The following is a 72089-nucleotide window of genomic DNA, read 5'->3' as shown; positions in this document are numbered from 1 at the left end:
GGGAAGGGCCCTACAAGGTGGTTCGGGCGAGCTCAAGCGGGTACTACAAACTTGTAAGGGTTGAAGACGGCTTCCGAACTGGCCCGCTCAATGCAAAGTTTATCAAGCATTACTACCCATAGTTGGACTCATCTATGTTGAAATTCATTTTCACTTTCTTACTTTGTCTAAAAGTTGTATTTCCCTTACGTTATGAAGAAGCTGGTTTTCTCTATGGTGCATGTTTTATCCCATCACTTACAGTGAATCTATTATACTTTCGTCAAGAAAGTTGAAGAACTAATGAGAATATTTCAGCTTTTATATGTGCATATGATTGTTCTTTCCATTGTATCATTCGAAATAAATATTTTATCAAGTAGAATGAGAAAACAATGCGAAAATATCCAAACAACAAAAATTTTGTCATTTCATTGCATTGTCCTAGATAAAACATTTTTATCGAAAGGGGCAAGAAAGTAATGATAAAAAAAAAAAAACTCAATCTTTCCTAAAGACACCCTCGAAGAAGCTGCCCGTCATATCTACATCTGGAGGACAAACAGTAGAGTGTGCCTCTAGAGTCTCCAAGGCCCGAGCATAACCCGACTCAAGTTCACGAAGAGTCATCTTTATCTCATCTATAGAGGTGCGATAAGAGGCAAGCACAGACATAAGTTCCAGCTGATGACTGGCGTTCGAAGCTATATCCAGGCGCTTCCGAAGCCATGATAAGTCCACTTGGTGACGCTCCATGTCAGAGATCCCCTGATACGCCGTCTCGACTACTTTCCCATTAAGGTCACACAACCGTTGCCTGTCCAAGCTATATAAGATAGTGGCAAAAGACTCGAGAAGAGCAGTCTGAATGAGTGGACACTGGCAAGCAAATGAAGCAAAGGTCTCCGGGTAACTTGAATGCACAAGCTGTAGAACTGAAGCAAACTCAGGAGCTACCCAATAATGGAGAAATGATACTTTGCCAGAAGCTGAAGGAGGAATTGGGGCCGGAAAGTTGCTAGTCTCAGGAATCTCCCCAATGTCTATCGGGTTAGATGAACCACCCGGAGGGGTAACTCCCGGCAGAGGTCCCGAGCCTGAGAATGCCGAACGATAAGGGGAAAGACCAAAAGCATCACTATCAATGTGGAAATCACTAAGATTCAGATCCAAAATATTCGAAGGCACTGGCGATGAAGAACCTCTGGCAGTCGTCTCAAAGGCAGGTGTCCCCCATTGAGAAGGAGAACCGTGAGGAGTTACAAAGAGAGTCGGAGTAGAGCCCGAGGCAGGTGAAGGCAGGACCCCGGTAGCAGCTAACACTGGAGCAGAGTCCGAGGCAGGTGAAGGCAGGACCCCGGTAGCAGCTAACACTGGAGCAGAGTCTGAGGTAGGTGAAGGCAAGACCCCGTTAGCAGCTAACACTGAAGAAAAGATAAGAAGGCCTTATTAGAGGTAGGGAACAGGAAAGTCATTTAAGTAAAGATTTCTCACAGATATAAGTAAATGACAAACTTCAGAAAGAAAGATTACCAGAGGGAGAATCAATATGCAAAGCAGGGGCAACTGAAGGACTCCTAGCATCAACAAAGTCACTTGGTCGTGTAGAGACCACCTGATCGATCTCAATGTCTGATGAAGCCTGAACAGTAGCAGTCATCCCTGAAGAAGGAAGGAGGGCCGGAGGATGAGAATCACCATAAGTGCCAGAGCGAGTCTCAGAGATCTCTAGCACATCCACCTCCACACCATTCCCAGAGGCGCACCTCATCTCTACATCGCCTCTAGAAGCATGGCCCGCGACATCAATTTCTGTGGCATCAGTCCCTCCAGCAATCTCAACATCAGAACGGTGAGCCCCAATAAACTCGTCACCAAGGTAGTGCTCCTCCTCAGCTACGGTAGGGCGATGACGTGTGCGTGGAATAAGGTCACAAAAATGATCGGAGGACTCAGCCTCATCATCATCGTCATCTATAACTGCTATACGAGGGGTGCACATCTTCACAAGTCTTGCAGACAAAGGGAGGGTGTCGTCCAAGTCTGAGTCCGGCCTGGGGGAGGCAGCATGGCCAGGAGCCACGGTACCGAGAACGTCAACAACCGCAGGATCCTACACAACATGGGCAAATAAAAGTTTTCATTTTAGAAGGTATAGTCGCAAGAAGGAAAGTAGCTTCAAATCAAGAATTTCGGGTACCTCATGAAGCCTTTTGGAAAGGCGAGGAGCGGAAGGACTGGCATCAGAAGTCCTCTTGTGAGCCATCTTCTTAAGGCGGGTCGTCCGAGGACCAGAGGCCTTATTCAAAGGGACTGGCTCTGGAGAAGTAATTGCCAAGCTAGAAGCAGATGCCCGAGCAGAAGGGTCAGTTGGAGTAGATGAAGTGAAGAAACCCTCGTACATGTGGTCAGATTTTCGGCTCTCGGGTAGCCGAAGAGAAGAATCCTTCTTATAAATCGGCGGAGGCAAACATACGGTCGGTCTGCTCTGGACAAATGCAATAAACGCATCGATATTCTTCTGCCAATACCGCCTGAAAGAGGGGGTGAAACCCCCTACTCGGCTCAAGCCTGGCATCGTCAAAGAGCCGGATATGGGAAGCATGGTGTGTACAAGCCGGCGACTGAAGCGCCCGTAGCTCTCTGAAAATGATAATAAATGAGGTGCTGGCCCCGGGGCACATTGATCAAACCCGAATTGACATACTACACGGTCAGGCCTATAAACGGCACTATCAACGCCTTCCTCATGCCACACCGGTAATGAACTCGGACGGATCATAATCAGCATATCAACAAAGGGTGCAGGGATGTTCTTCGGCAAAGGAAAGGACACCGAGCGGGAGGAACCATGATAGATAAGCGGTGTGGCCACACCTACAGGTGGGCATACATATGGCCGTGCCACAAAGCGTCGGGGATCATCCACCAGAGTATTCAAGGATAAGGTGGAAATAGTACGTGACCAACGTGTAATCAACGGCTGGCAAGACTTCGCTTTCTCAAATGTCCGAGACCCATCAGTATCGAGCACGGGGATGCCATCTTTATCCACTATCTCCCGAAGAACTTCCGCCTCAAATACAGTCGGAGCAGGGGCAAATTTTGGAAACCTCTCGAAGAAGAAACATAGCAGGAACTGGCTGTGAATAAAGGAGACAGGCTCATATCGACCCACGGAGCGAACCATATCTCGATGTAGCAAATCCAGTCGATAATAGAGATTCCCAAGAAATAGGGGAGCCAAAGGGATCCGATCTCCTCTGAAGAGCCTGACTGCCAAGGGGAAGACGAAAGGATTGAGGGAATCCGGAGGTGTGCTCGGAAGAATGAAGAATGAAAGGAAGCAAGCCAGAAATCCCAAGAAATAGAGCCTGGAGCCATACATCGGACCGGCTTCATACTCCCGAGAGTCAGGATCAGCATCTCTGGCCAAGGGCTGAAGATCCTTGAAGAAGTGACGGATCCATGCAGTATAGGAGGCACGGTCCGTCCTTACTCGACTAGTCCTCCTCGCTGAACCATCAAAAACAGAACTCCACCGACCACAAGTTTGAAGATTTAGCTTCAGAGATTGGATCAAAGAATCATCTTCGGGGGGTGTCTGCTCAGGGTCGAAGGCATCAGGGCCGGTCACTTCCAGACGCAGCAACATGAACACATCCTCAAGGGTGGGCCCCATCTCGTGCTGGCCAAGTATAAAGGTGTGTGTCTCGGTGCTCCATCGAAGAGCCATGGCTTCCAGGCTAGCATTGTTGCGACGGATGGATAGAGATCTAGATATTTTCACCGGGATCAATAGCCGGGCCTCCTGAAGTCGTTGACAGAGGCTCCTGTCCGAGAGGACATCATCGACCCACTCTTGCCAACCGAAAGGAGGGTTTGAGAAGGCCTTGAACTGAGGATAACAGTATGGAAAGTCCCCCTGCTCAATTCGAAAGCGTAGCACCGAGGAAGGAGAAATGAGGGCCTCATGTCCAGAGTCAGTGTCCTCAGTGAGACATAATGGAGCCGCCTTCGGAGATAGAAGAGAAGTGGTGGAGGTAGCCGCCCGCCAGAAGGGGTCCTTCCGACCAAAATAAGGAGATTTCCTCCACTCAGATGCCGGAGGTACATCCCTCTCTTTCATGAGAGCCGGTTCCGATGACCCCGGGACAACGGGTTTCTTTCGAGAAGACATATGGCTGAAATAACAGGTATAAATAGTAAGGAGTTGACCGTATTAAAATTCAGAATATTGGAATTAAAGCAACACATTCGAATGAAATTTCGGCATCAACTATTCGTTTCTCTGAGAGTCCATGAATTCAACAAATTCTACGAGGAATTTTTTTTACACCAAGAGTCCAGGTTCAACCCCGGAAGTCATCAACAATTCTTTTTCTCGGGTGTTCCTCAAGCTCAACAAATTTTAATACCAATGGGTGCATCATCAACATATAGATTTTCGTCTTCTATCATCAATAAGAGGTGCAATGTCATAGGTCGCTTCATGATGAAGTTCAATCGGGTCAATTTCTTAAAGTCACTATGTTCTATATTAAAGGTCCAATTTATACGGGGCTCAAAATTTGGACAGAGTGAAGTTCAATAGTAAATTTCAGGCCCGAGATCCGAAGTATATTACATTGCTTATCAGTAGCAAGATTCAATGGATCATTATGCAAATTACAAGAATGTCCTTTCCAAAGTCCATATTCATAAGTCCAGGGTTTTCTCTCTCCATGTCAAAAATGGAGCTCAAATACTAGTCAACAAGTTATATTCGGCCTTTCCTCGGTGATAAAGTTCAACAAATTATGTTCAAGCCAAGCACCTCAATAAGGTTTCAAGCGTTAATGCATGTTTCCATATGGCCAAAATCACGGTGTTTAAGCTAAAAAAAAAATATATCATTGGGATTGCCAAAAAAAAAAAAAAAAATTGAGTCCATATTCAGATTCAGTTTTTTTTTTTTATTATTTTTATTTTTTATTTTTATCAGATTGCTTGAGCCCTCTACATTGCCACAAAAAAAATATATTTATATATATTTAAATATATTTAAATATATTTACATTCGGAAGAGGGGGCCGAATTTCATACTTACAAATTTGGGCAGTTAGAGAGGTGAAGTCCGAAGCCGATACTGGAAATTTAAGCTGAAATCAGAGAGGCTTTACAGACTGTAATCAACAAGGCTGGGCTAGGCTTGGCAAGACCACACACGTTGCGTTGAGAGGGCGAACGTGCGTGGTCAACGTCGGATAAGCTGAAGCCGGAAGCAGCGATGTGGAGCTAGGTTGGGCAAGACCACACACGTTGCGTTGAGAGGGCGAACGTGCGTGGTCGACGTCAGATAAGCTGAAGCCGGAAGCAGCGATGTGGAGCTAGGTTGGGCAAGACCACACACGTTGCGTTGAGAGGGCGAACGTGCGTGGTCGACGTCGGATAAGCTGAAGCCGAAAGCAGCGATTGATTGTGCACAAGCCAAGGATAATGTGGGTAATCCGAGCTCTAAACAAAAAATATATATATATGATAATCAGTATATATATATATATATATATTTGCCGAAAGTTTGTCAAGCAGTAAAAAAAAAAATAAAAATAAAAATGGAGCACCAGCAGATTCAATCTAAAACAAGCACCAGCAGATTCGAAGCTAAAAAATATATATATATATATATATAATAAGATAAAATATATAATATATATATACATCATAAGCCATATATATTTATATATATATATTCGAAATGCCTACTGAAAGCAGTCCAGAATGAAGCCTTCTTGGAGAGGAAGAAAGGAGTTGGGTCTGTGCCTGTGGCGGCTGCGCAAAAAAAAAAAAAAAATGAGCAACAATCAAAAATTCCAAACTCACAAAAGAAGATTAGCATTTGAAGATCCATTGCAAGAAGTTCATAAATGTGTTTTGTGAAGTACAGAAATGAGTCTTCATAAAAGCTTACCCACAGATTCGAAAATATAGGAAGGAGAAGACGTTTTCAGCAGAAATTAGTTTACAGACCCGAAGTAGTGTAGAAGAAATAAAAGAAATGGGTAGAGTAAGCACTGTGGAAGCAAGGCAGGGCCACGACGCGAACGATGTGCAGCCAAACCAACAGCGACGCTGTTTTGGCGAGGTCAGAAAATGATGACGTCGGAGTGATGGTGGTCAGTGGCAGCGGCTTAGACCGGAGCAAGGCGGACAAAGATGGTGATGGTGCTTGGGGATGCGACGATGGCCAGTGTGCAAGCTGGTCACGGTGGCCTTTGGTTTGGTAGCTGCGGAGCGCCGATTGAAGAAGAGCTGGGTTGGTCTCTCGATCTAGAGAGAGAGGCGCCTCTGTGCAACAAATAAAAAGAAATGAGCTATAGAAAAGGTGAGTGGCTATTGATTAGGGTTGCTATCCTTATCTTTGAATAGAATAAAAAAAGGGGTGTGATGGAATGTCCTCTCAAATACGAGTTTTAAATTTAAAGAAAGAACGGTGGGTTTCACTTTTTTAGAGGGAGAAGCAAAAGTGGGTTTGGATGATTGGACTCCACAAAATAAATTTCATTTATTTATTTTATTTATTTATTTATTTATTTATTTATTCTTTTTGCTGAGCACATTTCAAAAAAGTGAGCTCACATTTGCAAAAAAAAGGATAAGAATGGTGGATTTTGTCTTTAGCTTCCATATATATGTATATATAAATAAAGAACCTGATTGATTTTAGTGGTTTCAAATATTTGAGAAAGAAAAAAAAAATGTTTGTAGCCGTTATCTAAAAAAAAAAAAAAAAAAAAAAAAAATTTTGCTTGTCAATTTTTTCTGTAAATTGAAGTGCGTCATCAACTTTATCCATAGACTCTGTCGTGACAACATGTTTTTTTTTTTTTTTTTTTTTTTTTTGGAAAACGTGACGCGAAGCAGGGTCGAAGAAATGACAGTATGCATGTCCGAGAAAATTACAATTTCTCGCACACGCAAGGGGCAAATGTAAGAGGAGCTAATTTAAGCCCACTAAATTATTTAGGCCCAATAGCCCAAGATTAGTGGGCCCGAATTTATCGCAAGTCCAAGATTGATGGGCTTGGATTTATCGCCGTCAAACGGGCTGAATGGCTCTAAGCCTCGAAAGGGTTCGGATCCATGAACCTAGAGACTTACTCGGGCCCAGACTCGAAAGGGTATTAAGCAAGCCTAGAGATCCGAGGCACTCGGACTCGAAAGGGTTCGGATCCACGAACCTAGAGGTCCTAAACACTTGGCTTCGAACGGATTCAGACGCAATCTAGAAGTCGCTCCGTTAATGAGTCCCAGAACACTTGTGGGCTCGGAGCTTTCCGGGATCTACGCACCAGAACCATGGGCGTAATGGAGTTCGAACAAAGGACCCGATCCCGAGGACGGTGAGTGGAGATAAATTCACTCTTCGGTTAAACTAGCCTATACCCGGGTCGAGGTGGCACGACCCCGGGGGTCCATGAGACTCGGCAATATTTTTGCGGCAGGACGTCCTCTGGGACTACCCCTGACCCTTTGGGATGATTGGGGATCATTGGTTAGGTGTGGCTAAGAAGAAGGGTTCGCCGATGGATTGATCTCCTCTTCGGGGTTTTCTCATCCTCGGAGAAGTCACCTCCTCGGAGAGGTCACCTCCTCGGACAAGGTGGTTAGAGAAAATATCTCCCATGTGCCTTGCACATGGGCTCCATCCTACATCATGAGGTGCCTATAAATAGCACCCACCCATAGCTTTACAGGGGATGGATTTTGGAGATTTTTAACTCTTGGGAAAGAACTAATTTCCCTTCTCCATTATCAACCTTGAGAGTGAAAGTGGGAGATCCATGGGAGAGCCTTGCCATTATTCTATTCTCTAGCCATTTTGCCTTCTTCTTCACCCAATCTCTTATCTCCATCATCTCCTTTGTTGTTGTGTTCCTAAGTTGAGATTATTGAAGAATCTAAGCCTCTCAATCATATTCTAGAGAATTCGAAGTTGTTCTTCAAGGATCTTCGAAAATCTTCGAATTTTCTAACTCTTTTCTTGAACCCTCTCCTACAGTGCTCATCACTGTTTAATGGTGTCTCATGGTAGGGGGCAACTGTTCTTGCACATAATAATACCTGTTAGTGTTTTTAGTTATTTTTAAAGTTTTTTAAAGGTTTCTTAAATGTAATTCATGGATAGCTTATTGAATACACATGGGTATCATGATTTTAGTTATTTTTAAAGTTCTTTAAAGGTTTCTTAAATGTAATTCATGAATAGTTTATTGAATACACATGGGTACCATGATTTTGTGGAGAATGTGGATTAGGTTCATGATTACTTCAAATATAACAAATATTTATGAACATGACAAAATCATTTATTCATTCATTCTTATGAAACCATGGTCAGATTGTCAATTCTCAAATCACTGTTTCTTTTTAATTTAGAACCTTATCTACTTTAGACAAATACCAATATCTCTATTTATTTGGAGACAAAGTTAGGTTTCATTTACTGATAAAAATGCAAGATGTGACATATTTGTCCCTTAATAAAATTATTTTACATTTTAGTTAAAATTTTATAATCCGAGTTAACTTGTTCCTGGTCCTTTTTATTTTATTGTTAGGAAGTGGGATAATTATTTATTCATTGTGATTTATTTCTTTAAATATGTAAGTTGTGATTGTATTCAACCTTGGTAATACAGTTTCTACCCAGTCTATCTAACCCAATGCAAATCTGACAAATCAAGTGATTTTTATTTTTTATTTTTTTTTAAATGAGATATTTTAGCTTGAGCATGTAAATTGGTTTAACCAATGATAAACTAATGGTTACTTGTTTTCGTTCTCACAATGCTACTCTCGATTGCTACTTTAAAACATGTATGCTAATGTCAAATATTTTAAAAGATATAAGTAATTTTTTTTTTTTTACTTGACTCTTGTTTATAAATCCCTTAGCGACTCACATGAACCAATTCTCTCGTTGTTTCTGGATCTTAATAAATATTATGGTTTATTTTGAAAATTCAGGATATGCGATTAGAGAGAACTTTTGCTCCATATAACTAAAAAAGACAATTGTTCTTTGTAATTTTTTTCTCTTTTAATAGTGAAATCCCTTGCAGTTCTTTGCTCATGGACATATGCTTATAGCCGAAACACATATATCTTCATATACCTTTAGCCCTTACTAAAATAAAATTTTATATAATTATATCAAAATTATGAGATTTTTTCTTACTTTTTTCAAATCTCTGTAAAGGTCAAAGTATGTTATTAACCCCCAAAAAAGAAAAGAAAAAAAAAATAGAACAAAGCAGAAGATACTGTTGAAAAGCAAAAATAAAAAACAAATACAATATAGAAGATGGAAGTGCCAGAAAAACAACCACATGCATTCCCTTTATTTATCATTTCTTTTGAGCATGATCAACCACCACACAATAATCATTGCACGGTATGAGATCAAAAATATTTGAGTGGGACCCAAATAACAGTCAATTAGTGGATGCCAACACCTTCAAATTAACCACTAAGATTTATCCATGTCACCACTTCTTTTTTTATTTTTCTATTGGTTTTGTAGTTTATTGTTGTCAGGTCTAAATTTGTTTACCCAAAATCAAAATATTGCGACATTGTTTTCTTTTGTTTTGTTATTTGTTTGTGTTTTCGGCTAAAAGCAATAAACTTTCACTATTATGCCACATTATAATTCTTACAAATAAAAATCATTTATTGACTTGTTGCTTCAATCTTATAGTTCACTCGGTAAAACTTCAACATTTTACTTGTTTTGATTGAAATTTTTTTTTTTTTTAATTTTTGATTGTGATTATGGAATTAATATATTAATAATTGTATTAGTTGAGATAGAGGTAGTGAAAGAAGTGGCGATAAAGAGTAAATTCTTCATCGTAAAAAACAATATCATATTTTTACAAAAGAGCACAACGGCGAGAGTTACCCAATCGAAAGGTTTCGGCCGGAGGAAACTTGGATAGTCAAGTTAGTGGAATGTGTTGTTATGTAACAATTTAATATTGGTGCTTGTGATTGTTCATACCTCTTTCATTTTCGCTTTTCTCTCTTTATATAGGTAGGTATGTGATTTTTTTAACAAATGTTTTTCTCAAAAATAGCTCAGTCATTATTTTGGCTTTGACAAACCTTTGCACGGTGTCGTTTGCTACCCAAAAGTCAATCAAATTTGATTAGCAATATGATTTGTTTTATCGCCAATTTCACCTTCATTCTGCTTGATCCTTGATGTCTTTTAATTAGGAGTTTTGTTCTTCTTATCTCGACAAATTTAACTGACATATCTTTGTCGATTATTGATCCTATTTAGTTGACCTCTTCATAGTCATTTGAATTTCTTTTCCTTTTTTGATCTAGTCTATCTTTAAGAGTAATTCTCTAATCGTAAATTTTTTATCCTTACCACACTCTCATATATATGTAAGCTTTATTGAGGTAAATTTTATTGGTAAGTGTCCTTTCTCTCATAGGCATTATCTATAACGATCATGTTCTGAGTCTATAAAATATCACCAACTTATTACTAAGTAATCTAAGTTTAAGTGATATTACTTTCTTTTAAGAGTTTTTAACCACATCCCCACTAGGAATTCTATGAGAAAAAGATATATCAAGTCGGGCCAAACCGGGCCAACCCGAAAGGCAAAAGCATTGCATAAATGGATCCTAATGCTTTTAGTGTTGGTTCAGTTCAGGTACTGATATTTAAGCCAATCCGCGTGCTCTCTTTGTGATTCCCTTTAAAGACCTTTAACTACTACCACCACCACCATCCCCCTCCACCCAGCGTTACAGAGCCCAAATACCACCACCTCTTCGCCTCTCTCTCAATATCGATTCAAGGTTTTGAATCTCTTCAATCGATCGGTTGCAACTGTTCCGATCATTCCTTTTTCTCCGTCAGGTAACGATCTTATGTGTGTTGCGATCATTTCAATTCTTCTATTACTTGATTTTGATCCGAAAATTAGCTTTAAAAAAAAAAAAAAAATCAAAACTTTTATGATTTTTTTCGTAAGTTTTCTTATATCTGATTTCAAATTGTTCATCGTTCTAATTAAATTCAACAGAAATTACGTATTTCTGTCTTGAATCTCTCTCTCTCTCTCTCTCTCTCTCTCTCTTGTTGTGATTGGAATCATCTATTCACGTGACTGAATCTACAGTTGTTCGTCAATCTATATATATATATATATATACGTGATTCGATCAGATCCGAATCGGTACTCAAAAATCGTTCCGAATCGAGTAAGGTTGATGATGGCGTCAACTCTGATCTCGAATCCTGTAACAAACTCAGACAGAGCACGGGAATCGTCGAAGAGGAGAAAGAAGAAGAAAGTCCAAGCCACCAGAGATCAAGCTCAGAATCCAAACACCTCAACGCCGTGGAAATCCGAAGCTCAACAACAAGTATACTCTTCCAAGCTCCTTCACGCTCTTCGTCAAGTACGCCTGAGGTCTTCTTCTCCGGCAGCTCCACGACGTGGCCGAGCCGTGCGTGAAGCCGCCGACAGAGTTTTAGCAGTGACTGCCAAGGGAAAGACCAGGTGGAGCCGCGCCATACTCACGAACCGGCTGAAGCTCAAGTTCATGAAGAACAAGAGGCAGAGAGTGAAAGTCACCGGAAGTAACCGGTCGAAGAAGCCGAGAGTGAGTATTTTGCGGTTGAAATCGAAGAACTTACCGGCTATGCAGAGGAAGGTTCGCGTTCTCGGCCGGTTAGTTCCCGGTTGTCGGAAAGAACCGTTGCCGGTGATTCTAGAAGAAGCAACCGATTACATCGCTGCTCTTGAGATGCAGATTAAAGCCATGAGTGCCCTCGCCGAGCTTCTGTCTGGCGCCGGCTCTAGCGCCGGGCCTCAAAGTCAGCTCAGCTCAACTCGGCCTCCGCCGAGTTGATTACATTGTTCTTATTTTCGATTTTTCTTTTTATTTGTTTTCTGCTTAATTATTAACCCCTCTCTCTCTCTCTCTCTCCCTCAAGTAATTTCTCTGTTAAATACAATCCTTTTCATCTTTCTTTTCTTTTTTTACCAAATGGTTATTTCATCACCATTCAAAATAATGTAGATAAGATGCAATGAATCATGTCCCAATCTTCTCCATTGTTTCCTTTTCTTTTTTCTTTTTTTGAGTCGGGTTTGTTGCTCTTCGATTTTTATTATGGTGTAATCCGTAGTCCCCACTCCCTTTCCTTCCGATGTACTAAAAAAAAAAAAAAAATTTTGGTGTAATCCCTACTTTTATTTTGAATGGCGATAAATATATATATATATATATATATAAAATGGATAATTTTGTTATGTATATAGTATCTTTAGTTATGTATTTTTTTTTATAGTTATGATTAATTTTTTTTTCTTTAATTATAACATTATTTTGAAATTTTAATTATGATTTTTTTGTGTTTTGTTCTTTTAAATTTTATTTTTTATTTTTTTAATTATAATTTAGAAAGTATAAAATTATGTCATTTTCTTCTATAAATAACTCTAAGGTGTATATGGTATACACCTTTTGAAGGGTATATACATAGTCTTTCCCAAATTATCATCTTTTAACTATTATTGAATTTTATTTTACTATTTCTATTTTAAAATTATACATTTAGGCCTGTAAATTATCAAAAATTGTATAAATATTGCTTTTTGATAGGAATAAAAGTGAAATAATTTTTATGCTTGACAAATGTAAATGTACACTTTTAACATTGAAGGGGGTAAAAATGATATTTAGTAATAGTTAAGGGGTAAAGTGTAATTCAAGTCCTTTTAGAATTGTTGAATTCTAAAATTTGCACAATTTTATTAGGAAATAACGATTTTAAACCCTTGTATTTTTTTTTTTCTTTGGTTTGAATTATTGAGGCTTTATATGAGATTCCCATAGTTTTGGTTCGTAGGCTTTGTTTGGCATGTGTTAAAACAGCACATTATCTCATTTGAGTCATATTATCTTTCTATCATATCATTTTGATTTCAACTCATATTTTATGTTTTTTTTTTTCTTTTGTAAAAAGTCAAAAAATATATTAATTTAGCACTTCTCAAACAAATTCTAATCAATTGAAGTGACCCTTTAACCTATCAAATTTCCCATCAAAAAAAAAAAAAAAAAACTATTGAATTTGTCAATGCAACATTAGGCAAGAGGATATCGTGTTTGTTGACACTAATTCAGTTTATAGTTGGTATTGACGAGGAATTTAGCATTGCACTAAACTCTTTAATCAAATTTGTCAATGCACCATACGCACGAGGATATCGTCTCTGCCAACACTAATTTAGCAAAGTTGGTATTGAGGAGAAATTTAGCATTGAACCAAATTATTTGATCCGGTTCAATTTTTCAATTTATAGAAGGGATTTACATGAGTTTTTAAGAAGTTTTATAAAATTTGTAAAATTTCACATATGAAATAAATGAAGCAAAAGGATAGAAATTGCTCATATAAATGTGTCTCTTTTAACTTGTATAACAAACTATGTATATCGGTCATTAATTGTTTAATACTTAAAAAATTAAAGTGTAAAGGACTTAAATATAATACTCCAGCTAGTTCGGTCTTTATCGCTATAAAATATTTCAAAATCAAAATAGATCATGTTTTATGACTAAAAATCAAAACATCTATTAATTTCAAGCAGACGATTGAATTTTTTCAATTTTTCTTATCGAGGTAGTTGCATAGAGTGGATGAAGATGTGAACAATGAAAGAGACACTTTGCTCTTAAGTTACAAGAGAGGTGAAGAAGATGGCTTCAAAACACAGAGTGAGGAGAGGGTAGATTTGATTTGGATTTTGTTACCAAAATGGTAGGAATCTTAGTGACTACAGTAAAAGCATCCAAAAAGTATTAATGAGAAACTGCCTAATATATCAAGTAAGCATGGTAGCATAGGTGTGTCCCCACGTCATATATAGCCAGCCAGCACCCCCTTCATCTCCATCTCCATCTCTTCTTCAATGACAACCCCAAATGGTGGGCAGCATGTGAGATATCTGCACCTATTAGAAGTAGTTAGTAAAGTCCAACACCCTTAAATTGGGGAATTGCTTATTGGGTCTCATAACTGAATTTGGTAGGTACTCAACTAAAGTATCTGATTTTTGAGTATATGGTACATATTTATTTTATATGATAATGATATGTCATGACATATTTAAGTTTTATTTGGTTATGATTTTTTAAAAATTTAATTATTTAGTTATGATTTATTTAGTTGATTATTAATGAGAGCCCTAGCGCTTAGATGCTTGTAAGGGAGAGGATGACAATACATCTCTCTCTCTCTCTTCAATCCCTTCAAAAATTAATCTGGTAACTAATAATTAATTTTCACCTATTAAAAAAAGTAAAAGAAAAGGAGAGAGAATCAAGGAGAGCTCTAACCCAAGTAATTACAATTTACAATAGTAAAAATAAAAATTTAAAAAAAAAATCAACTTTTTAAAGAAGATTCATCTTTATTTGGCAATTGCTAAAAAGTATTTTTTTTTTCTTTTTTTTTTTTGTTAGTAATTTTTTTTAAATTTACATCAAGTTATTTTAATTTTAATTTTTTTAAGTTCTTCTAACCTAGAAGAATCTAAAATGTACACCGAAAAATAAAAATATAAAAAAAATACTACAGAAAAAAGTAGAAAAAATACATCAACTTACTTAAAATTTTTTGATAACAAAAAAAGTTATTTTTTTAATATTTGTCAAATATAAAAATAAAAATAAAAATTAACAGTAATTTTATTTAAAAAGAAAACTACAAAAAACATCAAATTGGCAAAACGAACTTCAATGGCAAATTACAATGAGTAATTTTCCTAGATATTATTGGTGTAAAAAACACAACCCTATGTCATTTCGCATATCACTCTCTCGCCCATCTTAGGGAGTGCGTGGTGCGGGTCAAGCAGTTTGAGAGTAAAATTACAAATTGATTGACAAATTGACAAATTGAAAAATCACAATTTGGGCAGTTTTGAATGGATTGGCGAATTGAAGAATATTCTAACCAATTATCAAACATTTACATAATATATAACACTAATTTACATAATATTTTTTTTATGTATATAACACAAACTAATTTTACATAATATGTTTCATATATATAACTACTAATTTGTAATAAATTTCATATCTTAAATATGTCTCACGCTCATTTTTATTTTGATATTTCATTAAAGTTTGAAAAATATAATATATTAACTATAGCGAAGCGGAGCAATTTAAAATGCAGATTATAAATATTAAAATTTAATTTGTAATTAGCAAATAGAGCGATACGAATTGATACGAGTCAATGCAATTTTAATAAATTTCACGATATTTTACTTAAGCCTCGACACGTGTGAATTGTCCATATGATTCACCATGAACCACTTGCCAAACTCGCGTCGTATATCCATGTGATGGTGATGAAATGGGGACCAGGGTTTGTTTGCTAAATGCTGGAAAGCTTTGCTTGATGATTGAAATCAATGGACCACCCACCCCAAAACAAAAACCAAAATAAAACAAAAAACGCTTTGCTTGTTTTTCTTTGCAGACTGGGATACAAAAGATTTAACCAAAACCGGAAAAAAATAAAAACAAAAGTTACAAGTACTATTTTGTTTTTATTTTGGCAATTAGAAGGAAAAAAAAAAAAAAAAAAAAGTAGTCAGCTTATTAATTTATTAGCTTATTTGAATTACATTATTTCTTTATTTTTTTACATATTTTTTCAAAAAAAAATTTAAAAAATCAATAAATTAATTTTTTACCTACTTCCCAAAACAAGCTCAGTATAATCCTAATCTCACCTATACCAAATATTACAAAAAGATCAACAATAATGCTAGATTATTATATTTCACAGTACATTATCTATCAATATATTTGTCAGTACAATATTAATGTAATGAATCTCACCACTCTTGGTGACTTTTTTTCACCATAGTGTTAACACATGTAATAATAAACATAATATTGTATCAAAATATATAGGGAAAATTATCGACAAAAAAGAGAGAGCTAGGGTTTGACTCCAATGACAGATCAAAGTCTAATTTTTTATTTGTTTCAATTTAAACTCTTGTTTTTTAAAATGATGTTAACTCCAACCATTTGCTAACGAAACATGGGTAATATAGACAATTTAATCACTCTTGTTGGTTTTAGACTATAGTAATAATCTATCTATCTATACTATATATTAAGCAAAAGGGAATTTTTAACCCTAAGGTCTGTGGGAGTTTCAATATCCCAATATGAATTTTTTAAATTTTTTATTAAAAAAAAAACTCAGCATTTATTGATTTAGTCAAAATTCCCTGATCAGTAATTATTAACTTTTATTAATCCACATGTCTTTTCACATGCCTGCATTTATTGATTTGGTCAAAATCTCCTGATCAGCATTTAAAATTCCCTCATACAAATAATTATAGATACAATTTGTATATAGTTACTACAATATCCTTTTCAACTTCTCTCATACACTATGGTTAGTGATAAGATTGTTAAATTATTTTTATAAAAAATCTTAAAAAACATAATTTATATATTAAAAAAAATCTTAAATAAATATAATTATCTATAATTATTCCGTGCATAGCACAGGTGATAGGCTAGTACTATATATTAAGTAAAAGGAGGTTTTTAATCTCAAGCTTTGTGGGAGCTCCAATCTCCCAATCTAAATTTCCTAATTTTTTGATTTAAAAAAAAAAAAAAAAAACTTAGCATTTATTAACTTCTCTCAACCTCCTAGTCTTACCCTCATAATAATACTTTAATACATTAAGTACAAGCATAAAAAAAGTTCTTTAAAATCCAACACATATGAATTCTTTGAAAAGTCCCAACACATATAATTATTATCCCTCATAACAACACTATAATGGATTAAGAACAAATATAAAAAAAAAAAAAATTCTTGAAAAGTCCAACACATATGATTATTATCAAAATATTAAACTTTAATATAATATAATTAAAAAAAAGACATTTAATTCCTTGAAAAGTCTAACACATGATTATTATCAAAATATTAAAATTTAACATAATATAAAAAAGGAAAAAAAGAAAACATTTTTTAAAAAAAAAAGACATTTAAAAATCACAATTCACAAATATAGATAATTGTAAATATGTTAAGGAAAATAGGATTTCTAAACCCCAAGCCTTGTGGGAGCTTTAATATCTCAATCTTAATTTTTTAAATTTTTTATTTAAAAAAAATCAGCGTTTATTGATTTGGTCAAAATCCTCTGATCAGCATTTATTAATTTTTTTCAATCCACATGCCTGCATTTATTGATTTGGTCAAAATACCTGATTAGCATTTAAAATTCCCTCATATAAATAATTATAGATACAGCCCGTGCATAATTACTGCAGTAGTCTTTTTAATTTTTTCTGTACACTATGATTAGTGATAAGATTGTTAAATTATTTTTATAAAAAATCTTAAAAAATATAATTTATATATTAAAAAAAATTAAGACAAATATAAATATCTCTAATTATTCCGTATATAGCACGGATGTTAGGCTAGTTAGATAATGAAGGAAATGGGTGGCAGTGAGTTGAGAAGAGGATAAGTAGTGGCGGGACATGGAAAAAGGATGAAAGGATTCTAATAAATTGGGAAAGAGGTGGTGATAGATAATATTAAAATTAAAAGGTTGCTTGTCAACAACAATCGTGCTATATTTCTATAAAAATTTCTCAGCACCTTTTCATAAATTTCACTTACTATATAACACTGAATTCTTATTGATCAGAATTTATGAAAGAGTATTTTTGTGAGAATGAATCATTTTCCTGTCAACAATAATAAAAAAATGGCCAAATTTCCCTTTCTTTAAAATTAATATCATTTTAAAAGTTTTGAATTAAAATAATTAAAATTGAAATTTAATTTGTTACTATCATTAAACTTTAAATTTTTTAAAAATAATTTCTCCAAATATTATATATTTACAAGCCATAGCTATAGCCTATAGGGCACATGGGGCTTCAAAAGTCATCAAAAGTGGAAGTACTACTCTTTTGTTTCATGTGCACACCAAAGCCAAAATCACACATGCAAATGCACTCCATGTGTAGCCTACATATGAAAGGCCATACCCCTAATTTCCGTGCCCTTTCGAAATTTCCCCATAATCCGTCTTTGCTTGGGAAGTGATTTTTTTAATTTTTTAATTAAAATGTGAGATAAAGAAATTAAAATATTTAAAAATATTTTTTTATTTTTATTCCCTCTGTCCCATAATATTAGTCCCTTATTTCATTTTTCATTGTCCCAAAATATTAGTCCCTCTTAAAAAATCAAGTACAAAAATAATATAAATTTTCTATTTTACTCTTCTTTTAAATTTATAAATAATATAAAAAGTACAATTATGACATTGATATTCCCAAAAAAATGTACTATCAAGGGGTAATTTTGGAAAATCAACTTTTTTAAAGTACAATAATTGTACTACTAAAAAAAGTTAGATTCCCCAAAATGAACCATTATTTTGGAACGGAGGGAGTATATAAAAAGAGAGTGTAAAAGCAGCGAATGCAAAAAAAAAAAAAAATCATTTGATTTTTTTTTTTTTAATTTTTTAATGACTTCTTGACTAGTTTAATCACTTTCTAAATGTAGGTCTCTTTTGATAAATAGGCTTAAAGTCAATTTATTGACTTTTTGATTTTTTTGAGTCACATTATTTCTCTACTTTTTTTTGTATGTTTTTCAAAAAAAATTAAAAAAATCAAAAAGTCAACTTTTAACATACTTTCCAAAATAGGCCGTAGTCTCAATCAATCCATTTGTAATTTAGCATGCACCTTGGACACATCCACTGCATAACTTCTGCTTCGAGTGATCGTCATCCAAGATGTCAGTCCCTTCGCTGAAGCCATCCTCCTAGCCCACAAAGCTCTTTTCCACTTGCCGGTAAACCCTGAGGATTCTTTCTAAAGGCTGCTTAGCTTACAACATGCATCTGCACACTGACTTCATCCAACTCCTTCAAGAAAAGGCTCTCCTTCACAATTTGGGCAAGAAAATATGGCACACCAACATTGGCTGCTACTTCACTAATCTCATTGATTTTTCTGCTTTGGCTAGAAACTTCAGCCTTCCTTTCTGAATCTGCTCTTAAATCCTGTCTTGAAAATAATATAGTTTTTAGTTGTATGAAACCAAAAGTTATGCCATTTACAGTACATTTTGCCTTTAATTTCTTTTGAAGCTGGGATCTTAACTCTCTAAGACAATTTTAAAAACGGTGTTGTTAGCAAATGATCAAATATTTCATTTACTTTTGATATATCAAAAGAATATTTCCTATAAAGGTCTTTCTTTTTAAATTGATGATCAATGGTTGTATCTTTTTGAATTAATGCTTCGCAGGACACAGGCTCCTTTCCTATAATCTCTGCTGCATCAATTTCAAATTAGGATTCCTGTAGTAAGTTCTATAAGATGCATTACCACGATTTTGTTCTTCTTCAAGAAAAGGCTCATATTTAGTAACTTTATAAGTTAGTTCTGCTAGGTCTTGAAACTCTATAGAATCAAACTTCTTTCGAAATCTAAACTCTAGCCCCATTTTGGGCTAACCTCACAAATTCAGGTTCAGGTAATATGACCATATATTTGTTTCGTGCTTTTTTGAATTTGGTAATGAATTGAACAGCCTTCTCATCAAGCCCTTGGCTCAACCTTGCCAAGTCTTCCATTTATTGTCAGGTCTAAATAAAGCCAGGTATAAGGTTTGTATACCACACAAAGGATGCCCCAATTAAAGAGTTTGGAAAGAGTCAACTTAATGTAGTCATTGTTGGTAAATTCACCACAATGTCCTGTAAATCTTGCAATATGTTCAATAGTTGATTGGTTTCCATTCCCATAAAAGACAGTAAAGTCTGGTATCTTTTACCCTCTTGGGTTCATGTAGTCTATCTACCCATTCTGGTTAAGGCTTTTTGTAAACAGGGGTTTGAACCTCGCGAGCCATAGGTCCACAAATTTCTCTAACAATGTCAACAATTTGGTCCCTAGGTACAATATTTTGTGCTGGTTGGGCCACTATTGGAGGTGCAAACACAGGGTTTGAAAGAACCCCTTGTGTTGGAAGCCTTTTTGGTCAATGTAAAGGCACATTTAAGACTGGTTGCCCCTGCAGAATAGGTTGTCACTATTGTGTTGGTTGATTTTGAGGGTATAGTTGACCCCTTGGGATAGGCATTTGTTCGACAAAAAGTGTTGCTAAGGGACTAATTGGAAGAGAAAGAGGTGTTGTTTCTATTCTAACTGCAGGAATTCCTTCTAACCCCCCGGGCGTAAATTCAAACACAGGATTAGTGAATACACAAGTGCCAGATGTGAGTTCAAACATAGGACTTGAAAACACTCGAATGCCATTTCCTTGTGGTAACCCTGGTCTATCAATGTGTATGATTTCACTGGTAAGTAAAGGTATGCTTTGACTCATTAGTGATCTAGGAGGAGCTTCGTACCATGATTGAGGTACAGGTAATGGTCTCTTATGATTTTGATTATTAGCTTGACCACTGGTTTGCCCATTACTTTGTCCATTACTTTGCATAAACTGTTTATCTCGAATTAGTCTTTGCTGAAATAAGTTCATATTTTCTTCAGCCTGTTTGAGGATAGGTGTTTGATAGGTATTCATTTGATCCAAAAAGAGTGTTGCCTATATTTTCATTGTATGCATTAATTGTCGTCCCATAACATCAACCAATCCTCTCCATAGATTCACTGGTTGGGCAGATAGAACAATTATAGGTCCAGTCTCTTGGCCATGTCCAACATTTTGGACTTGTGTTACATATCTTGAAGTACTGGTCTCTTCGACCAATTGTGTAGGACCACTTGAAGTAGACACATCAACGGGATGTGACTCAACATTATCCTCTGTGTTATTCAATTCTAGATCTCCTTCTACACCTTCTTCGAGGCGTTCATTTTCTCTTTGTCATCTACGTCTAGTCATTATAATGGTGGTCTCACTGGGCGTGCCAAAAATATATGTTGGTTTTTTTTTTTGGTTTTGAAGGTTAAAAATGTAATTTGAGCGTACCAACAAAAATCAATAAGTCGTTACAAAAATAATAAATGTCAATCAATTAATTAGACAATTGCTTCAAAATTCTTTTAGCCTCAATGAAGAAGATTTTTACGAGTGGCTTATTTTTATGAGAAAATTTAGAAGAGCTAATCACAATAGTAAAAGAAGGAGGGAGAGAATAGTGTCAGAAAATAAATTTCACTAAATAAACAAGTGTTTATAATTGTACCTTCGCACTTCCACAACTCCAAAGGGTATTACAACAATAAACATACTAACTTAGAACTACTCCTAAAAAACTAAAATTCAATGTAGGAAAATAAAGGACTGGAAGGTAAAGAACTAGAAAAATATAAGGTAAAATAGGTTAGTTTTTGGATCTGGTTCTGGCCCTTTTCATTATCAGCTTTCTTCTCTATTTATATGCTCTAGTGACAACCGTCGAAGTAGTTGGTAACTGTCAAAGTGCTGGTAACTGATGAAGCAACCTCCACAAACATCAAACATAGCTCCAAGCAGTTTGCCTCCACTAAGTCACTTCTTACAGTTAGACTTCCCTCTTAAATTTAAATTTAAACCTCCAAGAATTGTTGAGCCACATCACCTTACTCCTTTCAATTGTTCCAATATTTCGCAGATCTATTACTATTAATATAATTTGTCACGTGTCCTTCGATGACTGAAAATCCTTACTAATTCTCCAAATTATCCCTGATGAATTATGTGTCAAGCTGTGATTAGCTAATACAAAATATATGGCCAACAGAGTCATCCAATTATTTTTTAAATATGTTTATGTGAATGAGTTTTTTTGTATCTCTCATTGTTGAAAAATCCAAACTAGTTTTGAAAGATAGCTACTCTCCAATTCCAAGAATTTAGGTGCTGAAACAGGTGTTACTTCCTTATATCACACATGTTACAATAGAGAGAGAAAACCCATTTTAGAAAAAATCCCAAAAAATTAAAAAATTTGCCAGGCTGTACCAATATCGTAAGTCATAAAAAAAACAATTATCAAGATATTGTGAAATGAATAGACCAAAGCATATATCCTTTCAACATTAATTTGATCAGTTTCTATTTTTCTATTTGAATAATGTTATCTTAAATTTTTAGTTAAATTTTAATTTATTCATTCCATTTAAATTATTATAAATTTTTTTACATGTAATTTCATGGGATTGACATGTGTTACAAAATTGTGAGCTTTGTCATTTAGTTTGAATCAAATGACTAAATTGAAAATAAATTTAAAGTTTAAAGTTAACATTGTTGAAATTAAAACAACAAAAATAAAGTAAAATTTAAATCAAATTACAAAAGTGAAAAGTATAATTTACCCCCTCAAAATTTGTTATCCTGTGAATTTTTATCTTGATTTTACATGCGACCCAATAAAGAATTTATTAAATCTTTAAACTAATGGTGATTAGCAACATGAAAAAAAACAACTTGATCAGTGCTAGCTTATTAGAGAAGATTTTTTTAAGAAAATTAATTAATTGTCAAGAAGCACCATTTGGTGGCATATTATTAATTTTGAATTATTTTTATTATTATTATCTGGTGGGAATGTTAATGTTAGTGGTAGTAGTTATCATGACAGCCAATACTGCTCTTACAAGTTGGTTTAGGGGGCAAGTTTTCATCATTTGAATAAACCTGAACACCATACTATTGTTCATTCTAAACATGCTTTAAAAATAAATTAATAAATAATCAAAAAAATAACGTGTTTAGTATATTTTCATTTTATTTTTTTTCCATTTTTCATTTTTGTTTTTGTGAATGAAAAGGTTAAAAATACCCATTATTTTTATTTTGTGTGAAAACAATTTTTGAAAATTTGAAAATCAATTTTTTAGTGTTTTTTAAAAAATGAATTATGTTCTAAAAAAATTCTAAAACAAATTGGCCAAATAAGTTAAAGAGTTAAATAATAATAATAATAATCATATTTGAGAAACTAGGTTTGCATGTTTATATGAAATCCAACAACATACTATTCCTTAATAGAAAAGTTATATGGAAAAAAGCTGAAATCACATTAATTAATAATATATACTTGGCAACTTTAACATGTTATAGTTTAATTTAATCAACATTAATTGAAATTTTAACCTTGTCACAGCAGACAAACACAACTGGTCCAATAAAAAGAATCTAAAAAGGAGCATAAGCACATGGGTTGATGTGGACTTAAACCTTTGATTAGGAACCCAAAGTTTAATTTAAACAATTAATAAAGTTGAAAGAATTGTGGGTTCCACACAAAGCATCAAATCATAACTTGTCAAATATACCTTATTATAATTAAGTGGTTTATATGTGCTTTTATAGTGGTTGTTTGGTAATGTAACACATCAATATAGTTTGTGCCTGTTGTATTCTTCCATAATGATAAAGATTAAAAATAACCACTTAAAGCTTCAATAAGAGTTTTAGGTAATTATGTGGTTATCACTTTGAAAGCAATGGGTTGCCCCTCTCTCTCTCTCTCTCTCTCTCTCTCTCTCTCTCTCTCTCTCTCTCTCTCTCTCTCTCTCATTTGAATGGATTAAGTCTCTCACTCTCTCTCATTCATTTGAATGGATTAAGCTAACTTAATTATAACAAAAACAAGAAAGAACCAATTCAAAGTATCCAATCTATTCATGTAAGTATTGGAGCAAGAAATTTCATATTTAGACAAATCCTAAATAGAACACTAGGTATGAATTTGTATTAAGATAAGAGTGAAAGATGTTTTAAAAATCAAATAGGACTTGTCATCTGTACCGTCCTTAATTAAATTTAAGAAATTCAATTGATGCACTAATAGTAAAACTTATAGTATTACCTACGTGAAAAGAAAAAAAGAAAAAGAAAAAGAAAAACCTTGTTTTTTTATTTTCTCTTATTACCCTCTAGGCTTGCTATCCTTCACAAAAAAAATAAAAGGTGGCTCTATTAATGGGATCTAGAACAATTAATAGTGAATGGACAAAATTACCATTCTAAGATTCACCATAGAATCTGAATCTTGAGTAGAAAAATTATGTTTATTCACTAAAATTTGCTTGATCAACGGTGAGGATTATTCTAATAACAAGGTCATCAAAAAAAAACAAAAACAAAAACAAAAAACAAATCTAAGGGTGCTGATGTGGCACGTATTTTGACAACATGATTACACACATCTGAGGGGGGAAAGGAGTAGTCACATGTGACATGTCCTGGCAAGCTCACACACAAAAGGTATTTCAACTCAACTTTTTGCCACCTTTAAGCAACCTAATATATAAGTCTCCCGACTTTGTCAAATTAATTTTGTTTATCTAACCGACAGATGTGAACAAAATCTTTCATTGTGATTGGTTAAAAAATACGGACACGTAATATTCTAAAAATATTAAATAATTTCCCCACATTTGAAATAACGGATTCCATTGTTATAATTATTAAAGTAAACAAAATCGAATTCTAAATTTTTTTTAGACCTTTTTTTCTACGTAACAGTATAGTCTTGCACCATGTGACTACAACAAAGGTCAAGAAAAGAAAACAGCATTCAATTTTAAAATCTCCAAAATTAAGCTAAAGTTTTTCTAGGCCACATGGGAGGGGTGATGGCTTGTCCATTAGCCTCCCTAAAAAGAAAGGAAAGGAGCAAAAAGAAAAGGTTATACATGCAGATTTCTAAGTGCTAACCCTAACTCACCAATATGGGGTCACCCACAAAGTAATTTAAGGATGAAATTCATATGTAATCGATATGCATCTTAGATTCGTTGTCACCACTTCCAGAATAAAAACGTGAATGGATAAAAGTATCCAACACTATTCAATGGTATAGTTATTTCAAGAGTATTTTTGTTCATTTACGATTAATTGTCCTAACAAAAACCATATGATTATCAATTTTAAATAGAAATTGATTACAATTAAGAATTTGAATTACTCCATATAGTTTTCTAGGAAGGGACATAAATAACCATTTTTCTTTTCCATATTACTATCTAATGGACATGCCCCACCACATTATATATATCTTCTTCCTTTTTCATTTTTTTTTCTCACTAATAAAGAAAAAAGTTCACTATTACAGGCTCCTTGTTGGTGCAACAATGTTATGCACTTTGAAAAAAATTTAGAAAAATGAAATATATTTGGATCATATTTGTTTGAGTGTGACCCATACCATATCAAATTTGAATTTTACCATAGACTTCAATTCTAAGAATTTTTTGGACAATTTTTTTATATATTGTAGATTTTCCATTGTTGATGACTAAACTCTTATGCTGTGTTTGGTTGGAGGATTTGGGGAGAGATTTGGAAAGGGAAAGGGAAAATGTGTGTGAAACTATGTGAAATATAGGCATGATTGATTCATATTTCACTTACCTTTTCCAAATCCCTCCCCAAATCCCTCAACCAAACACAGCATTAAAGTTGTAGAGAGAACAATAATATGAGGGACCCAATAGTTAAAATTCAATATACTGTTAGTGTACCAACAATAATGAAAGTTCCATTGTTTTTGTATGTTGCTTTACTTTGTCTCCCCTGTTAGAGAGCCAACACAAGACAAACAATGAAACAATTACTACCCAATTCCTTCTGATATATTGGGGTAGGGTTGTAGGGATGACACAACAACATTAACTGTTTTTAGTGACCAAATTACATGTTCTCTCATACATGTCATTGAATTTATTTAGGATCCAAGAACGACATGATATGAAGTCTCTAGGAAATGAGAAGTTGCATCAAGCTTGATACCCTGGTATCCAACTACTAGTTTTTATTTTTTAAATCTTAAATATAAAAATTTAAAAAAAATTAAATTAAATTGTGCCTCCAATCAATTTGATTTCCTCCACACCATGTAGTCCTCAATGCTTGTAGCCTGTATTGCTATAAGATACATATATATAGCTGATCTCTTTATGCATTAGAGCATAGTCTATATTTATACTATGCTTTATAAAAGGCTTATTTTTTCTCCCTTGCAACTTGCTTTAGGTAGGTGCAATTAGGCTTGTCAAAATTGATTTTGGGCAACCTATTTAGTTGGTTGCTTAGCTTTTACTGTTCTTTATATGGTGCTAATATAACTAAGCCTATAGAAGGATTTTTTAGGATGCTACTCACAACTGCCTTAGACAACCCACAATTATTTATTTATTTATTTTTGATTGGCAAAAGAAAATTTTTATTGATAATAATCAAATCAAAGGATTATGTCTCATAACATTTTTTTTGGGTGAACATCTATGATCTCTAATCCCATTTGGTGTGCACTTTATGAGATGCTAACCACTTAACCTCTTCCATACTCATCAACATTTGGAGTCATTTTCCAATAATGATGGGATTGATGAAGCACACTTCAATTAAAACTAAAATCTCTATTGGGTATTGAATACAAAGTCTCTCTCTCTCTCTCTCTCTCTCTCTCTCTCTCTCTCTCTCTCTCTCTCTCTCTCTCTCTCTCTCTCTCTCTCTCATGCTTGCTTAATAATTTGGGAATACATGATCATCTTATTTGAAAAATAATAATAAGATGGTTATGTATCATTCTGTTATTAGAGTAACTTATCATGCCAGATTTACTAAATATTTTTTTTTCCCTTTATATCAAGGGGTCCCTAATGAAATGTCAGCCAAAGAACAACCAATCTTTTGTTTCGTTCTTTTGTCTTCTTCTTTTATTTATTTATTTATGATTGAGATAAGATTTAAATCCATGTTGTTTGTTATCTTTTCTTTAAATTTTCTCTTTTTTCCTAGGCTATGCTTTTGGCCTGTGACTTGGTAGGCCTCCATCAAAGCAAGACTATAGTCTTTGTTTGTTTGGTATAATTAAGATGATCATATAATCTAATTGAAGTGAAGCCTACTGAATTATAGATTTTGTGGTTACCAAAAAGAAAAATGAAAAATCAATTAGTGTCATGGCCTATTTAAAAGCACATATCTTTTGGTTTTTTGTTTTAGGGCAACGTGAATGCTTGTGCTGGGCCATGTATTTTTATGTAAACTACACTCCAAGCATAACCAAGCCCAACACTAAAAAATTATTTATTGTTCATGGACACCACATGATTATCATTATCGATTATCATCTCTTGCTATTATCTCTTAAATATTAAAATAAAGTGATAGATCTCACTGTATATACTAATCATGTCTAATTTGTGGTACAACTTGACAATTTCCATGGGTATGGAAGTGTGGTTTGGGAGGATAATTTTTTTTCTCATCCAATTAACTGACTGAGGTAGGTCAGATTCACTCTTATCCATCTCAAAATTACTGTTCTTTTTAATATGATTGCACATGTCAACATGTTGAACTGGTACTTTGAGACTAATGAATAATTATTCCATTATTTACCTCTTTATTCTTACAAACTAAACCAAGATCATAGTTTAGACAACAAAACAACACTTATGGAATCATTGCTTCGCTAAAGGCATGAATCATAACCCATTGACATGCTGAGATTGTTTGGATGATCCATGTGCCCTAGCTGTCATGACTCATGACTATATGCCTATTTGGTTGTGGGATTGGCCTATAATCCACCAAAAAGTAAAATTTTAAATTAGCACCAATTTTCATATAGATAGTGTTCTCCTTAATCATAAGCTTAGACATGTATACACATTGAACCAGACATGTTAGAACACTACAACAAAAAACACTATTGGCGACTAAAATGGGAATTTTCGTCGCTGAAAGTCATGGAATTGGCGACTAAAATGGAATTAGTCGCCAAAATTGGTCACTTTTGCCGACTAAAAGACTTTAGTCGCCGAATGTAATGGTTTTAGCGACTAAAAGGCAGTTTAGTCGCCAAATATAGGGGTTTTAGCGACAAAAATATTTTTAGTAGCCAAAGGTTAGGGTTTTTGGCGACTAAAACCATTTGGTAGCCAAACGTTAAGGTTTTGGCGACTAAAAACCACTTTGGTCGCTGATTGTACCTGTTTTGGCGACTAAAAACAGTTTCGTCGCTGAAGGTCAAGCTTTTTGGCTACTAAAAAAAAATTAGTAGCTAAAAACAGGTTTATGGCGACTAAAATTCACTTTAGTAGCCAAAGGGGGAGGTTTTTGGCGACCAAAAACAAGTTTAGTCGCCAAAAGGGTAGGTTTTTAGGCGGAATGGTTTTCTTTAGCGACGGAAAATTAATTAGTAGCCCAAAAATAATAGAATTGGCGACTAAATAATTTTTTTAGTCGCCAAAAGTGATCTAAAATTTTTTTAATAAATAATTTATTTTTTACATAAATTATATTTGAATATATATAATTACATTTATATATATAGTTGTGTATTAATACTGATGAAAGTAATATATAAATAATATAAGTTGCAATTATAGTCATGAGATGGCTCAGTGGCATAGTGGGGTGGAGTGTATGGTTAAGGTTTGGAACTTGGAGGTCCTAGGTTCGAACCGTGGGAGCTCTGAGGCACAAAGGAAAATTTTTTTTTTTTTTTCAAAAATGCTTTTGGCGACTAAAAAAAAAATAGTCGCCAAATGTATAAATAATAAAAATAATAATTCACTATTAGCGACTAATAGTTTAGTCGCCAAAGGTATAATTTCCAAAAATGGAATTGACTATTGGCGACTAAAACCTTAGTCGCTGAAAACCTGTGTATTGCCGACTAAAAGTTTTTTTGTCGCCAAAGGTATTGCCGACCGTCTGTTTGCGACAAACCCGGCGACTAAAAGATTTTGTCGGGGAAAGTGGAAATTTGACATTTGGCGACTAAAAAGGGACTTTTGGCGACTAAAAATTTAGTCGCCAAAGGTGTATTTTCTTGTAGTGGAACATGATTTGCATAATCTTTGTAATGGACATATATAATAAGTCGGCAGTGAGAAATTATCGAATAGGTTGGACTTCTTGTACACATAGTAAGCCCTCCTAATAGTAAGGAGTCACATGATCACTTTGCCTACTTTTTTTTAAAAATAAAATGGTCATATCATATATCCCTCTATTGTGTTGGGTGGACAAACGATCATCTACTAAATTAGACTTACCAAATAATTTCTTGCCATTCGTGAATTTTTAATAGAATTTATTTAATTTTTAATATTCTTCCATTTTTTAATTAGCACAAACTTGCAGCCTCAAGTTTCATAAAATTCTTGTCTATTATCATGAGGCCACCAAAGAGAAAACAAGGAATATGAACCCTAGATGTTGCCAATGATTGAGGTAAAATAGGCTTGATTCAAAAACCCTACTATGCATTGAATATTCATTGGATTTTGAAGGAAAGAAAGGAATAATACTGTTGAAGGTCACCCCATGTGAAAGGGGTGATCCTCATGGCAACAAAGGAAGACAACCAACCAAGTCAAGCTTGGTGGCCACCAACCATAGCAAAGGTCAAGAATGGAGGCTACCCAAGTCAAGAATGAAGGCTCTCCCACCTACTCCTTTGTGTATAAATAGAGACGGGAGGGAGAGGATGAGATACAGATCAGAAATTGGAGAGTGAGAGCTGTGAGTTGAGTGAGTTTCATCTCCTCCTCTGTATTTTGTATTTTGCTCCATTTTAGTGAAAATTCTCATTTCTGTCCGTGGATGTAGGCATTGGGCCGAACCACGTAAATATTGTGTTCTCTGTGTGTGTGTGATATTTTTCTGGGTGTGTATTTGATCCTAACAAGTGGTATCAGAGCCGGTGTTGTGCGTTTTGCGGAAAAACAGAGTGTTGTTCCGAAACTGCCCAGAAATCGTATTGCTCGAAATCAGATTTTGAGCATACCAGGAGCAAGGGCTCGACGAGAGGAGTCCAGAAACATAAAACAGACACCCAACAGAGGCCAGACGCGCTCTCACGCGCACCTAGAAGTTGGCGCGTGAATCCCAGTCGCGTCACGCGCCGCACGCGCTTTCAGAGGTAGAAGACGCGTGAGTTCACGCGCATGCACGCGCCTCACGCGCTTTCAGAGGTGGACGACGCGTGATCTCACGCGCGACACGCGCCGCACGCGCGCGCACCAAGCCGCTCGAGCCGGAGCCGCGTTGACCGAGCCCGAGCCGCTGACCGAGCCGCTGACTGAGCCGCTCACGTCAGCCAGACGCCAGCCGAACAGAGAAAAATCCGGTGCTTCTCAGGCGCACCAGATTCTACCGATCTGAACCGTTAAAATTGTTTTGGCTTGATCTAAGCCATTTGAGGTCCGATTTGGGTGAGCCAATAGTGTTTTCAAACTATTTGGAATATTTCGGACACATCCGTACGGTCAGATTTTGCAAATAAGTTTTTCAAAAATTCGCAGTTTTTATTTTTGGCAATCCGAAGTGTTTTTCCGGCTAATTTGAGCAGTCCGGACTTCACAGCAAAGCCTGTTTTTAAACAAAGATTACTTTCTGGATGATGGAGGAATCCACATCAGCTTCAGGGCCGATGATTCGGTTGAACGCTTCTAATTATGCGATATGGAAGCCGCGGATGGAGGACGTCCTGTATTGTAGAGATTTGTTTGACCCTATAGCGCTAAAGGGGGTCAAACCAGATGGAGACAAGGATGTGGACTGGATAAAAACCAACCGGAAGACTGTCGGTCAAATCACACAGTGGATTGACCACAGTGTGTTCCACCATGTTGCCCAAGAGACAGACGCCTATGCCCTATGGATGAAATTGGAGGGCATGTACCAGTCCAAGACCGCACGGAACAAAGCCTTGATAATGAGAAGGCTTATAAACTTGAAGCTGAAGAATGGTGTGTCTGTTGCTGAACACACCAGTGAATTCCACAGCCTTGTGAACCAGCTTGCATCAATCAAAATGGAGTTGGAGGATGAGATGCAAGCATTATTATTACTCAGTTCCTTACCAGATAGCTGGGAGACGTTGGTGGTTTCTCTCAGTAATTCTGCACCCGAAGGGAAGCTGACCATGGGAATGGTCACAGACGCCTTATTCAACGAGGAGGCAAGGAAGAAAGAGATGGAAGGAGAGCAGTCCCATGCCCTTGTCACAGAAAGTAGAGGCAGAGATAGAGAAAGGGGCAGAGGTAGAGGAAGAAGTAAAAGCAGAGGGCGTTCACAGTTCAGACAGGACAACACGAGGAGGTGTTTTTACTGTGATCAAGAGGATCACATAATAAGAGATTGCCCAGAGAAAAAGGCGGACAGACAAGCCAAAGAGAAGGCTAAGGGACACGGAGGTCCCTCAACTACAGCAGTTGCAGTGCATTCCTCTGACGATGAAGAGGTGTTGCTTACAATCTCGTCAGAGTTGGAGACACCCGGCTGGATTTTGGATTCAGGGTGTACGTTCCACATATGTGCGGATAAGAAGCTTTTCTCCACTTATCGAAGAGTCAGCGGTAGCACTATCCGGATGGCCAACAACACAGTGAATAGAGTTGTCGGCATAGGGACAGTGCGATTCCTTACTAAGGATGGAAGAAAAGTAATTTTATCTGAGGTCCGACATGTGCCAGGAGTACGGAGGAATCTAATCTCCCTGAGTATGCTAGATCTAAAAGGAAATTGTTTCTCATCTAGTGGCGGGGTTCTTCATGTACGCAGAGGTGATAGAGAAATGTTGCAAGGCAAATTGTGCAACAAACTGTATAGACTGGAAGGAGAAGCTTTGACAAAGATGAGTGTTGTCAAATGCCAGTCAAAGGGTACAAAGAGAGAACATACGCAACCAAAGCGTATGATTGAGCAAGGCTTTCATCAGGAATGGCGAAAACGGTGCACGGGAACGCAAGGAGGCAGTTCAAAGGTGCACAGATCTGAGCCAGTGAAGCCTATCTTGAAGAAAGTTCAGAGCAAAGAAACCAAATCTGTAGAGACTATGCCAGTAAAGAAGAGAGTTTCTTTTGCTTCCGTGTTAGAGACATTTTGCAACCTCTCAAAAGATGCATGGAAGGGAGGGATGCAATCTCAAGTCGCAAAGTGAGCTTTGCAATGCACTCCAATAAGGGGGTGCGAGCACTATGCACGGAGTTGCATAGTGATACCTTGTACAGACCGATGGAAGTTGTCTTGGCAGAAGGGCTAACTGTCAAACATCAGTACGGACGTACAAGTGAGACAGAACCGAACATCAGGGATTGCAGCACAGACAACGGGCGTATGAGAACGCTGGGAAGTTGTTCTGAAGTGCAGAAAGCAAAGGCTGGTTGTTCAGAAATAAGCTCCGAGCAAGGAAAATTGAAGATGTTGATGTGTCAAACTCTGAAGTTTTCTAGTTGCTCCCGTGTTTCATCATACAAGAAGCTGCACGGTAATGCAAGGGTATCCCGAGCAGGGGGTGCAGGGCATCCAATCAGGGGGTGCTTGATACCTTGGCAGCAGGTTTTGTTGTGGATCACCTCACATGGGCTGAGGGGGTGATTGTTGAAGGTCACCCCATGTGAAAGGGGTGATCCTCATGGCAACAAAGGAAGACAACCAACCAAGTCAAGCTTGGTGGCCACCAACCATAGCAAAGGTCAAGAATGGAGGCTACCCAAGTCAAGAATGAAGGCTCTCCCACCTACTCCTTTGTGTATAAATAGAGACGGGAGGGAGAGGATGAGATACAGATCAGAAATTGGAGAGTGAGAGCTGTGAGTTGAGTGAGTTTCATCTCCTCCTCTGTATTTTGTATTTTGCTCCATTTTAGTGAAAATTCTCATTTCTGTCCGTGGATGTAGGCATTGGGCCGAACCACGTAAATATTGTGTTCTCTGTGTGTGTGTGATATTTTTCTGGGTGTGTATTTGATCCTAACAAATACAGGGTGTTTTGATGGTGTTTAGGGCAAAGGAAGGTCTAGCATGGTGGGTATTGAGGAACCATGTGAGAGCATGTGCAAACATGCCAAAACAAGAAGCAAAGCCCAAGAGACACTTGGGTCTCACCACATTCATTCATGCCACCCTTGGAATGCTTGGATAAAACTTTGTGTGGGCCCATTTTCATCTATCCCATGTTATCCTCAACCAATGACATTCGACTACTCTTGATGTCTACTCCACAATAGCTCTCATATTATCACTGGATCCAAGGCATTAATTCAGCGTTAGTGTTTTTCCAACAACATATAAATAACTCTTATGCCCTCATACATCCACTTGTACTATTCATGATCCTTTTTTTGGCAAAGAGTTCAAGAGGCATAGGTCTTACTTGAAGCCATTGGAGCTTCTCCATAGTCACTCCTTGCCTTTGATTTGAAGAGAATTCGAGATTTTAATGGTTCACTTTGAAGAGAAGTAGTTTTGGAAGCTCAAATCTTGCAAAGGCAAGAGAGGGAAACCAATAGGAGGATCTTGATGATGAAGAGGAGGTCTAGAAGACCCATGAATGGGATTAAGAAAAGGCTTAGAACCCTCAAAAAGCTTGTTCAAAATAGGAGGTCCAAGGGCTTGGATGGGCTTTTCAAAGAGACAGCTGATTACATCGTGTGTTTGCAAATGAAAGTGAAGGTGATGCAGATGATGGTTAAGTTATTATCTGAAACCGATGATTAATCGGTTGGATTAAAACAAATTAATTTGTTTCATAGCATTCATACATTTTTCGTCTTGATTGTCATTGTAATTTTAAACTGCTTGGATCATGAATTTATAAAGGAGACAGGGAAAAGAAAAGACAAATCTATCTACCTTTTTTATTATAAATTTTTGATCCAAACACAATCTAGTGTACAGAGTGAAATGGGATTTATTTTTGCTTGTTGCACATTATAAGCTAGCTGCAAACCAATATGACTTAGCATTGCAGTAAAAAAAGGTTCATGAAGGGTTTGGTGTTTGTGTGAGTTTGTGCCAATGGGAATCTAAAATATTATTGTATCAAATTTCAAATTCTTTATAGTTGTCTCGTGATCTTCATATTACATGGTTGTGGGTAAAATTTTGAATTTATACAGCAATTCTTTAGTGTGGAATTCTTTATCGTATTGTGGAATCATTTATTTTTATGGCTTTTAACCTTTGGAGGTTTTTTTTATTCCTCTCTTTTTTTAAAAAAAAAAAAAATTAATTCTATAACTTTTGTTCTATAAATTCATTTTCCATAAAATTTATATTTAAACTCTACTTAAAGAGATTTATCGCACACATACAGAGAAAAAAGAAGAAGAAGAAGAACCTATATTCAATAATAATAATTGAATACAACATTGAGGCATTTTGTAGTAGAAATTTCTCAAATTATATTTTAAAATAAATTTTCACAATTTCAATACAATAAAATTATGAAATTTCACGTATACTCAAGTTTGGGAAGTTAAATTGATTTAGCATAACCCCAACCATAGAATCAAATCCACCCAACCCAACCCAACCCAACCCAACCCATATAGAGCTTGGGTTGTTAGTTTCTTGGCTTAAAATTAACCCAATTTTTAGTCCAAAACCGACCCAATTAAACTAACCAGCTCATAGAGATTGGGTTTGTTGGATTCTTAGCCCAAAATTGACCTCTCTTCCCTAACTCCGGCCGAAAACCTCTTCTAGAAGCAAATTTCTCTCTCTCTCCCTCTTTCTCTCTCTGTGGAAAAATGGCTATGGCAATGTCGTCTTCTTCATCGTCATCAAGTGGGGTTACAGAGAGAAGGGGCATTCCTGCGGCTTCTTTCGTGGAAGATGTCCAGACCTATCTCTCCCAATTAGGTCTCGATGTCAACTCTTCCCTCTCTTTCCTCCAAGAAAGGTCTCTCTCTCTCTCTCTCTCTCTCTATGTCTATATATATATATATATATATATGTATGCATATGCCTGTATATACCCATTTCATTATTTGAGAAACCCAGATCAAAATCCATGTGGGTTTTATTGGAGGTTTTAGCATCCATCCTCAATGTATCTTTTTTTTCAGCTTTAGTTACTTTCGTTTCATTATCTTAAATAAGCCTGATCTTATTGCAATTAGTGTATATAATCAAATCTTGTGGATTAGATTTGAAAGCTACTCTCTTACATGTATGTTGTTCCAGTCCCCAAATTATATATGCTCATACTTGTGACGTATAAACAACTTCAGCTGTCACTCTCTGATGATGTAAGTAAAAAAATGCTGTCTTTGGGATGAGCTGAAGTTCAGGTAGACCCTTTTTGATTCCATTATTTAGAACATTTGCGATATGCCAAAAAGCTAAAAAGGGCTTGTGAGCAAACCTTGAAATTGGATTAAAGTTTCATAGGATTTTGGTACAAGATTTATGTTTTAGAGGGCAACACCAAGCTAGGAAGGATGGTGGGTGTCGTAGGACGAGATGGTGGGACCTAAAAGAGGAGAAACTAGAAATATTTAAGAATCGAATGGGTAAGGAAGGTACTTGGGACTTGGAAGATGATGTTAACACTATGTGGAACTCGATGACCAATTGTAGGAGGAGAATCTCAAGGGAAGTGTTTGGAGAGTCTAAAGGAACGGGACCTAACTCTAGGGAAACTTGGTGGTGGAGGGAAGAGGTTCAAGCGGTAGTTAAGGCAAAAAAAAAGTGCTTTAAAAAGTAGCAGAAAGATAGAACTAAGAAAAATCTTAAAAGCTATAGATTGGCTAATAAGGACGTAAAGAAAGTAGTGAAAGAGGCTAAGTTGAAAGTTTATAATGACCTATACGCTAGACTAGATAGTAAGGAGGGAGAGAAGAGGGTATATAAATTTGCTAAGATACGGGAGAAGAAAACAGAAGATTTTAATCAAATTAAGTACATCAAGAGTGAGGATTCTAAGGTATTGGTGAAGGATGAAGAAATTAAGGAAAGATGGAAGAATTATTTTGAAAAACTATTAAATGAGGAATATGGAGGTACAACTATAGGGGAAGAAATTGCCAGTAATACGATAAACCAAGACTAAGTTCTATCGCAGGATTAGGAACTTTGAAGTGGAGATTACATTTAAGAAGATGAAATCAAATAAGGCTTTAGGACCCGATGATATCCCTATTGAAGGTTGGAAGTGTTTTGGTAAAAAAGGAGGTGCTTGGTTGACTAGGTTGTTTAGCAAAATTTTGTTGACTAGGAATATGTCAGATGAGTGGAGGAAGAGAATTTTAGTGTCAATCTATAAAAATAAAGGTGATGTCCAGAATTGCTACAACTATAGAGGAATCAAGCTAATATGTCATATAATGAAAGTGTGAAAGAAGGTGATGGAACGCCAATTGCGAGATATAACCGAGGTGTCAGAGAATCAATTTAGGTTTATGCCTGGCAGGTCAACAATGGAAGCGATCTATCTTTTAAGGAGAGTAATAGAAAAGTATAAAGAAAAGAACAGAGACATTCATATGGTGTTTATCGACCTTGAGAAAGCATATGATAGAATGTCCCGAGATATAATATGGTGGGTGTTAGAGAAGAAAGGGATGACAAAAGGTTACATTGATGTGATTAGGGACATGTATAAAGGAGTGGTGACCACTATTAGATCGCCAGCTGAGAGACAAATGAATTTCCTATCACTGTAGGGTTACACCAAGGATCTATCTTAAGTCCTTATTTTTTTCCTTTAGTTATGGATGAGTTGACAATAAATATTCAGGATGACGTGCTATGATACATGTTTTTTGCAGACAATATTGTGCTAGTGGATGAGACTAGAGAAGGAGTTAACACAAAGTTGGAGATTTGAAGAAAAGCTCTTGAATATAAAAGATTCCGAATAAGCAAAACTAAGACAGAGTACATAGGGTGTAAATTTAGTAACAGTAACAATGAAAATAGAGGAAAAGTGAAAATTGAGAACCAAGAACTGCCTAAGAGTGAACATTTTCGTTATTTAGGGTCGATTATCACAACAGCGGGGGAGATTGATGCAGATGTGGCCCATAGGATTAAGGTGGGATGGTCTAAGTGAAGAAATGCGTCTGAGGTATTGTGCGATAAACGAATACCCACTAGACTAAAAGGTAAGTTCTATAGAACGGCTATTAGACCAGCAATGTTGTATGGGACGAAGTGTTAGGCAACCAAGAAACAACATATAGATAAGATGAGTGTGGCTAAGATGAGAATGCTAAGGTGGATGTGTGATAAGACTAGACAAGACAGGACAGAATTAGGAATGAGTGTATTCGAGAATGGGTAGGAGTAGCACCAATAAAAGATAAGTTGAGAGAGAATCGATTGAGATGGTTTGGTCATATTCAACGGAGACCAACAGAGGTAGTAGTGAAGAGATGAGATGCTATAACGGTAGATGGAAGTGTTAGGGAACGGGGTAGGCCTAGATTAACGTTGACTAGTGTTGTAAATAAAGATATGAATCTATTTAATTTGACTAATGAAATGGCCTTTGATAGGGCCTCATGGAGAAGAAGGATTCATATAGCCAACCCCATTTGATGTGACTTAAGGCTTGGCTTGGTTTGGTTTTGTTTTGTTTGGTTTGGTTTGGTTTAGGTCAATTTCTGAATATAATGGATGTTTAAAACAAAAAATGGCATCTTGAGGTTTTCTAGGTCTCAAATTCTTTCCGCAATTAAGCTTGCGTTAGTTTGCACATAAATCCTTAACTTTTTGAGCTTCATAGTCTTCCCATTTCACAAAGTTCAAAACAAGCAAACGAATCAAAACAAAAACTGAATTAATTTGTAATTATAGTTGTCAAATTGGGTATTGGATTTTGTATCAATTCACTGTAGGAGATACAAAAGATGTAATCTTTTTTATGACAAAGTCAAGTACTGAACATATTTATGTTAAATCTAACATCTAAAATTAGGGCGTCAATTAATATCTACACTTGAATAATAATGTATTGCTCTATTGCACTGATTAATTAGGTGGGGGGAAAAAAAAAAAAATTATGATCAATGGAGTTTTAGTGTTTCCAATGATTTACTTAAAAGGAAAAGATAAAATATAATAAAGTTTTTGTCTCATTTGGTCTAAACAATCTTGTCTTTTGGAACATGAATAGAAGCAATTGCAATTGATGAAATCCCGGAAGAAGTATCAGCAAGAAGGTTCTATTCTTTTAAACTATGGAATAGATAAGTCCCATCCCAAACAATAAATAGCTACTACTCCTTACAAACAGCAACCTATCCTTCCACAACCTCCGGTTCTCCCTCAACCAAACTCTTTGCAAGTTCAAAGCAGATGCTTCCCTAGAACCTTCGAACAGGGATCAGATCTCAGCCTCATACCTTGCCACTGATAACACTTATATTTGATCATTTCTATTTTTAAAACTTATCATAATATAATTTGTTTGGCAATTTCTTTCTTATTTTTGGTAGATGATCCTGTAGATATTTAGATTTACTTTCTTCTTTGCTACTATGTTGTTTGTTTACTTAACTCTTATATTATGAGTTCATACTGCATATTGACTTGTTTGGCAAAATGAGGACATGTTCTTCTTAAAATTGTTGTGGTCTCAATCAATTTTGTTGGTGCTTGCTGTTTTAGTTTAAAGACATTATTATCTTTCAAGCATAATTTATCATGAGATGATCGTCCTTATCTTTCCAAATTTTGTCAACGCCATCAATAATCGTCTAAACTTGTGTGAATCATCCAAAACAGGGTTTTCTTATCCTCAATGTCTGGTATTACAGTGCAATTCTTAGGTTTCAAAGGGTGCTCTTATCTTCTTTAGTTTTTATTTTTAAATTTTCATGATGTTTTTTCATAGGGACTAAAAGTGTATTTGGACATCCCTGTATGACTCCTGCAAGCATTATGAAAATGTCTTCTTCTTTCTTTCTTTTTCGAGCAATTTTGGTTAGTCATAAGCATGAATTTAGTTAGACATTTAGTTCATCATGTCTTGTTGCTTAATTATGGAAGAATGTAGCAATGCCATCGTAGAAGAAATAATGCAAATGTGTGTCACAATCACCGTTATGTGTTTTTGCAGTTACTTGGACTGTTTAATACTCACCAGCTGCAATTAATCTGATGCCATTGTACTATAATATAAATTCTATGTTCTGGCTTACTTGCACTCTCTTCCAAATTTTATGGTGGACTCGTTTGGTATTAAAAATAAATTGGTGATAGAATCTTTTGGCCTAAAAGACAAGAAACATTAATCTTTGTCTTACTCATTAGGTTAGTACTTATTACAATGGAGATGTGGCCCTAGATAAGGCATAATGGCTTAAGATGATGTGTAGGCACCCCAAATAATTGTATGAGGCTCTCTTGGCAAGGCTCCCACACAATACAAGAGTGTTAATATGGATGCTTATTGTGATGCATGTTGTTTTGCATATTCAAAGGATGCCCACCCTTTTTGTCAATTTTTATTAGTCTAGTGATGTAGTTCTTTTTTCTTTGTTCTTTTCTTCAGGCTTCAACAATATAGATTGGTTGAGATGAAACTTCTTGCACAGCAGAGGGATCTTCAGGTTTCATTATTATTAATATCTTCTGTACTCAAATATGTTGTGCATTAACATTGCTTTAAAAACATAACTAATTGTTAGTGCCTTATGGTTGGGACAAACTGATTGTTGAATATCAAAAAATGAATTGTGTTTGGGAATTAAACCGGGACTACATACTTCATGTAATGCAAAAGTTAATATAATGAGAGATTTGCTTACCTTTCCATCTTATCTAGTTTTTGGCATGATCTATTCTATGGACACAGACACCAAAGTTGCACTTAGAAAACTTTGTAGCAAATTCTTAATGAAAATGCATGCACAACTATTCAAACTAGTGTCAGACTGTGAACTTGTGCATCTCTTCAAGTCCTGCACTGCTTTGATAAATTTAGAAGAGTTTGAGTGGAATAAATCTCATGTACTTGCACATTTTTGTCTTTTTTGTTTCTATTTGTGGAGGGGTTACTGGTACTGCAAAAAATTGGTGCGCAGATTACATGATCACTCGGTTGCATATTTGCGTTCTGACCTGTTAAGTCTGGCTTACTAACTTGGGCTATAGGATTCACATAGATGATCACTGATATTTGGGACAAGGCTTTGTTGAGTGGGGTTCAGTTTAGTTTCCTGAAGTGCAGAGATTAATTTGAAGTGGTTCTTTCGATTTGGTTTCTGGCTACATGTTATAAAATTGTGAGGTTTTTAAAATCTACTATAATGTTGTAGCCTCTACGTATTTGTTTGGAATTGTTCTTGTCTGAACTTGTGATTTCCAAACTGTAACTACCCTTTATATGTTGATTTGACATCTGTGAATTAGGATTTTTGGACATGATTAAACATGACAAATTTGGATTCAGATATTGCTTGCTTTTCAGTTCATGTTCATGAGAACTTTGACTCTTTCTTCTTGTTTCTTGTTGTTATTAGGCGAAGATCCCGGACATTGAGAAGTGCTTAGATGTAGTTGCTACTTTGCAAGCTAAGAAGGGTACTGGCGGGGTTCGTTTTTAACTTCAGAAATTTTTAAATATTTCTGTAGTTTGAGTAAACCTATATATAACTGAGCTGTCAACTGAGATTTGAAATTGAGATGACAGTTTACTGGTGTGAAGGCAGACCTCGTTAGTTTTATTTGCTTATTTTGGTTTTGTACGGATGGATATAATGTGGTCAAGAGCATGATTTCTGTTACTGGATCATTAGCTCTCTTGGGTTTATGAGCATTAGTTGATGCACGTTTATGCATGTGTGGTGAATAGAATATTCAACTTTATAATGGTGGGCTCTAATTTTTCACATGGATGTTGGGTAAGTGTAGCAGTTGTGTCACATGCACATAAAACCTATGGTATTGGTATCAAACACAGACCTTCTAGTTTGTGTTGAAAAACTTCAAGCCAATGCTTTTCAGCCCCTCCTATTGTATCGTACATATTCCTATATTTATGTGTTTTCGTATTCTGGTTGCAGGCATTATTAGCTGATTTTGAAGTGTCAGAAGGCATCTATTCCCGAGCACGCATCGAGGATACTGATTCAGTATGTTTATGGCTGGGAGCAAATGTCATGCTGGAGTACTCATGTGAAGAGGTACCCCACTTGTAATCTTAAGATGTTAGCATTTTACACATGGACACGAGATTTTAAGTGCTTCGAACTTCAAAATGCAGGCCACTGATCTTCTACAAAGGAATTTGGAAAATGCTAGAGCTAGTTTAGAAGTTCTTGTTACAGATCTACAATTCTTAAGGGATCAAGTGACCATTACTCAGGTATAGTTGGTGTTTCTCTTTTTATGAGTTGTGGTTGGAAGAGTTAAAAGATTGTTTGCTAATGAACAAGCTTGCTCTTTTTTTCCCTTTCTTAAATAAATAAAATAAATAAAAGGATAAAAACTCATTTGAGAAACAGTTCAACAGTCCAAGGCGTTTGGTGCTTATGGCACCATGAGGCCATGGAGGCAACATAGCAAACCTTGCTAACGTTTTGTCTCTGAGTTTTGATTATGACATAATATGGTGTCATAACGACATTTTAGTTATGACCCAAAATAGTCCTTGTTATTATAAGGGTCTATTTGGTGCCAACTTTTCTCTAGCTGAATGCTAATAATTAGAAAGCAGATTCTAAAAGCATCTTTCTCCCAACTTTCAGATAATCAACTTTTTTTCAACTTATTTAATCTTTTTTTGAATCATAAGTTATAAGTAGAAGTTGCATTACCAAATACTCTAGCACAGATTTCCAAATTAAAAAAAAAAATATTTGAAAAAAAGCTGTAAGCAGTTCCAAAAGTTGCACCAAACAGGGCCAACATGTTGCAAGCCTGTTCACTTCTGTACATATGAAAGCTCACTTGATTTGAGTATTTGGTGATGGGTCTTTAACCATATCACTGCCATGGTTCAGGTCACAATTGCTCGCATATACAACTGGGATGTACATCAACGCAGAATTCGACAAGTTTCTGCTGCGAAGGACTCTTGAATTTTTTTTTGCTACACCGAGATAAGAGGTGGCAGAACGAACTTTGGTAGCCAAGAGTATGGTTCCAATTTCTCTTATCCATTATTTTAGGTGGTAGGATTTCCTTTCTTACATTTTTTTCTTTTTTTTGTTGTGATATTATTGGATGAATTCTTATCTCATTTGTGTGCTTCTAGTTCTGAATTTTGATCAATTGAGATTTGAGATAGTTCCGTTGTGTAAGAAAATTGCCATTATTCAGACTTTAGCTTTGTTGCATGATATGAGGTTCTTTGGGATTGAGCTGTAACAATATATGACAGTCAAAATTCACAACAATTTGGGTTAACGTTATGTTTTCTTTTTGTGCATCCCCCGTTTTCTTTGTTGACTAGATGGGACTAGATGGCTTGTTTGAAATTTAGTTGGTCTAATCTATGCTTCACTAATAGCTGATGTAGGTGTTAACTGGCAAGCATCATTTCAAATTTAAAATTTTGGATCGTTGCAAAGCTGTAATGGAGCCCACAGCAGCTTCATTAAGAGATAAATATTGTCGGCCAAAGCTTCGTCCAGTGAAGCATTCTGGTATTGAATTTTTTGCATTTAAGTCATGTCATTGCTGTCTCTATCAGTCCTCAAAAGGATTGTAGAGTTTGGATCCTTTCAATTAGAATATTGCAAGTTTAAGTTAGAAATAGCATTATTGACCTTTTAAGTGCCTTAGAATTAGGAACTAACAATTGAAATTACCTGTTACGTCAGTTAGGTTTTCTTTGTTTTGAGTATCTGATTCCCCACAAGTAGGTGGGACGGCAGTTGTGTTCTTTGTGACTAGACGTGAAAACTTCAACTTTGAATAATTTTGGAGCTCTGCAGCTCCTTCTAGCCTAGGGTTTCACACACACGGAGTTGAAATGTGCACAATCCTCGAACACACACGTGGGCATAAAAAGTTATCACTCCGTCTGGCCTAGGGTTTCATACCATATTTTGAACTTGCACAGGTGGTTACTATTTTTTTGACATGAAGCTTTTGCATTTGAACTGTAGAATGTGTTTGAGCTTTTCCTAGCCATTGAACACTTTTGGCATTGTACTTGAACTTTCTTTATGTCTCTGGTACAAAATGTCGGGGGGTTGTATACACATGCCCGAGCCCATACTTTAACCGATGCGGGACATCAGGATCATTGCAGTCTCTAAGGTTTTAACTTCATTTACTTGTACATGCGCGTGGACATACACGTGGCACAAAAGGAAACAGGAGTGTTAAGCTACAATTCAACAAAGCATTTTGCTCCATTTATTTTTTGTTTTGGATAAGCACTTCCCTTCGCCGCACATCTTTCTTTTGCTGTTTGTTTGGGTCATTGAATAGCACAAATTTATATTGTTGGACCACTCTTGTGTGCCATCAAAACGTTTGATTGAAGTTGAAGTTGTTGGCTTCTCTCTCTGCCCATCTCTTGTCCTTTAATATGCAAGGCATCCTTTAAGCTAGACCTTTTTGACTTGTTTTGGTTTTTAATTATTAAATCCTTTTTCAACTTTGAATCAAATTTTTTAATTTTTAAAATCTATCTAGACTATACTAAGGTACCGTTTGTTTTCAGTGGTAGAATGGAAGGGATTGATAGTGAAGGGATTAATAAAATTGTGTTTGTTTTCATAGTGAGAGAATTATTAAATTATTTTTATATAAAATAATAAAACAAATAAAATTATGATTTTTACTTAACAAAAAAATACAAAAATATTAAACATTAATGTTTAAAAAAAATGCCTCACAAGTAAAAAAATAAAATAAAATCAACTGACCGGTTGACTGGCCGAATGTTCTGGCGAACGTCTGGCAACTCATTAAGCCGATGGACTATTTTTGTAATACCACCTCTTCGTTCGGACTATAAATCCAGTCATCCAAGACCCAGTCTAGTCCGAACGGCCTATAAATCCGGAGGCTCCAAACAAAACAAACATGGGCTACATGCAGTGTTCATCCATCAGACACTGATGGCACCCAAACAAACGGGCCTAAGAATGTTTGTCATGCCCTCTAATTGTGCCAGTGGCAGCCCTTTTTAATCCATGAATACACGCATTTGCATACACACACATACCTACCTAAAAACAAACATGGGTTTGGGCCCAACAGGAACTGCGGTGCCTTCAAACGGCACAGTTTTGACATTTTTTTTTTATTTTTATTTTTTCACTTAGGCGTACAGTCACAAGGCATCACTTTGTTAATTACACATAACCTTTTGGATTTTGTGCATTACTTGTAGAGAATTTAAAATATGTATATCCAGTATCTATATAATTCTCAATACAAAAAGTGTTTCACAATTTACCCACTATTAAGGTATTAATATTATTTAATTACTTGATTTCAATTTTCTATATTTATTTTTTAAATTAGCATAATAAAATACTTAAAATTTTATGATTGATATTGTAATTTTTTGTTACGTTAATTTATAACGAAATTATGTATTTTATGATTGATATGAAATTTTATGATAGGATAGGGTGCATATTGTTTACACCCTTACCATTCATTCTTGATTCATTATAAGAATAATTATAAATATATTATAAATAAAATTATTGTAAAAGAATAGTAATTCAACTATTCATCCTATTTTACTCTAGTGAAAGAATTAATAATGATGATACTGTTTGTTCCAGTGAATGGATCAGACTGGTCCAAACTCCTCAAGCTCACGTCCAAATGATCAAGCCCACCGGATAACCTGCAAACAAGTTCAACGGGGAACTAGATAGTCCCCCAGTGAACCCTCCAACGAGCAAGTTAGGGAGAGAAGTAGAGTGTATAGAGAGAGATTAGAGATAGAAAAGCTTAACCTTCTTCTTGTCTTCAACGTTTGCTTATATCTTTTGGTAATCATTTCGCTGTCCCTTCCGACCTGCCCTCCTCGCCGAAAGTCTATGCTGTAGCTTACCTTGTTCAGGGTAAGGGGGTCCTGTTCCGACGGAGAGGTGTTGTCATAATAAATGCTGTGATAGGCTGCATTAATGGTGATGTGTAGTGGCAATAACTTTGCAGATCTTTGTCTGCTGATGTGGCTCGTCCTTCACCTGCCATGTGTCTGAATGTCATTGGCTCTTTATGCCATGTTGGACTCCAGCTGTCCTGGACCTCACCAGCTGGGTTATGCATTGGGCTCCAAGTGATGGGCTTGGATTGTTCATAGTGATTCGTGGCCTTTATGGACTTATACACGTCAAATAATTTCATAAATTAGTGCAAGATTAATAATATCATAAATTAGTGAGATAATCATTTATTATGTATTTTTTTTTTTTCATACTTGAAATTATGATACTTAATTCCTCTCAATATTAAAAATTCGTCAATTTCGTCAGATTAATTTGTTGTATATGTAATTCGATTAATAAAATTTGCAATCAAATATGAGATTGTGAGTCAATGGAGTAACAATTTCAATCCTATGCTATAATCCTTGTAATCGAACATGCCCTAAATGTTCAGAATTCTATATATTGTGCATGTGTGAAATTATAATACAGTGTATTTACTTGTAACAATATTTTATAAATTATTATGATATTGAGATACCTTATTGGTCAGAAATGATGAATTATGGTTATAATATTCCTTTCATGTATTATTTTAATTATACCTACTCACTAACTTATTCATAAGTGACAACTTTATTTTCTCAAACGGCATAACTAAGGTCTCGTTTGGGAACAGTTATTTAGTAATTTTTTGATTTTTTGGCTAAAATATGGGGTAAAAAAATTATTATGTTTGGAATAACTTTTTAGTTTTTTATAAAAATGTGTGCAAAAAGTAGAGAGAAAAGAAAATTTTAACTTTTTGATATAGATTATAGGTTTTTTGATTTTTTTTAATAACTTTTTGATTTTTAAGCTAAAAGTGTTGCATGCCAAACGAAACCTAAGTCACAAATTTTTACAATATCAATCATAAAATTTTATACATTTTATTATGAAAATTTTAAAAATAAATGTAGAAAATTTGAAACCAAGTAATTAAATAATATTAATACCTTAATTGGGTAAATTGTGAAACACTGTTTGGTATCGAGAATTATAAGTAAATATTTTTTTTATATATTATCTACAAGTAAATATTAGTTTTTGTACGGGGAAGAAATAATTCTCCTCGTATAATCCTGTTGACCAAGTCCACGCTCCTCCGTACGACGTCGCTTTATCACCTGAAAACACAAACGTGAGCTAGCCGGCGGGTGTGCGCCGGAAATTTCTCCGATGCCTAAGTCAGTAAGCTTGACAAATAGACAAAGCTCTATGTTCTCAGAAAGCAAATTTGTGTTGTGTTCTGTTACCTCCTCCAAGATGATGCTTGTGAGCTTTTATAAGTTTCCTGTGGCACAATCCTAGTAGGACTTGTATCTCTCCATGCAGAGTCCTCCTAGGATTCATACTCCTAAGGATAATGCTTATCCTTTTACACCCTCCCCCACTGCTTAAACCAAGTGGGATGATTTTTACTTTGGCCGAACTACTATATGACCGAAATAAGCTTGGCTATGCAGAGCCACTGAGTAAACCGAATTCATCCTTAGTTCGGTTCTTGTGTTATCCCTTTCTTATCTCGGCTTTCTATGTAGAACCCATAGTACGGTCTTAGACCGGACCAATGACTTTCGGCCAGTATAACCTTAAGACCGGTATAACTCCAAGTTGCTTTCGGACCGAAGTATCTTTACAGTCACTGTGCCGAAGTAAATTTGTCTCTCTTATGCCGGAGTAGCCTTGCCTCTCCTGGGCCGGAGTAACTATACCTCTCTTGGGCCGGAGTAGCCTTGCCTCTCCTGGGCCGGAGTAACTATACCTCTCTTGGGCCGGAGTAACATTGCGGCCGTTTCACCAAGTCCTTGGCACTTTGGGCCACAAAGCCCATCACATAGCTCGGCCTAATTTTTACCAAAAATTACCCTCTCAGTTTTGTTCTCTACCTGAATGTATAGCTCTCCATCTTTGGTTTAAAAAAAAAAAATTAAAAAAAAAAATTGTCAAAACTGTGCCGTTTGATGGCACCGCAGCTCCTACTAGCAGTAGGCTTTGTTTGGAGGATGTGATATTGGGATTGGACCAATAATCTGATAAAATATATAATTTCACGTTTAAAAGCTTTGGACTAATAGTACATTTGGACTTAAATATGAGGGATTACTGAATTTCAAGAGGGGGTGTGCAATACAAAATGAGAGAATAAAGAGAGATTTGAACTAATTTTTTCACTCTCATAATTCTTGACCAATCTAAATATGAGATAGGATATACAATCTAAATAAATTGATAAATCACAAGACTATGAATGTTAATTCCATCTAATTCAATCTATCAAAACAATCACGGCAAGAGATTAAAAAACAAAAATCACAAGAAAAATGTTGAAAACAACCTTAAGAATTATTGTTAGTGTCGAAAATTGTGTAAAAGTATATTTAAATATGTACAAGTACATATAAAAATATTTTAAACTATGTGAAAAAGTGTATTGAAATTATAAATATTTTGATATTTTTTTATTTTTTACTCAAATCACAATGCTTGAAGAAAGAGAAAAAAAAGTAGAAGAATTATAATTTAGATGTGATATTTTATCTTTTTGACTTATTTAATTTTTTTAAAAATCTTTTTATACTTATTTAGACAAAAAAGATTGTTGCCAAACCGCAACATATTTTCATTTTAATTTGTATATTTTGATTTGGTGGATGAGAGTGAGGGCTTTATTGGGAAATTGACTTGGAATTGTGTTAATAAAATGGGGGACCTTTTTTTTTTTTTTTTTTGTATTGTTTCAAGATTGCGTGTTGAAAGTAGCAAAGAAGAAGAAGAATGGTCCAGAAATGGGCCCTGTTCACATCAGAGGTTGGTTGATGGCCTAATCCAACTTGTACTACATCAAAAAGTGTATTTCAAATGTTCATATGGTCCTGTTTGGCAAAATTATAATCTGTTTTTTAGCTTAACTTTTGAATTTGTTGGCAGTATGTGGTTGTACTTTGGCAAAGCCTACTGTTGGTAGAACTTTTAAAATTTGTTTGTATCGATAGAAAATATTGTGTTTTTTTAAACAAAAATCGAAACATTTTGTAGATTACCAAAAAAACAAACTTAATTAAATACAAAATGGTTTTTATTTTTAAAAGATGAAAAATATATTACAAATTAAAATTTTACCAAATATTATCATACCACCACCACAACGACTACTACTATCCCACTACTAGCACTAGCACAATCACCTTTGCCTCTTGTTATTTTCTTATTGATTCTCTACTTAATTATCTTTCCTATTTAATGTAACCCCCACAAGAAAAACCACTTTAAACGTAAGGGCTCATTCCTTGAAAAATGTCATCTATGCCATCCTTTTTGCTTAGGATTGTTGGCATCTATTTGGATGAAGCATAAATTATCTAATAAGGCATGGAACTCGTAGATATTGCCTGTTGCGTAGAAACTTTCTTTTTGTATTAGTATACACGATTTTTCATAAAAAGACACATTATTACCAGTAGCACCTTCCTATCACCCAACTACCACCACTAATACAATTACTAACACGTTAATTTCAATATCATAATTGAACATAAAAAGTGCAATGTTGGGATGAAATGCTTTTTCGAAGCTAGCAATGATAGTAAACAATTAGGCTTTAAAGTACTACCAAACAAAGCACTAGTGGCTTTGGCAAAGAGCACAATGTGCCCCCTTACTCTTTGCAATTGTAATAATACAAACACAAATACCAACACATCTCAAGGCTCTAAAAACGGCCCAGCCAAGCCCAAATCTAAGTCCAAGCCCAGACAGGCTTCTGCCAAAAATGTGTCATTCTAGGCTAGTTTAACAATAACTTTTTAATAGTATTTTTTTTAAGAATAAATTTATTATTAAAAAAACTGATTTGTGAGATAATTGTAAACGATTTTACTGTTTTATTATTGAGAAAGTTGAGTGGGTCTTATTTTCTTTTTTTAATTAAAAAAATAAACAAACTTTTTTATGGCTATAGTCACCGTTAAGACTCTGTTTGGTGGTATAGTGGCTTCCAATAAAGTACTTGTCAAAAGTGTTTGGTACAGAGAAAGCGGCAATTGTAAAAACGTTTGGTACTATTTGGTATCTAAAGTTTTTGATTAAGAAGAAAAGGAAAAAAAGCACGTAAATTACTATTTCAATCAAAAGTGCTTTCGATGACAAGCCTCTAAAATTCACAGTATTTTAAAATGTAGCCAAACATGTCTTAAAACACTTTAAAGTTCGCAAAAAAATTCTCCCAGCCAAAATGTACCCCAAATCCAAATTAAAATTTTTATATTACTTATTAGAGTATGAATTTTTTAAATGAGATTTTAATTTAAAAACATGAATATCTAATTATATATACACGATCAAATCACAATATATAAATTAAATATATAGTGATCATATTAAAAAATAATATATACACTGTTAAAAATAATTTATCAAAATATGACATTTTAATATTATAATATATTAAAATATAACATTAATATGATTAAAATATTACGATTGACTTCAAATGATATATTTGAAAGAAAAAAAAAAGCTTCATTTCAAACTCTTTAAACCTTGGATTGGTACATATACCTCCCAAACTTGGGTTTCTTACAACTCACCTTTCATGTGGAACCCATATCGACAATGGTCCCAAATCCCAACCTAACTGACCAGTGGTTTGACCCTCCTCCAATAGTCAACAATAGCCTCCCTCCCCCCCCCCCCCCTCTCTCTCTCTCTCTCTCTCTCTCTCTCTCTCTCTCTCTCTCAACTTGTCCACCATTCACTCTGACATTCCAGCATCTTAATTTACATGCAAATATAAAAATTATGAGTCAATGGTACACACTTTCTAACAAATACATATATAATTTTAGTCAAGATACCAGATCATAATGTATTACAATTAGATCATATCAAAATTAAGTCAGATTGACTAGTGTAGTGGTTTTAGATTATATGCATTTATAACAAGGTCATGATTGTATCCCCTGCTATAGAGCTCTAAAAGTAGAGCTCTAAAAAGAGCTCTAGTGAGCTGACAGTCCCAAAAAAAAAAAAAAAAAATTTCAACTTAAAACATCATATCAAACTGGACCCTACACACTTCCATGTCATTAGTGCATGGTTTAGAGCTCATTTCCTAGAGCTCTCAAGCATTTTTCTTGTATCCCCAATGACTCAAAGTAATCCTATGAGTAAAAATGCATCTTGTATATATTTTTTATGAACAATTATGTTATGAATATAAAAAATTATACAAATATTCTCAAGTATTTATATGAGCCACATAAAAACATGAGTACTTTGATTTTTGTGCAACTTTATGAGATTTTTCTATGTTTTTATTATTTCTCTTTGGGTCTTTTGCTAATAAGTGTCAAAAGGCAAAAGAGAGTTTTAAAAAAATTAATAATAATAAAGCCATTTTTCACTAGTTTTTAAATATTTTGGTTCTTTTACCTATTCACAAAACATTTTTCACCCTAATCTTGATACAGAACACTATTTCAAAAAGTAAGAATTATTAATAGGTCCAATATAATGTATTCATGATGTGTCTTTTTATTAATAATAACAAATAATTATATAGTCCCGTAACATCTTTCTAATTGAGCCCCAATTCCACTCTCAATGATGTAGATAAAAAAACAAAGTTTGAGAGAGAGAGAAGAGTGTGAGTGTGTCTTCACGTGAGTCTTAACCACGTCATTTGAGATAAAATTAAGGGTCCTCAATTAGGGGAATGAATTATTTTTTCATAACTATATATTCCTCTACTATTACGTAAATATACAATTAGTTCAAATGTATCAAATAATTTCTTTCCAAATGTATTTTCTTTTTCAAAAACCTACCATAGACTTGATTTAAATTTCTCTTGGATTATATGAGTGAGTAATTGTCATCAACACATATGATTGTAAGATAAATACTGAGTTTCACATGTAAAATTTATTATATGTAAATTTTGTCATTTATCATATATTTGTATTTCATTTTATAAAAATTACTGATCAACATAATTTTAAATATCCATCAATATATATTTATGTTATCACCGATATCATGGTTTAAAAATTAAAAACCATGGAGATGAGCAAAAGGTACATACACCACAGGTGCATAGAATCAGGGGCAGTGAAAAGCAGAGGAATCACACTAATTTATTTATTTATAGAGACGTGCACGCAACCCGAGGGTGATTTTGTCATTTACTTTTGGTTAGATGGGTTCGATAGAGAGAGAGGGAGAGAGGAGCTTTTGTCTGCTTCTGTGTTGACGCGTTAACTTTACGAATATTTAATTCAATAGGAAAAAAATAATTTGACTTTGACTTTAGATCATGTGATGCCCGGATAGGAACACTGGGGCCCATAAAAAATTTTGATTCCAAAATGGGCCGCAATCATCGGTTAGTGTTCTCATATGCTTCAAACTTCTAGAAATGAAAAAAATAAATAATAATAATAATGTTAGATATTTTAAAAATTTTATTAAATGTCTTGTATAGATATGAAATTTATACAATGTAAATTTTATGTGAATTTTACACTCATATGAGATATTTGATAAAATTTTTAACATCTCCAATATTTTTGATAGAGAAATAGAGAGAGAGAGAGAGTCAATTGGTAGGGTTTCAGTCCACACCATGACTTCATGGCTTATAAGAGGTTAATTCTTAGAGGTTGATTAGAATGTTCTAAATAAGTACATTTTTTGACTTTTTAAAAAATATAGATTAGGTTTGAAGTGATATGGTAGAGAGGTGATGTGACTTAAATAAAATGATGTGATTTAAATAGGATAGTGACTTTTTAACTTTTTGACTTTTTTTAAAAAATGACAAACAAGATCTTAATATAAAATCTTTATATTGATATTATTAGACAGTAATCCTAAGAAAGTAGAAGATTAAATACAAAATGAATATAGATATCTTATAAAAAATAAGTCTTGTTTGTGAACCTTACCTCTTGAAAGATATATATTTTTATTTTATGTTTGATTTTCTGTGCACTTACACTTAATGATTATTATTATGTTTGTGAAATGAAGTGAATGAAGGTGAGAATAGGAGACCACATGATATTAAAAAAAAAAAAAAAAAAACCACATGATATACTAGTGGTGAACGTGTTGCTATGGTGTTGCATGGTACTTACCGTTTTTTTATTTTATTTTTCATTTTAAGAGTTTGTGTCAGTTGATTGGTTTAGTGCAACTTTTACTCATAGCTTATGAATCATAAATAACTTAAAAAAAATTTTAAAAAAAATTATTTAAAAGTTAAGAAACGAGTACTTTTAATATTTACTTGTTAATTATTAACTTTCAATTTGAGTTAAATATAATGAATAGGACATATAAAAGGTTGACACATTGTGTCATATGAAATTAATAGTGTGTTTATTTAAAAGAAAAATAGGGGTGTTGGTACTACCTATTCCTATATATCATTTTCCTAAAGAAATGAGAAAAAAATAATTCCTAAGAATAGATCTTGTACTAAGAAAATTTCAAAATGTTGATCAAGTTCAAGAAAAAGATAGAAATTTGGCGCAAGTCCTTTTGACCTCCATTTTTTTGCGTGGTCTCTTTGGTTTTGTTTAGATTTTGAATGTGGTGAAAAAAAAATTAAATAAATAACAAGTGAGATACAAACTAATTTTTTTCATAATGTTTATTTTCCTTTACAAATTAAAGATTCAAACACGAGAATAATGTGTTGTTTACATAAGGTTCAAGATAGAATTATATATCTAGTACAACCGGCACCTTCTTGCGTTGTATTTGGTTGGAGGATTTGAGGAGGGATTTGGAAAGGAAAATAGAAAATGTAGGTCAAATGTGAATAACATGTACCTATATTTCACTTAGTTTCACACACCTTTTCTCATTCTCTTTTCAAATCCCTGCTCAAATCCCCCAGCCAAACACACCATTAAAGAATTGTTAGTAAAGTTCGGTGTTGAGGTTGACCATTATTATCACTTCTTTTATTTGTATAATATATACATACATAAATATATATATATATATATGGAGAGAGAGAGAGAGAGAGAGAGAGAGAGAGAGAGAGAGAGAGAGAGAGAGAGAGGATCCTAAATTGAAATGATGAAATCAGTCTTGTGGAGTTCGCATAATCTATATTAAATTCCTTTTCTTTTTTTTTTTTTTGATCCAATATTTAATTCCATTTGAAATCCCATATATTACTGAAAATATTCCAGCTGAAGATCTTGTTTAAAAATTATTTAACTATTCAGTATAGAATAAGCGGTGGTTGTCTAAAATCTAACTGTGTCATACATATATACATATATGTCTGATGGGGAAGTTTTAATTAACCTCCATGAATTGATGCAATGTAACTGGAAAAGATCATAGAAATATAGAATAATCTCACAAAATCTTAATGAGTTTTAAAATTTATACAACTTTGATTTGTTTACCTTCTGAATCAATCTCAAACAAGTTTTAATTAAGTCAAGTTCTATTAATATTGATTTTTATAGTGCTTATAAATTTATCAAGCTGAGTAATAATATCAAATTTGATTTAAAAAAAATTAATGGACTCTAAGTTGTGTTCAACTATTATTTGTTTATATAAAAAGTCGATTTTGGAACAAACTTCTAATTATCAGTGTAAGTCAAAGTTAGAGTAACTTGATTTATTTTACTATCAAAGTTCAATGCGCCATTTGGACAACAAATGTGTAAGTTCTCTATAATTATGTTGTCAAAATAGTTTAGGGAGCCAATTCACCGAACAAGTTTTCTACATTTTTTCAAAAAAAATAAAAACACAAAATAAAAGGGCAACGAAATGTGTCAACAATATAGAGAATTCGGAGCAAATATATATATCATTCTTAAAACTACCTACTATATATGATAACATAATTAGAATTAATTTAACAAGTAAAATAGATCATGGTTGGCTTTATTGCATCTTTGCAAGTTGTTGCAAAAACTGACATGAGGCAGTTATGGGCCATATTAAATTGGACATGCCTATACAAAGCAACTTTATTTCAAAGCAAACCCTCTTTGATGATTCTTCCATGTAAAAATTAAGAAAGGAAAGTGATCAAAAGAGAATCTAAAAACTCTTGTTTCTAGTGTTAGTGAATGAATATTGATTTAATAATTAAGCCCACTTTACGTGGAAAGAACATTAAAAATTTTAAATTTAAAAAAAAATTCAAAAAAATGGTGCAAGAAAGAGGCAATTAATTAGCATGGACTACTCTAGATGTGGAACATATGGTTATTGCATGTGAACACAAGTAGTGCAAGGCTAGAGAGGGACATTGTTACTTGCCCATAACCAAATGTTTTCTAGCACTACCCAATTTGTTCCTTCCTTAATTAGGTTTATTAATTCTAATTGATGAAGTTGGTAAGATAGAGCTCAAAGATTATTGTATAGTTTAATTTAGTCAACAATGATTTTCTCCATTAAAAATATAAATTAAAAAAAAAGGCTAAATATCGGCCCTATTTGGTTGCTTTTTGTTTACTTCATTTTCATTATGCATGTTTTTGTATAAAAAACAATTAAACACTTTGAAAAGACCCTTTAACTACAATATATAAAAGTTTTAGGAATCAAACTTTTTTGTCTCCAAGAGTGAAAATCTTGTACAAAAAATATTTGGGAATCAATTCCTATCATTGAGAATAGTCGCGAAAATGTCACTTTTGAAAAATTAAAATAGGCTTTTAGTGACAAAATTTTTAAAATATTGCGAATAAATACATTTTAAGACAAAAAAATTTTTTACATTATTATTATTCTCCTATTAATTTAAAAAAATTAAAAAAAAAAAAAAGAAGAGAAAATGGTTTTTTGTCGAGTTGGCTCATAGAGAAGCAATATGTGTCCAGGTCAACTGGTTTTTCTATTGCCCTTTCCTTTCTTTTAAGTCCAGCTTAATAAAGTGGAATTTTGAGTTTTTATTTTTTTTTTATTGGTGAATTTATGCTATTTGGTAACATTTTTATCTTTTATTTCTAGTTTTTTATATAAAAAAAAAAAATTAAACTAGAAACAAAAAAATTGTTGTGAAAAAGTAACGAAAATTTTAAAATTTGACAAATTAATAAAATGTGTATTCTCTTGTTTTCAAAATCAATTTTCATTTCCTCCTCCTCTCTCATCTCAACCCTCATTAAGGTTATCATAAAGTACACGACCTTGATGCATGTAATGATTTGAAAAATATTATAAACGAAAAAAAAAAAAAAACCAAGAACTTTAGAAACATATACTTGTAATTCAGAAAGAAAAATAATGTTACAAACACATAACTTTTTTATAAAAAAAATTTACAAAATGCAGTGCTATTTAGTATGTTGTGAGCTACGGTTAAGATAAATATAGTACTGCCAACATTATATTCTCCGTAAATTTCCCAAAAAATGTTGAGAAAATGATATATAAATGGGTTCCAACTTTAAACTAATGTCTTTTGGTTTTTTCATTTTTCAACTTTATTAATCTTAAGTTAGGATTTTTTGCTTTTGAAGAGACTAAACCATCCTAAAATTTAAAATCTTTTCAAATTTTTGAAGAAAAAAAAAACCAACTTTTTAAGAATTTTCTCTAAAAAAAAAAGTATTTTTTTTCGTTTTAATTGTTTCAAAAAAAATTAAAGTGATTTTATTTGGACAAACCTAAAAATTAAAAAATAACGAGAACTCAAAAGAAGAAAAAAAAGAAAAAGAAAGAAAAAAACTCTCAACTCTCAACTAGAGAAATTCGACAACAATATTACATATTTAAAAAACATTTTCATTTTTAAGTATGATTTATGCATGTTAATTTTAAATTTACACCTCTATTAATTTTGACAAATTAAATTTGGAATACATAGCATTTTTTTAAGAATTAAAAATGACTTATTTTTTTAAAATAAATTATCCTAATAAAAAAGTAAATAAAAGATAGATTAAAATTAAAAAATAAAAATAAAAATAAAAAAGGTAGTGCTAATGCATGCTTGTACATTGACGACGGTGTTGGGTTGTCGGGAGAAAGAAATGAATAATAATGCTGAGCTGGTGACGCGGAAATTGTGCCAGCATCTGCACTCTATTCTTTTCTCACCCAATTTGCATCACACGTACCAAATATATTGTTTCACACGCTCGTAAAACACAATAGTTATTTTTAAAATTCGATTTTTTTTTTTTTGGAATACTTCATGATATAACCTGCCCAATGTAATTTACTTGTATCCAAATTACTTATTCCATATTTAATTTTAAGATCCTAAAGTTCACAGCCAAACAAATTTGTTATAACTCATTGTGAAACTCAAATTCGAGACTTTAATCTTATTACTAGCTTTTACTACTTATTTAATCTTGAGATTACTCAAAATTATTTTAATTAATTTTTTGACTTTCGTTTGCTAGTTAGGTTTGATTAAGGAGGCTTTGTGTATTCACAAATCATTCATGTATATTACACTTTTTCCATTTTCCATGGGCGCGGAGGATTTATCCAAATCATTTTTCCAAATGAACAAAAGTAATTAGATTGATCAGAAATTTTACATTTTATAAAAAAGTTCAAGGTTCAAGTCTTGCAACAATAATTTATCAACTATGCTACATCCCTTAATATAGTACCATCATTTTGATTCCTAATAAGGTAGAAGAGAGAGAGAGAGAAGAAAAAGAGATAGGGAGAGAAGGGATGAGGAGTGTGGATCTATCCCTTTACATCATGTCATTAGGAGTGCTCAATTAGTACTCCCAAACACTTTTCATGATTTATTCTACGCCCTGACTAGTGGGTTTCACTACTACAATTGGTTTATCAAAATCTTTAACGCAATATTTGGTTGAAGAATTTGAGAAAAAATTTAGAAAAAAGAAAAAAAAAAGTAGGTGAAATGTGAATAAAATATATCTATATTTCACTTAATTTTATACATTTTTTTATTTCTTTTTACAAATTCATTTTTAAATCTCCAACCAAACATAGTGTAAGTGGCTGAACTATAGGTTCCATGGAATGGAAGTGTTAAAATTGGTTGGTAGGGTTGGCAAATGTTTTTTTAATAATTTATTTTTTCCTTTTGCTTTTTAGAATTTAAAAAAAGAGGAGGATCCCCTCCAGTTTAGATTTTGAACTGAAGAGCACTATTTAGGCCGTTGGGCCTATCACAGGTCTCATTTCGATGATCCAAACTGTTCACTTTGTCGGACACTTCGTGTATTTCGTCCAAAAAAAAATTAAGTCAATTCGATAACTGTAACTTGTTAAATTTATTACATTTATCACTAAAAAAATGCTTAGTTTATTTTTAAAAACACAATTGTTGTTTATTTTTTTAGTGAAAAATCGAACAAGTTATAATTATCGAATCGACTTAATTTTTTTGTGAACGAAATATACAAAATGTCCGATAAAATAAACGATTCAGATTATTAAAATAGGGCCTATGGTGGGCAAACAGCTCCCTCAAATCCAAAATCTAGACTGGAAGGATCCTTCTTCTTTAAAAGACTACGACATTTGTTAATTGCTAGAATTTTATTTTTTTGGGTTATAGAGAAAGTTTGTGAAGTTTTTTAAACTTTTACTTTTTAGTGAGTGTTGGCTACATATTTTGTATAAGTCAATTGCAATTCGACGCGTGGCAGAATAAGGGTAATACAGGAAGACTATTCAAGTCTTCGATCATGATCGTACACGTGGCAGTTAGTATTAGTTATTACGAGATCTGAGTAGCATTGGATCAGCAAAGAGATGCAAAGTGATATGGCTTCAACGATTACTCACATTCAAATTCAAAATTATGAGGGAAGCCTAACTACAAGTGATGGCATAGTAGAGCTAATTACAAGGCAACATGATCAGCGATTATGGAGGAGCAGTTCGACGGTTAGAAATGCAGTTCGATGGTCATCCTTGAGAAGTATAAATAGTAGAAAAGGCCCCAGAAAAAAGGCCTAGACTCATATCCAAAAAATCAGTTTTATTCTACTTTATTTCCTTTCTAGTTTTACATTTCCTGTTCTTTACGTTTCTGCACTGCATTTCGTTCATAGGAGTAGATTTCAAGTAGATTGTTGCTATAAACCTCTATGAGGCTGATTCAGATCTTTGTAAGTCTTTCATTTTGCTTAATGAACTACTTCAACTGTTCTTTATTTACCCATTGTTCGTTTAATTCTCCTAACAAGGCCACAAGTAAAAGTCTTCTTCATTGAGGCTGAAAGAATTAAAACACAATCGTCTGATAATTGGTTAGCAATTGAATTTCTGTATGGATTGATTAATCCTTGTTGGCACGCTCATAATTACAATAATAACCTTCGAAAGCCAAAAAGCCAACATATATTTTTGGCACGCCCAGTGGGACTAATTGAAATGGCTAGACGTAGAAGACAATGAGAAAATGAACGCTTGAAAGAAGGCGTGGAAGGAAAGGTAGAAGTGCCCAATCCAGAGGATAATGTGATAACACATCCTGGGAAAATACCCAGTTTATCAGAACCTATGGTCGAACAGACCAGCACTTCAGAACAAGTACCATATGTTCATAATATTAGACGAGGCCAAGGAATTGGACCATCCACTGTTCCATCTACTCAGCCAATAAATCTATGCGGTGGCCTAGTAGATGTTATGGGACAGTAGTTAATGAATACAATAGAAAGATGGGCAACATCCTTTTTGGAACGAATGAATACCCACCAAAAAACAAACACAAGACACATGGAGGAAATTTCACCCTGAGCAAAGATTGGCTAGAGATAAACAGCCTATGCAAATTAATGGACATTCTAATGGTCAAACTAGTAATCAAAACTATGAAAGACCATCACCCCAATCTTGATATGAACTTATTTCGAGGCCTATAGCAGGTCAAAATGCCTCAGTACTTAACAGCGAAGCCACGCAAATTGGTGGATCTGGCCCATGACAAGAAAATGGCATAAGAATGGTTCTAAATCCCATGTTCAAAGCCATACCTGGCACGAGGGGGTTCATTAACCCCTTATTCGAATTTACACCCGGGGGGTTGGAAGGTTTTCCTACAAATAGAAGAGACACAACACCAGTTTCAGCACTTTTCGCAGGTCCTTTCGCAAGACAGGCTCAAAGGGGTTATCCACACCCCCAACAGCAACAGGCACCACAGGGACAACCAGTCCCAAATATACCACCTTATCGACCAAGAGGACCCCAGGCACAAGGTTGTCCACCAAACCCTTTGTTCGTCCCTCCAGTAGTGGTTCAGCAAGCACAAAATATAGTCCCTAGGGACCAAATAATATTGTTAGAGAGATGTGTGGACCGATGGCTCAGGGGGTCCAGACTCCCGTGTACAGGGAACCGTACCTAGAATGGGTAGATAGGGTACATGAATACCCAAGAGGTTTTAGGATACCAGATTTTGCCCTTTTTTGTAGGAATGGAAACCAGTCAACAGTGGAGCATATTGCCAGGTTTGCTGCTCAATGCGATGAAGTTACTAATAATGACTATATGAAGTTAAGATTATTTCCAAATTCTCTAACTGAAGGAGCATTTGTATGGTAAATTAACCTTACACCTAGCTCTATCCAAACGTGACAACAAATGGAAGAGACATTTCATGCCCAATTCTTCCAATCAGAGCCAGAGGTTTCCATGGCAGACTTGGCAAGATTGAGTCAAAGGCCTGATGAGAAGGTTACTCAGTTCATTGCTAAATTTAAAAAAGCACGAAACAAATGTAGGGTCATCCTACCAGAACCAGAATTCGTGAGATTGGCTCAAAATGGCTTAGAATTTAGGCTTCAAAAGAAGTTTGACTCAACTGAGTTCAGAGACTTGGTAGAACTAACTTATAAGGTGTCTAGGTATGAAGCATTACTAGAGGAGGAACAAGATCGAAATAATGCGTCATACAAGACATATTATAGAGATCCTAATTATGAGATTGATACAGCAGAGATTGTGAGGAAAGAACCTGTGATCTGTGAGGCATTAATTCATAAGAACACAACAATTGACCAGCAATTTAAAAAGAAAGATCTTCATAGGAAATACTCTTTCGATTTAACGAAAGCAGATGACATTTTTTACCATTTGCTTACGGCCAACTTCCATAAGTTACTAAAAGAAGTTAAAATTCTATCTCCAGATGAACTTAAAGGAAAAGTGTATTGTAAATGGCATAATTCTTGGTCTCACTCGACTAAAAATTGTATTGTTTTTCGAGACAGGATCCAAGAACAAATTCAGAAAGGAAGTCTAAAATTCTCAGCTAAAGCAGAGAAGGCCATGGGGATCGACAGTAATCCATTTCCAGAAGTTGGAGAAAGTGCAGCTAATGTTGTTGTACTAGACTTCCAGAATTTATCTTTGCAAGAATTGGAAGAGGTCAATGTACAAATGCATGTTGCCAGCCAGGCTACTGTTAAGAAAGACACTAGAGGTTTGTCAATTGTTGGACAAGGCTCTACAAGTCAGAGAAAAGACTCTAATGAAGAAGCACTGGATAATGATTCCTTAGAGACAGCAGTTATCCAAAGAATGTGTCCCAGGTGTAGGTTGAGCTAAAAGTGGTTGAAAGGGCTCCCGATTGACAGGAAGCAATACTACAGGGATGTGCAGAGACGTCCTAAACCAACCAGTGCTTATAACAAAAGGCCATATCCAACTGCTCCCAGGCAGCAGCCATTCATGGCTGAATTAGCAGCTACTAGAATGCAATTCAAAGGTAAGAGGCCTCTACATGAGTCCAGACCTATCAACTATTACAGAGTGGAGGGCAATCATCCTAAAAGAATGACTAAAATAAGCTCAGGTTATGGGATCAAAGCCAGAAATTGGCCCCCTAGACCAGCCTCACGCAGGACAGAAAGTGGCTACCTTCATCAAAGACCTGATTTAGGCCCAAAACATGAAGTCAAGGCCAAGCAATGGCCTTCACAGCCAACTTCGAAGGAGGAAAGAAACAGTTCAACAGCTGAGTCAGTAAGTTCGTGGGTACCTGGAGTTCCAGACTGGTTTGTGATGCAGAACAAACCTAGGGAAGTGTCTACCCAAAGAGATGTTGTTGGAAACCAAGGTAGGATGGTCAAACCTCCTTTGGTGGCTCCAAACAATTGGGTATTACTTAAACACCCAAAAGTAAAAGAACCAGATATGGTCCCGTAATTTCTAGATCACAGAGGAGGAAGATTCAGCGTAGGTACACTCAGTACCAAAAAGACCTAAAAGAAAGTGGAGAAAGCTTTTCATTGGGCCAGACAAAAGGAAAGAAGAATCCAAAGTCAGACCATACTCCAAAACCAACTCTACAAGACAAAATGGGTTGTAGTAGAGAACAATTGGCCAAAGTTCATTCTGAACTAAAAGCCAGAGAGAAGTCTAGTCTAGCAAGATTGGAGAAGGCTTTGATAGAGAGTAACAACGAGACAGAAGAAGAAGTTGACCTAGGCCAAAAGAAAGAAATGGTTGAGGAAGAAATGTTCGAAACCTTCATGGTTGAATAGACGTTTTTAGTTAAAAAGCTAGTCAAAAAAAACCATTCGAAGGAGTTTGCTAGTAATGAAGTGCCAGAATGCAGCATGGAAGATGCATCTGAAGTAACTAAACAAGGTGGCCAAGAGGAGAAACAGGCACAGCCAACCATCCAATTTGGCTCGTTTCCTCCAGTATCAGTGAATATGGTACACATATTACCGCATGAATTCCAAGCTGGAGATGAGAACCAAGAAGGTCAAGAAATTGACCCAATTCCAGTCTCTAGTGAAGACTCACAAGTGAGTATGGTACAAGATGAATTCGGAATGGCTACCCCAATAGAAACTGAATACGAGAGTGAAGAAGAGGTGAGTATTAACCTCCCATATCTTTTTGAGTATCCCTCGAACTCTATGACACAGCATGTCAAGCCTTTGTATATCAAGGCCTTCTTCGATGGAATACAATTGAGCCGAGTCTTGGTGGATAATGGGACAGTAGTGAACTTACTACCGAAATCTTCCTTAAAGAAACTAGGGAAAAGAAACCCCAAGTTAATCCCAACCAGCACAACCATTGCTGGCTTCGCTGGAGACAAACAAATAGCTCAGGGAATTCTGCCCATCAACCTGAGCGTGGGAACCAGGGACTGCATGACGGCATTCTTCATTATCGACAGCAATGCTAAGTACAATACTTTGCTTGGTAGAGTTTGGATTCACACTAACAAGTGTGTGCCTTCCTCTTTGCATCAGAAAATAATGATAGCCTAGGACAATGGAGAGAGAGAAAGAGGAAATTGATGCAGATCCTCAACCCTTCATAGCCTGTGCAGACTTCGCGGAGGCCAAATTGTATATTGAGGGAGTGACACCACTCAGTATACTAAGAAAACCTGATGGCTCAACCGAAGTGACGGCTGATGAGGAAGTGACACACGTGAAGCACTTAGTCCAAGAGAGTGTTGATGAAGAGGTTGTCGTTAAGGATGACAATGATGCCTGGTTGTAGGCAAAGAAATGAAGCCCAAGAAGCCAAGTCTTTGGCTCTAATTAAGTTCTCAATATTGGATGTAAAATCAATAGTCCAGAAAGTGCAAGAGCAAGAGAAAGAAGCTATGATAATTGGCTGCAAGCAGGAGCAGCAACAGGTTAGAGTTTTGGTCCTTGATAAATTCTGTGCATTGGACATTGAAACAAAAGTTCAGGAGATACAGGAAGAAGAAACCTTATGGACAGACTTTGTCTATGAGGATGAGGGTAAAGATGTTGAATCAAAGAACCTGGGAGCAGAACAAAGTAAAGAGATTGCTTCGAAGGCAGAAAGAATCAAAGAAGGAGCTTCAGTAAGTTCTTAGATACAAGACCCCTTAGAAGAAGTAAATTTAGGGGAAGGTTCTATACAACAGCCTACTTATATAAGTGCTTGGTTGAATGCTCTTGACAGGGACTAGTTTTTGGTTGTTCTGAAGAAATATAAAGAATGTTTTGCATGGTCTGATAATGAACTACCAGGATTGGATAGGTCATTAGTAGAACATAGGCTTCCTATAAGGCCTAATTTCAAGCTATACAAGCAAAAACCAAAAATAATGAGTCCAGAAGCGATTCAGAAAGTTAAGGAGGAAATTCTTAGACTACTCAAGACAGGTTTTATTAGGACAACCAGGTATGTCGAATGGTTATCCAATATTGTGCCTGTAGTTAAGAAGAATGGTAAAATGAGGGTATGCATTGATTTCATAAACTTAAATCTAGCAACTCCAAAAGATGAGTATCCTATGCCTATAGTAGATTTGTTGGTAGACAGTTCAGCAGGGCATCAAATTTTATCAATGATGGATGGGCACTCTGGTTATAACCAAATCTATATTGTAGAGGAGGATGTCCACAAGACAGCATTCAGATGTCCTGGGAATATTGGCACATTTGAATAGGTTAAAATGCCATTTGGCCTAAAGAATGCTGGGGCTACATATCAGAGGGCTATGAACACTATCTTTCATGACCTCATTGAAGGGTATTTAGAGTGTTATATTGATGACATTGTAGTGAAATCCCAATCCATAGAGGAGCATCTGTTTCACTTAGAAGCAGCTCTTGAAAGAATGAGAAAGTTCAAGTTGAAACTCAATCCTCTTAAATGTGCTTTTGGCGTATCATCTGGAAACTTCTTGGGCTATGTAGTACACAAGAAAGAAATACAGATTGATCAGAATAAAGCCAAAGCCATCATTGAAGCCAGACCTCTATCAAGCTAAAAGATGAAGAGGAATTTGTGTGGACAGCAGAGCATCAAATTGCTTTCGAAGGAATCAAAGCCTACTTGGCCATCCCTCTAGTGCTGATGCCACCAAAGGGTGATAAGCCCTTGAAGTTGTACATAGTTGCAGCAGAAGATTCATTGGGAGCTTTTTTAGCCCAAGACAATAAAGAAGGCGAGGAGCAAGCTGTTTATTACCTTAGTAGGTTTCTAAATTCTTGTGAATGTAAATACCCAGCTGTTGAAAAGTTGTGCCTTGCATTGTATTTTGCTACAATAAAATTAAGATACTATCTTTTACCTACAACCGTCTTGGTAATTGTAACCAAAGATTTGGTTAAGTATATATTATCTAAACCTATGTTGAGGGAAAGAATTGGCAAATGGATACTAACCTTATCAGAATTTCATTTAGAATATGTTCTCCAAAAGGCAGTAAAATGACAAGTTTTAGCTAATTTCTTGGCAGACCATCTATCTCAAACAGAAAGCCAAGAGATAATGAAACTTGGTATGGCCAGTGTTGAACTATGGCAAATGTGGTTCGATGGATCAAAAGTCAATGGTCTAATTAGAATTGGTGTGGTAATTAAGTCACCACAATGAATAGAAACCGCGCATGATTTCAGAGTGGATGAAATTACTTGTTCCAATAATCAAGCTGAATATGAAGCCTTAATAATGGGACTGGAAATTCTTATTATATTACAAGTTCATGTAGTTGACATATTTGGAGATTCTCAATTGGTGGTTAACCAAGTGAAAGAGATTTTCAAATGTCAAAATATAAGCATGTTGTCATACTATGTTGTTGCATTACATCTGCTTTCTCAATTTTAAATAGCAAATGTAACTCATGTCCCAAGATTCTTGAATAATAAAGCTAATGATGTGGCTCAGAAAGCTTCGAATTTCAAGAGAAAGGATAATACTCAAAGGGACATAAGCCAAACAACATATCAGAAATTAATAGCACCCTTAAATAAAGGAATGTGGTCCTGGAAGTCAATCATAATGACTTACAAGAGCAAGATTGGAGGCATCCAATAATGCAGTATCTGACTGGCCTAACTTCGAAAGCTAGTAGAAAAATTAAATTGTAGTCTATGCAATACATAATGTATGATAATGCTCTCTACAAAAGAGGGAGAGATGGTTTATTGTTAGAATGTTTAGGCCCAAAGAAGCATTCACAGCTATGGCTGAGATTCATGAAGGCATCTATGGTGCTCATCAGCCTGGTATGAAGATGAGATGGTTGCTTCGAAGGCATTCTTATTATTGGCCAACTATCCTTAAAGACTGCATAGAATATGCAAGAGGTTGCCAGGCATATCAAAAGCATGGCACAATAAGGCACGTGCCCATAACTAATCTGCATGCAGTAGTGAAGCCTTGGCTATTTAGAGGATGGGCCATGGATATGATGGGGAAAATACACACACCCTCTTCGAAGCATCATTGTTTCATTTTAGTGGTCACTGATTACTTCACTAAGTGGGTCGAAGCTAACCCATACAAGGTTGTAGACCAGACTGTGGTCATTGGATTCATTAAGGATTTAATCCATAGATTTGGTATCCCGCAGATTATAACTGTTGATAATGGGACTGTATTCGATAGGAAGATGGTAAAGTCTTTTGTGGCAGAGTTTGGAATTAGCCTTGTTAATTCCACCCCCTATTATGCACAAGCCAATGGTCAAGCTGAATCATCTAATAAATCCTTGAAAAAATGAATACAAAAGGTTATGGAAGACAATCCTAGGGATTGGCATAACTTATTGTTGGACGTATTGTGGGCTTATAGAACTTCTCCAAGTTCAAGCACAGGAGTCACTCCCTATGCCTTGGTATATGGGCATGATGCAGTATTACCTGTGGAGATTAATGTTAAGTCCTTAAGGGTAAGATGTCAAGACCAGTTAGATCTTGAGCAATACCATCAGAGTATGTGCTTGGAGTTAGAAAGCATAGATGAAACTAGAATTCTGGCATTAAATAGCATTTTTTTCCAAAAGAAGAAAGCAGCTAAAAGCTATAATAAAAAAGTCAAACACATTGGCTTTGATGAAGATGATTTGGTATGGAAGACAATACTCCCAATAGAAATTAAAAGCCATAAGTTTGGCAAATAGTCACCTAACTGGGAAGGACTATATCAAGTTCATAGAGTCCTGCCTTTTGGAGCATACCATTTGAGAAATTTGAATAGATATGTACATTCCAAAAAGATTAATGGCAGATATTTGAAACCTTATTTTCCAACTATATGGGAAACACAAGGAATAGAATAAATGTTGAGTAAAAGAACATGAGAATATTCAAATGATAAATAAGAATTTGCCTTTTATAAAGAATTGAATACATTCTACCATAAATTGGCCCAAAAGTCATTACAATGTCTCAGTTGTTCTTTTACAATAGATGTTCTATTCTTAAATGATGAGAACAACTGGATGGTTGTGGTCATTTCCTGCTTTCGGTCAGCCAGTCCTTGATTGGTAATCTGCAACTTGGTGTCAGTTTGGATTAAAGCCTGGTTAACTACAGATAGCTCCTCCTCAAGTTGAGCTTTCTTCTCTAGTAGTTGAGTTAGAAAGTGGAAGATAGAGGAATGTTGTTCCTTTAGCTCTGATACTTCAGTATGTACTGTGGAAACAAAGCTCTGGCCTCTAACCAATTTCTCCTCTGCAGCCTTGGCAGCATGGCAAATGTCGATGTAAAAGTCAATAGTGGCTGCTGCTTGAGATAGATGACTTGAGACAGTCATACTGGATTGCTCAACGATTTTGCAACACTGAAGGAAGCCATTTCTTATTATAGGCTTCTGTAAGGCCTCAAAAGGGATCCTCAAAAAGGATGTCAACAGCTCCAGGCAGTTGTCCAAGTCTATCAGAGGCGAAGAAGGCTTACTACTGGTGGAAGAGCTCTCAAAAATTTCTAGCAAGGAGTCAGCCAGAACTAATGGCTCGGTCTCATCATTAGCTATTGGAGAGGTGGAAAGTATGTCGAAGAGACTAGCTAGTCTCACTTCGAAGATGTTTACCTCATCCATGGACATGAATGATGCATAAAGAGCCTTAGTGGAAGGCACAAAGGACTGCATAGGGATAGGAGAAATAGGTAGAGCATCTTCAACAGTTTCTATAGTTCTAGCCACCAATAAGTCGAGGGAAGAGGGGCTGGAACTAGGCAGAGATAATAAACTATGAGTTAGAGAGCTGTCAACACCCTCTATAGGGGAATCAGCTACCATCAGAGAAGGAGCAGCAGCTGGAATTCCCTTAGGAGGAGGAGGAAAAACAAGGCTTGAAAGAGAATTAAATTGAGATAAATCAAAAGTCAAATGAAGGAGATATGGAGTTAAGCCAGAAGGGAAAGGAGCAGGAATACTGGGCCTCAAGGAGGGTACAGAGAATGTAGGCCTAGGAAGTGGAAGTGTTATCTGAATATATTTCACATTTTGCAATTGATCAACTTCAATTGAAACTGAGGAAATCCTTATTGGAAGAATAGGCTCAATAGTTATTGCTGCAAAAGAAGAAGTACGAAATAATGTCAAGTCTTAATACCAAGAATTTGACAAAAGAATAAAAGAGCAAAGGCATGAAAGGAATTACTTGTTTCAGAAGTGATAGCAACAATGGGAGAGCTACGAAGGGAATAGTGCTCAGCAATGTGTTGCCTTCTTGCAGTTTCCCTTTGGATTGCATCAGCAACAGCAGCTTCATCTCTTAATAATTACTGCTGCTGTCTCTTTTCAACTCTTTGAAAAACAATTATTTCTCTGGAATGTTCCTCTTCTACTGTTTTGGCAGCCGCCTTATGAGAAAAGTCTTCGATCAAATCAGAAGGAGAGACAGTCATCTTATTTCTTTTTCTTCTCGGTGATGGTATTTCTTGCTCTTTCTCAGTCTCTCTCTCTTCAATCTGGGATTCAGACTTTTCAGGAGTAAGTTCCTTTTCTGCTACGTTGGCAGTTGTCTCATGAGAAGGGTCTTCGACCAAAATAGAAGGAGAGACAATTATTTTTGCCCTCTTCGTTCTCTATAATGGTATTTCTTGTTCTTCCTCCGTCTCTTTCTCTTCAGTCTGAGATTCAGATTCTTCAGGAGGGAGTAATAGTTTCCTTTTCTTTTTCTGTTTTTGTTTGAGAGTAGCTAAAGTTTCAGTTCTTTTAGGAGATTCCTCTTATAGAGATCCTGAACCAAGAGATATGAATGTAAAGGAAACAAACAAAAGAGTCTAAAAGTAAAGAAACATGAAAATACTTACCCTTTTTTGAAGCAGCTCTGGTAACTCTAGTAGGAGAGGGTAAGGTAGCAATAGCAGTTGTGGTAGCTGTGGAAAGAGAGGGAATGTTCTCAACCGTTATTGATTTAGCCTTCGAAGGCACTCCTAACCCTATCAACAAATCATGAGGGTGTATTGATAGGCGCACTTCCATATTGGTTGTCCACCAGTTTTGAAATCTTTTCAAAGCCAAGCCAGAAAGAAAGAAGGGGACAAACTTAAACTCACTCAATTCATTCAACAGTTTAAATGTTGCCTCTTCTAGTTTTGAGTTGGGTATTCTCAGGTCTCTGGCTGTAAGATTGACATTCGAGAGGCTGCAAAGTGGAATGGGAATCCCCTGAGTAAACCCAAATTGTCTGGCAAATTGAGAAGGGCAGTATACCTCAGTTATACACTTATAAGCTCGAGGGTTTAAAGTGCCAATGAACAGCTCCCACGGTAGCAAAATAGAAGCCCACATATCTTTGTGGGGTGGGATGGAGCACTCCTTATCAGCTAAGAATGTTTGCAGCCAAGCAGGTCCTTTGTTGGCATCAAAGAGGCAGAAGAAGGTGGCAGACGGAGAAATAGGAAGTTGGTGAAAAAAGGTAAGGTAATAGGCAAAGGAAGCAGGATGAAGAGCAATTCTAGCATATTTCTCCCCATAAGTGCTAGGGTCCTGAACAAGGAATTTTAAGCATTTGGGATACAAATCAGTGAAGTAAGCGAAGAGCCAGAGTTAGAGCACCCAAAAGGGGCCTCCTTGATTGATATCAAGAGGTTTCTCACAAAACTGGGAGCAAGCCCTATAAACATGGCCTAAGAGATATGGGGCCATGGCTATGATTTTCTTCAAAACAAGGGCCTTCACAAGTAGGGCGAGTTCAGGCATAATCCGTTGAGATGATGTACAGAAGAGAAATTTACACAACCAGTATAAAATAAAGGAAAAAAGTTCTCTATCTCTCATGGGGCCTACCCTTTCGTTTTCAGCCTTTACAAAGTCACTGTAGGAGGAATTTAAGGGTGGAAGAGGAAACTTAACAGAGAGGTCTGGGTAGCTAGGAGTAAAAAGAGTGCCAAGGGGTGAGAGCCCTAAGAGATGGCAAATATCAAGAATGGTGGGGGCTATCATGCCACATCGAAATTGGAAAAAATTAAAAGCTATATTCCAAAAGCAAAGAGCAATAGGAATCAAAAAAGGGTCTTCAAGAATGATAAACCTGGAAAGATGGAGGACAATGAGAATACAGAGTTCTTGCAGATCATCTTCTCTCGCAAGCACAACTCTATCATACCATTCCTCCCATTCAGCTCTCAATATCGGCCAGCAACGGTGAGGTCGGGTCATTCTCCAATTTCCCCAGTCGAGCCCCCCTTCATAGAGAAGAAAATGGTCTTCCAAGAGAGGGTATAAACCTGGAAGTTGAGCAGGAGCTTCTCTAAAGATGGGACCTAAGACATATTCTTGTTTGTTGCTATGGTGAGGAACAAAAAGGCGTCTATCTATGCCACTTGACCCATCAGCTGTTAACTTAGCGATCTCTTCATCAATACACCTTTTCAAAGCCATGGTTGGGCTTATACGATCGGTAGCGAGCACTTTTAGAAAGGAAGAATTCATTAGTAGCAAGCAGCGAGGAAGAAAGGGCTAACAGGAGGGAAGGGTTTGTGTGTTAAGCGAGCGAGTGATTTCAGAACACGAAATAAAAGGGTTTTAAAAAACCTTTGTGCTTGGAAAATATATCGCGTAATTCGTTAAGTACTAAAATTACAGATACAAAGAGTTTTCTTCAATATTGATACTTTTGGAGGGAAAAACACATTCCAGATGTTGATACCAGCTTCGAAGTAAAATATTTGACTTCGAAACCAGATTTTGGCGCCAAAAGTCAAATAACAACGGCTTCAAAACTGAGAAGCTGGCTTCGAAGTAGATTCCATACCTAAAGATGTAAGAATGCTCAAGTATTTGTTTACTTCAAAGGGATTAAAGACCTGTTTTAGGTTTCTTAATGAAAGTAATGTCCTTCGAAGCAAAACTTAAGACCCCTTAAGGATGGGAATTGGTGTTCGAAACATCAAAACCAATAGTTGGTTTATATATACAGAAAGAGATTGTCTTTTCGGACTAAAACAGTGCAACCCTCAAAAAGGGCTTCCATATTTTTGAAAGTATAGACTGCTGTTCGAAGCAAAAATGATCAATTTAAAACTGATTGATCGTACTAACCATGACCATATTTTGATTATGATTAAAACAAGCTTTAAAGGTCAAGATTGTTAAATTCGAAGCACTGATTCTAAATAAAAATCAGCAAAGACTGTCAACTGTAATCTATAAATTGGAAAAGTTCATGTTGGTTTTTAGTGTTTCATTTAAAACGATTGAATCCGGATTCGAAGGATAAGATTGTTCAGTTTGAAGCCCTAAATTTGCTTTTAAAGACAAACGGAGACAAAATCAAACAATGCCAAACAAAGAGAAAAGTCTTAGTTGTATTAAAAGCAAAAGCAATTACATCGAATGGCCCTCTTTGGGTTCAAATTCGAGCTCATAAAAGTAAGGAATAGAATAAATAACAAGATCATGGAATTTGGTCCAGCTATGGTCAATGAATTTATGTTCTTTCTTTATTTTATCCTCTATTTTTTTCAGGATTGGCTGCTGAAGTTGATGTGCTCTCACTTGATAAAAGAGCTCTTCAGCCTTTATTTTGAACGCTGTTTCTTTCAATCCTTGTTCCAGTTCGTCTATATCCAAGTCATCCCAGTACGCAGAGTCTTTATTCTTGAAGTCATCAAATTCTTCGATGAGGTTCTCTGCTTCGTACTGGGCATGAATTTGAAGGGATGAGAGTTGGTCCAAAGATTGGGTGGTGGCCATAGAAGTTCGATGCCAGTGAAGAAGCGATGGAAGTTGGTCCAAAAACATGTGAAGCTCTGCTTGGGCGAGGGGGTTGAGGACGTGACCCCAAGTCAGAATATCACAAGCCCATCGAAAGTTCTTGAGAGGAACATCGTCCTCAAGAACATTGAAAGGCAAGTGAGAAAAGGCCTCAAGCAGAAGTTGGGCTTCCTTCCGCTCAGCTGGAGTAGGGGAAAGTGGAGGCTTGTAAGGAGGAAAGACCTTATCCGCGGAGAGGGCAAGCCTCAATTTCTCTATCCAGCAAGGATTTGGCGGAGGAGAAAGTATGGAAGCTTCCATTTCGGGAGAAGGAGCAAGGGCAGAAGGAACAAGGGCATTAATATAATCGAGCCAGTCAGAAGAGCAAAGCTTCGCCTTCTGAGCTAAGAACGATGGGTTGTACCCTTGTGCCTTTTCTGGGCGTCGGGTAGCGTGCACTATCTTTGTAGGCATGGAGGATGTGTACCACGCTACAAGCAAATTGTCCTCTAAACTGCATCGGTGGTCGATGGGCACGTAAGGATAAACTACCGAGCTTCGCGCATAGGCAGGAAACTCTAAAGGGTCAGTGAACTCGACAAAGTGATGGTTAATTCACTCCCTTAAATCACAGGCCTCAGGTTCCGACCAGCTTGCCCAGTTAGAAGCCCCAGAGGAAGAAGAAGCCATAGCCTCATCCCATACAGAGGGCTGTGAAGAAGAACTTCCCATGTCCATATTTTCAACCTTCTGAATCAAAGGATTGAGGCCAGTTTGCTCGTAGTCCAAGGGTGAATCAAAAAAAGAACTTCCCATGTCTTTATTTGTAACTTTCTGAATCAAAGAATTAAGGGCAATGTGTTCGTAGTCCAAGGGTTGATAATTTGCAAAGGCTTCCATGACTTGAATATAGGAAGGTGGGTAAAGATGGCTAATTAATGCATGGAGGTTCTTTCGAGGAGGAACAGTATCATCAAATGACTCTTCGTGTGCTCGATCAATAGAGGAGAAAATTGATTTGGCCATAAAATGTATTAGTCTGTTCGAATCCTAAGGTGGTGGGGGTGCTCAAAAGATTGAAAGAGAGTTTAATGCAAATGATGAATGACGGTTGCATTTCTGGAAGAATGCAAAGCCGATACACGTTCTAAGACGTGGATAAAAGACCTTGATCCACTAATATCACCAAGTATTGGGTATATTAGTGCGGGGGGTAATATTGGCTG

General features: G+C 35.5%; 3 protein-coding genes across 6 annotated transcripts in view; 2 read left to right on the top strand and 1 right to left on the bottom strand.

Moving 5' to 3' along the window:
* LOC145795094 (uncharacterized) overlaps positions 1–1835 on the bottom strand; it is a 13128-nt gene extending 11293 nt beyond the window's left edge. Inside the window, exons 1-2 of the mRNA XM_082877898.1 lie at positions 1513–1835; positions 585–1403 (exon numbers count right to left, since the gene is read on the bottom strand). Of these exons, the coding sequence (XP_082734024.1) occupies positions 585–1403; positions 1513–1750 (1057 nt within the window). The 5' untranslated portion in view covers positions 1751–1835. The remainder of the gene's footprint in view (positions 1–584; positions 1404–1512) is intronic.
* An 8856-nt stretch (positions 1836–10691) lies between these two features.
* LOC114308377 (transcription factor bHLH148) lies at positions 10692–12090 on the top strand. 2 transcript variants are annotated; one of them, XM_028253958.2, is made up of 2 exons: positions 10692–10903; positions 11166–12090. In XM_028253958.2, the coding sequence occupies exon 2, from the start codon at positions 11257–11259 to the stop codon at positions 11899–11901; it is 645 nt and encodes a 214-aa protein (XP_028109759.1). In that variant the 5' UTR covers positions 10692–10903; positions 11166–11256; the 3' UTR covers positions 11902–12090. The 2 variants fall into 2 exon arrangements, with proteins under 2 accessions (XP_028109759.1, XP_028109758.1); XM_028253957.2 differs by having other exon boundaries at positions 10693–10903; positions 11213–12090.
* A 22262-nt stretch (positions 12091–34352) lies between these two features.
* LOC114308378 (prefoldin subunit 3) lies at positions 34353–42220 on the top strand. Of its 3 annotated transcripts, none has more exons than XM_028253959.2 (6): positions 34353–34763; positions 39363–39420; positions 40333–40404; positions 40876–40995; positions 41076–41177; positions 41815–42220. In XM_028253959.2, the coding sequence occupies exons 1-6, from the start codon at positions 34612–34614 to the stop codon at positions 41890–41892; spliced, it is 582 nt and encodes a 193-aa protein (XP_028109760.2). In that variant the 5' UTR covers positions 34353–34611; the 3' UTR covers positions 41893–42220. The 3 variants fall into 3 exon arrangements, with proteins under 3 accessions (XP_028109760.2, XP_028109762.2, XP_082733446.1); XM_082877320.1 differs by having other exon boundaries at positions 34763–34892; XM_028253961.2 differs by lacking the exon at positions 40333–40404 and having other exon boundaries at positions 34520–34763.
* Positions 42221–72089: the final 29869 nt, after the last annotated feature.

This window comes from Camellia sinensis, chromosome 7 (assembly GCF_055761805.1).
Source record: "Camellia sinensis isolate YWXY chromosome 7, ASM5576180v1, whole genome shotgun sequence".
NCBI classification, from domain to species: Eukaryota; Viridiplantae; Streptophyta; class Magnoliopsida; order Ericales; family Theaceae; genus Camellia; species Camellia sinensis.
This window is presented reverse-complemented; position numbering and strand designations above follow the sequence as displayed.

Coding starts and splice junctions, on each gene's coding strand:
- LOC114308378 (XM_028253959.2), top strand. CDS start 34,612: ATGGCTATGGCAATGTCGTCTTCTTCATCGTCATCAAGTGGGGTTACA. Junction 34,764..39,362: donor CTCTCTTTCCTCCAAGAAAG/GTCTCTCTCTCT, acceptor TCTTTTCTTCAG/GCTTCAACAATATAGATTGG. Junction 40,996..41,075: donor TGGAGTACTCATGTGAAGAG/GTACCCCACTTG, acceptor TTCAAAATGCAG/GCCACTGATCTTCTACAAAG.
- LOC114308377 (XM_028253958.2), top strand. CDS start 11,257: ATGATGGCGTCAACTCTGATCTCGAATCCTGTAACAAACTCAGACAGA.